General features: G+C 39.1%; 1 protein-coding gene across 1 annotated transcript; it reads left to right on the forward strand.

Moving 5' to 3' along the window:
* The first annotated feature begins 37,465 nt into the window (after positions 1 to 37,465).
* On the forward strand, positions 37,466 to 52,196 carry lgals3b (lectin, galactoside binding soluble 3b). Its single transcript, XM_039741228.1, has 6 exons — positions 37,466 to 37,571; positions 43,795 to 43,818; positions 44,280 to 44,486; positions 45,209 to 45,297; positions 50,730 to 50,898; positions 51,459 to 52,196. Exons 2-6 carry the CDS (start codon positions 43,804 to 43,806, stop codon positions 51,615 to 51,617), a joined length of 639 nt encoding a protein of 212 aa, XP_039597162.1. The 5' UTR covers positions 37,466 to 37,571; positions 43,795 to 43,803; the 3' UTR covers positions 51,618 to 52,196.
* Positions 52,197 to 53,866: the final 1,670 nt, after the last annotated feature.

Consider the following 53,866-nt stretch of genomic DNA (forward strand, 5'->3'; position numbering starts at 1 on the left):
CCAACAGTTATAACCAGCACCATACCGTTTTAAGAAAATTGGTTCATCCAGTTTAAAATCACAGGGGGCCGAGGACAAATGGGGTTGTGTTAGTGTAACCCATTGAGCACACATTGATCATTGGGCATAATGTAGAAAACAGCCATAAATGCAATGCCAGCTCATTTCAAGTCATTCTCCTGCATAAATACTGAGACAATTTGGAATTGTGGAAGGAAAACGCACACAGACCTGGGAAGAAAGAGCAAACTACATACAGAGGTCAACCAGATGTGGGATCTGGACCCAGGACGTGTTGGTTAGTGGCCATGAAGTAAGAATGCACTATACTCTAGACATAAGGCATTACTACTTCTACTATAATGCTGGTAGCAATAACCATTCTGCTGCCTGTACAGTAAAGTGCACATTTTTACTAAGCTTTTAGTGGCACACAAAGCATGTTAGAACAGTAGACTTCACAGGGGTGCTGAAAGTCATTTGCACTCCACCTGCATTCCAGAGTGAATGGCTGAACTGGAGCTCTGCCAACTTTGGTCAGCTCTTTACTTCATCTGGGGCCTCATGTATAAGTGGTGCGTACACACAGAAATGTTGCGTAAGAACGTTTCCATGTTCAAATCGCAATGTATAAAACCTAAATTTGGCATAAAGCCACGCACATTTTCACGGTAGCTCAAACCTTGTCGTATGCAAGTTCTGCACTTGGTTTTGCAGACTGGTGGCACCCAGCGTCAAAGCAGTGCTACTGTTCCTGTGTGGTTTCCGTTTCTTTTTCAGATCCACATCCCTGACACGGCTTTATAAATACAGTGAAATTAACCGCATATTGTTTATTAGTTTAATGCATCTGATTGTAATTATAACAATTATAAACAACTATAACAATATAATGTTCCACAGAATGGTCAAACTATTCTAAATACAATAGCTGCTTTAGCGTTGTTACTCTCACTGCACCACTTGGGAGTATTTATATCACTGTATCTGAGTGTGAATCACAGCTGTACAGCAGCTGATCGGAAAGAGAATTATCGGTATACAGCATCAAGCACACGCTGCCTCAGCCATTCGCTATTTGAACTGCTCTCATACGGCAAACGCTTCAGAACCTTTCCTGTTCGGAACTCGCGATTCACAGTTTTATCCCAAGAAGTATACATGCACTCAGTCAGTCCATCCAGTCCATCCAGTCAGAACTGTTTGTACTTGCAAGTTTACAGTGAGGTAATAGTACTTATGATACAGTTATAATATTGCACAACCTGAGCCACTTTATAAAGTGCGTATTTACATATAGTGGCGATATTTTTAAGATGAAATGCAGCAAAATATATTTATATTATACAGATAAAACTTTAACTTTAGCTACACGGTGCCGCAGCGCTAGCGAGAAGCTTGAGCTTCGTTCACGGTTTGTTCTTGCCTCACGCTGTATTATTGCTGTGGCTGGCACAACACTGGAAGGATAGATGGATAGAATAAACATTACGAAGATATTTCAATGTTCAATGCAAAGGCTCGGTCTCACATTTTATGAAGTTTGGTCACAGGGGGGTGAAGGCGGTAGGTATTTATAAACCTGAGGTTTCTTGTAGTGGATTGTAATATAAGGAGCTCTTTGAGATATTGTGGAGCATTTCCATGGATACACTGGTGAGTAAACAAAGAGTTTGTATTCGATATGGAGATGGATAGGGAGCCAATGAAACGACCAAAGGATTGGTGAGATATGTTCATATTTCTGCACCCTTATCAGGATTCTTGCAGCACTATTTTGAATTTGTTGGAGCTTTTGAAGGGTCTTGTTGGGTATCCCAATGAGGAGTGCATTACAATAGTCCAGTCTGGATGAGACAAAGGCACGAACCAGTTTTTCAGCATCACAGAGGGAGAGGCTATATTTCGGAGATGAAGGAATGCAATTTTACAAAGGTGATGGATATGTATATCAAATGACAGATGGGAGTCTAACTTGACACCCAGATTTGTAACAGAAGGGGAGAGGGCAATGGTATGGTCAGAAAAGGAAATACAATTTACAGAGGAATTAAGTTGATGGGGGGTGCCAATTAAAAGAGCTTCAGTTTTAGTGGTGTTCAGCTTGAGGAAGTTCTTGGACATCATCAAATGAGGATGATGTCATCAAATGAGGAAGGCAGCATCACACCACTCCACAGACAAAGGACTATGTAGCAAAGACAAAAAGTACACTTCAACGCAGAAACAGTCCTCCACTTGAACCCGAAGCAATGACTACTCCATGCAGCATTGGACATCATCTTTAAGAGTATAAATAGACCCCCTCGTTCATCTCCTACAACTCCAAATCAGAAAAAGTTGGGATGGTATGGAAAATGCAAAAAAAAAACATTAAGTTTACTTTGACTGTCATTTCATCGCAGACAGTATGAGTCTGAGATATTTCATGTTTTGTCTAGTCAATCTCATTTAATTTGTTAATATACATCCATTCCTACATTTCAGGCCTGCAACACCTTCCAAAAAGGTTGGGACGGGGGCAAAACCGGGCCAGTAATGAGGTAAAGTAATTAATGATGTGATATCAACAGGTGATTGTAGTCATGATTTGGTACAAAAGGAGTATCCACTAAAGGCCGAGTATTTGAGGAGCAAAGATAGGCAGAGAATCTCCAGATTGTCAACAAATGCACGAGAAAATGATTGAAATGTTTAAAAACAATGTTCCTCAAAGAAACATGGGAAGGGATTTGCGTATTTCCTCCTCTACAGTGCATAATATCTTTAAATTGATACAAGCACATCGGCAAGGGATAACTTTGGCAAACCTTTGTCAAGCAGTACAATATGGAGTTACATTAACAAATGCACTTGCAACTTTACTGTGCAATAAAGAATTATGTTAACCATGTCCAGAAGCGGTGTACTGTATACTTCTCTGGGCCCAGAGACATCTGGTATTCACCATCACACCATATGGTGGAAATGTGTATTGTGGTCAGATGTATCAATATTCCAGGTCTTCTTTTGGAAGAAATGGACACTGTGTGCTCTGGACCAAAGACGAAAAGTACCACCAACACTGTTATCAGCAACCAGACCAAAAACCAACGTCTGTCATGGTATGGGGTTGTGTCAGTGCCCTTGGCAAAGGTGATTTATACTTCTGTGATGGCAGCATTAATGCAGAAAAGTACATTTACATCTTCAAGCAACATAGACTGCTTTCAAGATGTCATCTTTTCCAGGGACGTCCATGCATTTTTCAACAAGACGATCCAAAACCACATTCTGCACACATTACAAAGGCATGGCTGCAGAAGAAGAGGATGATACAGGTGCTGGACTGGCCTGCCTGCAGTCCTGACCTGTCCCAAATTAAGAATATGTGGAGAATTTTGAAACGAAAAATGCAACAATGACGACCGTGTTTACAGGAAGAATGGAACAAAATAACACCTGAAACGTTCCATCTCTTGATGTCCTCACTGCCAAAACATCTTTTAAGTGTTGTGAGATGGAATGGTGACATTACAAAGTGGTGAATGCATTACTATCCCAACTTTTTTTGGAATGTGTTTCAGGCCTGAAACCCACCCACAGGGGATGCACAAACCAGTGTGTTTCTTCATGTCAGTCTTAAGCCCAGATAAATGCAGAGGGTTACATCAGGAAGGGCATCCGGTGTAAAATTTTGGCAAATCAATATGTGGACAACAATGCAAATTTCCATACTGGATTGGTCAAGCCCTGGGTTAACAATGAATACCACCAGTACTGTTAGCCAACAGAGTGCTGGCGGAAATTGGGCTATTGTTGGCTGAAGAGGGGGGAGATGCGTCTGGAGGCAGGAGGAGAGGAGGAAAGTAAAAGATAGTGGAACTGAGGGTAGGAACTTTGAATGTTGGCAGTATGACTGGTAAGGGGAGAGAGTTAGTAGACATGATGGAGAGAAGGAAGGTTGATATATTGTGCGTGGAAGAGACTAAATGGAAGGGGAGAAAGGCCAGGTGGATCAGAGGTGGATTCAAATTGTTCTATCATTGTGTGGATGGGAGAAGAAATGGAGTAGGAGTTATTCTGAAGGAACAGTATGTCAAGAGTGTTTTGGAGGTGAAAAGAGTGTCAGGCAGAGTAATGATTATGAAGCTGGAAACTGGAGGTGTGATGATGAATGTTAGTGCATATGCACCACAAGTTGGGTGTGCAATTGGGTGAGAAAGAAGATTTTTGGAGTGAGTTGGATGAAGTGATGAACAGTGTACCCAAGGGACAGAAAGTGGTGATTGGAGCGGATTTCAATGGACATGTTGGTGAAGGGAACAGTGGAGACGAGGAGGTGATGGGTAGGTATGGTGTCAAGGAGAGGAATGAAGAAGGTCAGAGGATAGTGGATTTTGTCAAAAGGAGGAACATGGCTGTGGTGAATACGTATTTTAAGAAGAGGGAGGAACATAGGGTTATGTACAAGAGTGGAGGAAGATGCACACAGGTAGATTACATCCTATGCAGAAGAGTTGATCTGAAGGAGATTGAAGACTGCAAAGTGGTGGCAGGGGAAAGTGTAGTTAAGCAGCATAGGATGGTGGTCTGTAGGATGACGTTGGAGATCAAGAAGAGGAAGAGAGTGAGGGCAGAGCCAAGGATCAAATGGTGAAAGTTGAAAAAGGAAGACTGCAAGGTTGAGTTTAAGGAGGAGGTGAGACAGGCACTGGGTGGCAGTGAAGAGTTGAAAAGAGAAACTACAGCAGATGTAGTAAGCGTGACAGCAAGAAGGGTGCTTGGCATAACATCTGGAAAAAGGAAGGAGGAAAAGGAAACCTGGTGGTGAAATGAGGAAATACAGGAGAGTATACAGAGGAAGAGGATGGCAAAGAAGAAGTGGGATAGTCAGAGAGATGCAGAAAGTAGACAAGAGTACAAGGAGATAAGGCAAGGTGAAGAGAGAGGTGGCGCAAGGCTAAAGAAAAGGCGTATGATGAGTTGTATGAGAGGTTGGACACTAAGGAGGGAGAAAAGGACCTGTACCGATTGGCTAGACAAAGGGATCAAGCTGGGAAAGATGTGTAGCAGGTTAGGGTAATAAAGGATAAAGATGGAAACGTACTCAAAAGCGAGGAGAGTGTGTTGAGCAGATAGAAAGAGTACTTTGAGAGGCTGATGAATGAAGAGAACGAGAGAGAAGAGGTTGGATGATGTGGAGATAGTGAATCAGGAAGTGCAATGGATTAGCAAGGAGGAAGTAAGGACAGCTATGAAGAGGATGAAAAATGGAAAGGCCGTTGGTCCAGATGACATACCCATGGAAGCATGGAGATGTTTAGGGGAGATGGCAGTGGAGTTTTTAACCAGATTGTTTAATGGAATCTTGGAAAGTGAGAGGATGACTTAGGAGTGGAGAAGAAGTGTACTGGTGCCAATATTTAAGAATAAGGGGGATGTGCAGGACTGTAGTACCTACAAGGAAGTAAAATTGATGAGCCACAGCCACATGAAGTTATGGGAAAGAGTAGTGGAAGCTCGGTTAAGAAGTGAGGTGATGATTAGTGAGCAGCAGTATGGTTTCATGCCAAGAACGAGCACCACAGATGCAATGGTTTGCTCTGAGGATGTTGATGGAGAAGCATAGAGAAGGCCAGAAGGAGTTGCATTGCGTCTTTGTGGACCTGGAGAAAGCATATGACAGGGTGCCTCGAGAGGAGCTGTGGTATTGTATGAGGAAGTCGGGAGTGGCAGAGAGACATACGTACATAAGAGTTGTACAGGATATGTACGAGGGAAGTGTGACTGGTGAGGTCTGTGGTAGGAGTGATGGATGCATTCAAGGTGGAGGTGTGATTACATCAGGGATCGGCTCTTAGCCCTTTCTTATTTGCAATGGTGATGGACAGGTTGACAGACGAGATTAGACAGGAGTCCCGTGGACTATGATGTTTGCTGATGACATTGTGATCTGTAGTGATAGTAGGGAGCAGGTTGAGGAGACCCTGGAGAGGTGGAGATATGCTCTAGAGAGGAGAGGAATGAAGGTCAGTAGGAACAAGACAGAATACATGTGTGTAAATGAGAGGGAGGTCAGTGGAATGGTGAGGATGCAGGGAGTAGAGTTGGCGAAGGTGGATGAGTTTAAATACTTGGGATCAACAGTACAGAGTAATGGGAATTGTGGAAGAGAGGTGAAAAAGAGAGTGCAGGCAGGGTGGAATGGGTGGAGAAGATTGTCAGGAGTAATTTGTGACAGACGGGTATCAGCAAGAGTGAAAGGGAAGGTCTACAGGACATTAGTGACACCAGCTATGTTATATGGGTTGGAGACGGTGGCACTGACCAGAAAGCAGGAGACAGAGCTGGAGGTGGCAGAGTTAAAGATGCTAAGATTTGCACTGGGTGTGACGAGGATGGATAGGATTAGAAATGAGGACATTAGAGGGTCAGCTCAAGTTGGATGGTTGGGAGACAAAGTCAGAGAGGCGAGATTGCGTTGGTTTGGACATGTGGAGAGGAGAGATGCTGGGTATATTGGGAGAAGGATTCTAAGGATAGAGCTGCCAGGGAAAAGAAAAAGAGGAAGGCCTAAGAGAAGGTTTATGGATGTGGTGAGAGAGGACACGCAGGCGATGGGTGTAACAGAGCAGAGCAGAGCAGAGGACAGAAAGATATGGAAGAAGATGATCTGCTGTGGCGACCCCTAACAGGAGCAGCCGAAAGAAGAAGAAGAAGTTGCAGGCCTGAAATACAGGAATGGATGTATATTAACAAATGAAATGAGGTTGACCAGACAAAACATGAAATATCTTGGGTTCATGTTGTCTGCAATGAAATAAAAGTCAAAATAAGTTTAAGAATCACTGCTTTTATTGATTTATTTATTTTGTATTTTTCATACTGTTCTAATGTTTTTCTGATTTGTGGTTGTACATGCCCAAGCTGAAATTAGCATGAAGTAATAATATTCACCTTATAACCTATGTATTTACCCAAAAACAGTGTTCCGTTACAATTAATGCAGAATACTTGAAGATACTTTTAATCCATCCATCCATCCATTATACAACCCGCTATATCCTAACTACAGGGTCACGGGGGTCTGCTGGAGCCAATCCCAGCCAACACAGGGCACAAGGCAGGAAACAAACCCCGAATAGGGCGCCAGCCCACTGCAGGATACTTTTAATATCAAATAAAAACGAATTATTTAGATATTTAGTTATTAGGCTGACGCCTTTATCCAAAGCAACTTACCACATTTATAATACAATTGGTTCCATTTCTTTTGGTTTCCCAATTGAAGCCCAGACAAGTCAAGTGACATACTCAGGGTTTGAAGTCCAAAGCCTCCAACCACTACACCACACTGCAGAGCTAAATATTTTTTTTTTTATTTCAGTAGAGACAGTGTACCACCTAGACTACCTCTGCATGGCTCACTTTGAAATCACTTGTCTGATTTACCAACATCAAGTGCATCGTTGTTTCCACTGCGTCCTGTTTCTTTAATGGAATGGTAAATGGTTTAGACCTCAGTGTTTCAAGGCATGGGACGAGCTGTATGTCAGGAAATTGAATTTGGGGTGAAAAGATTAACTGCTGAACAAGTACCTCTCTTCTTTCTCACTTCTCTCTGTCTCTCCCTTTTATGCTACATGAAGACCTTGCACTTCAGCCAACTTGTAATCACATCCTATAGACAGAGCAGAGGAATCTGATGTATGTGAAATGTGCAGACGATTGATATTTATTAGGGAGAGGGACAGAACCAACAAGTATAATTAATGTGAATAAACTACTTGCTTTCATTAGTTCCCACCATTCTAAGTATACTTACAAAGTCATACCACGCTGAAAAGACCATAAAGCCCCCTTTACTGCCATTGTCTTTCATGTGCTGTGAACATGTCCTGTGTGCCAGCATTCTCCTTGAACTTTGTGTTTGAGTTATAAAGCAATGCAGCAATCGTATCTGGTCATAAACCATTATAAATACAGAAGAGTAAAGACATATCGACAGCAAAATAAATGGGTGTGAATTGGGAACTTCCACTGCAATAAAAGGCAATTGGTTTTAAGATATTTTTTTTATTTGCACTCAAAATTCAAATGGCTTCAATGTCACTGATTTTTCTGGCAAGTTTCAAGGTGAAAGCTTTAGCCATCTTGATAGAGAATGTTTTAAATGCATCATCCTTTTAGGTTGTCTGTACTTCAGCAGATTCCTATCTCTAATGTCTCTAAACGTCTGTTTCTTACTCATCAGTTCTGCATTATCAAGTACTATACTCTTGCACTTGGAACTTGGCAATGCAGCCTGATTTTCAGCAAACTGCAATTCAGTTATCAACATTGTCCCTACCCTCATTGCCTCCTTTACATCATCCAGTGTGTTCTTAACCAGGTCTTCATCACTCTATATAATTGTTGAAGAGCTGTGGTGATAAGGAGAATCCTTGACTTTCAGTTGCTCCCAATTTGTCCTGACTTTGATAGTTATCTTTCTTTGTTACTAGGGGGCTTTCACTTTCACCAAACAACAAATCATTTATTTCTCGAGGATACACCTCTTCATTGGGAAGAAACACTACTTTTCCCCGATGGCAACACAAATTAGACGATCTACAAGTCTCTGAGTTAAACTTTAAAGCTGAACAATATATTTGATCTCTTTCCGCTGTTCCGTTATTTCACTGAGTAATAATTTCTGTTTGTTTGCGGTAATGCGATCTTTACTATCATTTTTTTGAGACTTTCTAATTTTAGTACTTTCATTATCTCTGACCTGCTCTGCATGTGTATCGTGCCAACGTTTTTGAATTCTTTACGACGTTCTACTTTGTCATCTATTCTTTGTCGATAATTTATGGTCCCAGGCGTGGTTAAATCTCGACACAAAGTCTCGTCTCGCGGGACATGAAATTATCTCTCTCAAAAAGTCACGTCTCATCCCAGGATTTTTTTATTATAATAGAGAGATTATGAAACAGCCAAACTCACAAACAGTCTCTCAGTTAGACCTGCGTCTAATCAAAACCTTACAGTTAACCATATCAAAAGTATTTCCATAATCTCTTCATAAAACTTTTGCATAAATTGTACCTTATATCCTATGATAGTGTACTACAGTATGTGTCATCGGACGCTACCTCTTAAAAAATCGCTCTGTCCATGTTTACCTGTTTAAATATCAGGTTTACAGGTGATGTGCAGGTTTTTACTGTTCCAATTACTTTCTTGTAGTTTTCTATGGTACTGATAAATGTAATATTATATTTTTCCAGAAGGACGAAGTATACAACGTTTTAACTAGGAAAAGAAAATCCGAACACATTTCTCCAGTTTTAATGTCACTACACTGGTTACCTGTGTCATTCAGGATTGACTTTAAAATTCTGCTTATGGTTTATAAAGCCTTAAATAATCTCGCCCTATCTTATATATCGGAATGTCTGACACGTTATATTCCAAATCGTAACCTCAGATCCTCAAATGAGTGTCTCCTTAGAATTCCAAGAACAAAACTTAAAAGAAGTGGTGAGGTGGCCTTCTGCTGTTATGCACCTAAAATCTGGAATAGCCTGCCAATAGGAATTCGCCAGGCTGATACGGTGGAGCAACTTTAAAACACTGCTGAAAACACATTACTTTAACATGGCCTTTTTATAACTTCATTTAAATCTTAATTTAACTTAATCCTGATACTCTATATGTTCAATTTCCTCAAAATAACTATTCATGGTGGCTCTAAAATCGGTACTGACCCCTGCTCTCTTTTCTGTTTCTTTTTCCTGTTTTTTTCTGGTGGTGGCCTACGCCACCTCCACCTACTCAAAGCTTCATGATGCTCCAACAATGATGGACGGATTAAAAGGCAGAAGTCTACGTGACCATCTTCATCAAGCCCTTCCGTGAGAACCCTAAATCCAAAGAGGACTGTTTCATTTATGTTAGGTAGAATGCCCAGGGGGGACTGGGCGGTCTCCTGGTCTGGAACCCCTACAGATTTTATTTTTCTCCAGCCGTCTGGAGTTTTTTTGGTTTTTCTGTCCCCTGGCCATTGAACCTTACTCTTATTCAATGTTAATGTTGATTTATTTTGTTTTATAATTGTGTCTTTCATTTTTCTATTCTTTAATATGTAAAGCACTTTGAGCTACTGTTTGTATGAAAATGTGCTATATAAATAAATGTTGTTGTTGTTGTTACAGAAAATGGCTGCCCTCTGTGAACTTTCAAACTATGACCAAACTAATGAAAAAGGGTAATATTTATTAAGGAAGATAAAACATACAGAGATGGATAAACACAGAGGGCAAATAAAGTAAAGCAGAATAGAGAAAATAACCGTCCAACTGCCCCTTGGGCCTCACAACACAGGTGCCAGTCAATAATTAACTCTTGGGTTTGCTTGTTCAGTTGCCCGCTACAGTACAATACCACTCACCCCCTTTCTTCTCTCCTCTGCCTTTCATTCTGTCAGTTTAGTTTCATGCTTCTGTTCCTCTCACCCTTCAAGTGTTTGCTCACCGCTCTTTCCCAACTCTGTGCTGCCTTTAAGTGCTGCCACCAGTGCGGTTTTATAGCCCATCCCAAGATCATTTCTGGCCATGTCCCAGAATCACTTTGCTTGAGCTAGACAGACCGTAGGAGAGCTCCTCCCAATGGCCCCTGCTGTACCTGCATCCCTGTGCCTTCCACAGCCCATAAAGGGCCAGCTCTCCAAAACAGCTGTTTGCATCATTTGAGGGACAGCACTTTCACACACATTCCCTTCTCAGGTAATCTGCTTTCTGTCAGTCAGGTGGCATTGCCAACTCTGGTTTACCCCTCATGGCCTCTGTCTCTCTTTAACTAAAAGATTAGGCAAAGCTGGCAAGTATTAGATCGCCTGCCCCCTAGTGTCCTGGAGAAACAATGGATATGTGCACTTCTTCTGTTTCCTTAATGGCGCCATGTGTGAACCCTTCCTGGGCACCTAGGATACCCAAAAATCGTATTTTATTTATTTTTGTTATTTCTGATGTAGTATTTTTATTGTGTTTTCATTAATTATGTAAATTTTGTTAATATTCTATTTATTATTTAATCTCTGTGCATTTTTTCATTTTTTAATTCAGGTATATAGACATTGTATTTATTTTAATAATTACATTACAATTGCAAATCAGACACACACAGTACTCCACTGTGTTTAAGTTTCATTCAATGCTCTTTTTCCTTTCCCACTGAAAGCTGAGCAAGAACATGTTCACCTAAAGTCTCTTAAAAACCTGAAGTCAGCTGAGATATCTAAAAGGTTATCAGTGGTTCAGAATACTAACTGGTGACCACATCAATAAATGCCTGATAGATCCTAAAGAACATTTCACCTGTTTTGCTGCCAGGATCCTGATGAGGGTGCGAAAGCCTAACCACATCACTCCTATCTTGAAAACCCTTCACTGGCTCCCTGTACCACTTAGAATTGAGTACAAGGTTTCCCTCCTTACCCATCAGTGCATTTATGGATCTGCTCCCCTGTATTTACAGGAACTCCTTATCCCTCATACTTCCTCACGCACCCTTCGCTCTGTGCATACCAACACTCTTCAAGTTCCCAGAACTAAACTTAGCAGTATGGGTGATCGAGCCTTTTCTTCGGTGGCGCCGAGGCTGTGGAATTCCCTCCCCGACTACTTGAGAGCCCCACAGTCGATCGATGCCTTCAAATGAAACCTCAAAACTTATCTTTTTAGAAAGGCTTTTTGTTAAATTATTTCTATAGATTTTTTTGTTTGTTAATTTTATTCTTATTTTGTAGCACTTTGAGATCGTTAAATATAAAGCGCGATATAAATAAAATCTATTATTATTTTATTATTATTATTCCTCATAATTTTAGGAAAAACAGGACATTCTTTTCTCATTGTGTTAAAAGTAAAATAAAATGATGTGCTATACATGTAGTGTAAGTTATCACAGTCGATTCTAAATTAAGCAGTAGTGGCCCATCTAGTGGGATCCCCAAACAGAGCTGTTAGAAGATTAGGAAGTGTTATTAAAAAGCAAAGATTATATTCAAATAAACATTCCCAAATGCAACTTGCTCAAGAAGGTTGATGACAAAATTGCTCACAATTAGGATCTTGAAAAATGCACATTTTAGATATTCTGAGCTGAGAAAGACGTGGACCATGAACAATCTTCAGTCTAAATCATGATCCTTAAACTGAGGATTGATTTCCATTTATTATGTAATAATCTAATTGAAAGATTGTGCTTTTCAGGGGTGACACAGTTCCTTCTAGTGGGACCTGTGTTTACAGCCCGTCACTGTGCAACTTGATTGGCATTCGCCAGAGAATATTGCAATTGGCAGCTGGGCAGTTCTCTTCACAGATGAGAGCAGGTTCATACTGAGCACATGTGACAGACGTGAAAGAGTCTGGAGACACCGTGGTGAACGTTACGCAGGCTGCAACATTATCCAGCATGACCGGTTTGGCGGTGGGTCAGTGATGGTCTGGGGAGGCATTTCCTAGAGGACATCAGGCCCTCATGCCACCCTCACAGAGTCCGTTTCAGAGAGTTTGGTCAGAAACAAGCTGGAGGTCACTTTGTAGGGCTCTGGCAGTGCACTTCCTGTTCCTCCTCGCACAAAGCTGCTGGGTTAATGCCCTTCTACGGCCCTGTCCAGCTCTCCTCATGTAATGGTCCATCTCCTGGTATCTCCCCCTTGCTCTTGAGACTGTGCTGGGAGACACAGCAAAGCTTCCTGCAACTGTATGTATGGATGTGCCACCCTAGAGGAGCTGGACAACCAGTGCAACCTGAGTCGGCTGCAGTTACAGCATCATGCTACTAGTAGTGACAAGGACACCAGCAAAATACAAAACTACAGAAGAATCAGTCAGGAAGGATAAAGAGAGAGCAATTGTATGGGGCCCCCACCAGCAAAACCATTCCCTTTTGGGGGGTTGTCTTGCTGTTGCCTCTCCAGTAAACCTGTTGTCACTTTCATTTGCACCAAAGCAGGTGAAGTTGATTCACCATCTCTTCTGCTTCCTAGCTGGACAGAATGATATTCCTTAAGCTTAATTGACTTGGTGTTAGACTGTGATGGTTAAGTGTTCCCTTAATTTTCTTCTGTGGTTATTGTAAATTATTAGAGTTTTGACATCTCTTTGGATTCTTGTTTTAGGACTTTATTTACATTGAATTGCCTTTTATTGCTTTAGACAACTCTGTTTTGCATCTTTGTGCTCCATGAACCTTCATTGGTATTGAAGGTAGTAAATATCTTGTAAAGATTCAACAAGGCTTTTTGTGTGTCTAACTGGGGTTTGTGATGGGATTCCTTCCTCTTGTAAACATTTAAGAACTGCATTTTAGGACTTGCATGCTTTTGGGACTCCTAGTTCATGATAGGTTCCACCTGCAGAGTCCAAGGAAAATGGGAGGACTACCCAAAATGCATAGAGACTAAATAATAAATAGAATATTAACAAAATTTACATAATTAATTTTAATTTAATTTATGGTACCACTGACTCCAACTTCTTAATTTCTGGTACCACCAACTCCAACTCCTCTAATTGTAATTTAGAAATTAGTTCACGCGTTTGTTTTCAGTCAACTAGATTACTGTAACGCACTCCTCTCAGGACTACCCAAGAAAGACATAAATCACTTGCAACGAGTGCAGAATGAAGCTGCTAGAATCCTAACTGGGAAAAGAAAATCCGAACACATTTCTCCAGTTTTGATGTCACTACACTGGTTACCTGTGTCATTCAGGATTGACTTTAAAATACTGCTTATGGTTTATAAAGCCTTAAATAATCTCGCCCCATCTTATATATCGGAATGCCGGATACATTATATTCCAAATCGTAACCTCAGATCCTCAAATGAGTGTCTCCTTAGAATTCCAAGAACAAAACTTAAAAGAAGTGGTGAGGCGGCCTTCTGCTGTTATGCACCTAAAATCTGGAATAGCCTGCCAATAGGAATTCGCCAGGCTGATACAGTGGAGCACTTTAAAAAACTGCTGAAAACACATTACTTTAACATGGCCTTCTCATAACTTCACCTTCATTTAATCCTAATACTCTGTATGTTCAATTCATCACAATAACTATTCATAGTAGCTCTAAAATCCGTACTGACCCCAACTCTCTCTTCTGTTTCTTTTCTGCTTTGGTGGCCTGCGCCACCTCCACCTACTCAAAGCTTCATGATGCTCCAACAACGATGGATGGATTAAAAGGCAGAAGTCTACGTGACCATCATCATCATCAAGTCCTGCCGTGAGAACCCTAAATCCAAAGAGGACTGTTTCATTTATGTTAGGTAGAATGCCCAGAGGAGACTGGGCGGTCTCATGGTCTGGAATCCCTACAGATTTTATTTTTTTTCCAGCCGTCTGGAGTTTTTTTGTTTTTTCTGCCCCCCCTGGCCATTGAACCTTACTCTTATTCGATGTTAATTAATGTTGATTTATTTTATTTTCTTATTGTGTCTTTTATTTTTCTATTCTTTATTATGTAAAGCGCTTTGAGCTACTGTTTGTATGAAAATGTGCTATATAAATAAATGTTGTTGTAATTAGACTAATATATTTACTATGTAATTGGAAGCACATAACAAGATAAAAGGCACTTCACCATAGCCAGCGTGAATCAGTAGGCTACCTTGTCAGACTCTAACCAGTTAAAGCTTGGCTTTAAAGGCAGTAGCAATGTTGTTGTGGCTTACAAACATTAAGTAACATTAAACATAAGACTAAACAAAATTAAAAAAGCTATATTTTTTTAATCAAAGGTCTAGAAGAAAAGCAATTTAATTAAATCAGTATATATGAAATTGGAAACTTTAGGAAATGATATTACAATTTACATTTAGTCAGATTCAGAGTCAGAGTCAGAGATTTTTACCGACATTGACTCCAGTTGGGTTACGTCAGGTTGGTGAACATGCACTGGTACAGCGCGTTGCCGCAACTCCCCACATTTAAAAACAGCTTGGTCTCCCAGATGCCAACCCCCCAGGCAGACAAGCGGTCCAGTCCCACCCTCCGGAAATGAGCCAGATGTTACGTGGGTATCCCCCCTTGGCCTGGTCCAGCTGCTCAGGTCCTCAAAGAATCGCGCCACATGGCCGTAGTGCCGTAACTGACACTCCCTCACAATGCAGGTAATGTGCCTCATTCAGGACTCTGTGAGCAACCTATCGTTCAACACAAAGTCAAACCAACGGTACCCAAGGACTCCAGTCTTCGTCTCAGGTCACTGGATAACATCTATGCCTCGCAACCATATAGCAAAACAGGAAGCACCAGGACTCTAAAGACTTCGTTCTTTTGCAAAGATATCGGGAACGCCACACACCCCTTTCCAGTGACCTCATGACCCCCCCATGCTGTTCAAATCCATCTACTGACTTCATAGGAAGAGTCACCAGAGACATGAAAGTCAACAGCAACAACAACATATATTTCTATAGCACATTTTCATACAAAAAGTAGCTCAAAGTGCTTTACATAATGAAGAAAAGGAAAAGAAAAGACAAAATAAGAAATTAAAATAAGACAACATTTGTTAACAGAAAAAAACAAACAAAAAAAAAAACTCCAGACGGCTGAAGAAAAAAAAAAAATCTGCAGGGGTTCAAGGCCACGAGAGCTACCTCACATAAATGAAACAGTCCTCTTTGTAGTTATGGTTCTCACGGAGTCACTTGATGTTGATGGTCATACAGACTTCTGGCTTTTAATCCATCCATCATTGTTGGAACATCACGGTGCTTTCAGTAGATAAAAGGACACCGGAAAAGGAAACAGAAGAGAGAATAGGGGTTAGTAGAGTTTTAAGAGCCACCATGAATAGTTATTATAATGAGTTGGATATACAGAGTATCAGGAAGTCGCTGCCAAGGTAAGTAAGTCCAGTACCCCAATAACTGCTTCCAATTCCAACTCCACAGCCCTGCATAAAACTTTCTAATAATTACACCAAATACAAATGTCACATTTACATTAAGCCTCAAAATGCCAACTGGAGAGGGAATCATCAACCCTGGCTAGACAAACAAAAAGGCAAAGAAAAAGTTTATTATCCACAAAAATACTCCACAACAAAATAAGCTCTGAAGAGCACTAGGCAACAAGTCACATAAGGCAACGCATTCAAAATTGGCAATGCCAAAAACAAACACAGAGGTGAAGTCAAAAAACAAAGCACAGGTTCCAAAATCCAGGTAGTCACAAAAGCACAGAGTAAACATTAGAGAAAACTCACCACAGCGAACTGCAAGGGACTGCGGATTATCCCAGCCTTTATAGGACTGAGGGTAGTCCCTTGACAGTAATGGATAGGTGGCTCTACCTCTTGGGGGACCACTTACAAAACATACTGCACATAATTAAAGATGCTTAAACATAAAGAAACTAAATAATCAGCAACATTAACATAAACAACTAAGAAAATAGACATAAAAACTGCATTTGAACCACAGCCAGGGGAGTAACCCTTGCTAAAATATAACACACATGTATTCAAGGTAGTAGGTCCGGCTCACTGCTTACTATTATGTATTGGATACTAATCATTCATTTGCCCCACTGCGGTGAACCATCCACCTTCTCACAGAAGGAATACTGAGTTCAAACGGGACTGGACTGACCTGCAAAAACTCTTCTGAAAAATCCACATACAACATGTCAGCTAACTGACTTAATTAGTAAAGCAGTGTCTAATATTAATGGAATGAAGCCCTAAGGATGTTATCAAGCAAACTAAGAATGAAGACTAGGATTTAAAGACATCCATCCATCCATTTTCCAACCCGCTGAATCCGAATACAGGGTCACGGGGGTCTGCTGGAGCCAATCCCAGCCAACACAGGGCACAAGGCAGGAACCAATCCTGGGCAGGGTGCCAACCAAGGTTATTATAGTTAACGAAAACTAAAATCAAAACTGAAACTATTATTAAAAAAACATTTTCGTAAACTGAAATAAAATAATTAACAAAACCGTAATGAAAAACTAAAACTAAACAAAACTATTAAAGTAGCTGGAAAAACTAACTGAAATAAAATAATAATTTACTAAAATATTTGTAGTTTTCGTTTTTGAATGAATATTCTTGCCGTTAGTCTTTAACCCTTTTAAGTTTTAACTCTAAAACAGAAAGTCATCCACCACGAGCCGCCCGCATATATTCATCCAGTGAACGGCAGCTGGTGAAGGAGGGCAGCAGTTCACACAGCATTTGCGGTGACAGAGCAAACTGAGTGCGGGTGCATAAAGCATGTGAAATAGAAAGCGATTTGCGTGCCGCCTTTCTTTGTGTATCAAGATGTAATTCAAATGGCTGAAATCAGAATGTGCTGGTCAATAAAACGTTTACCATAGAAAAATCACAAGTGAGTAACGTTTCAGTTTATTTCTCAGGTGTCTGCTATTTGTTGACAGCAATTCACCTGCCACTTAGCACAGGAGAAATCGTTTTACTTTCTCATATATGAAGTATACAGAAAGTATAGTAATCATGAAAAAATTCGACCTCGATATTTTGATGAATCTTGACGTTATAGACTAACCAGTGTCCAACAATACTGTTTTTTGGAATTGCGTGTGTGCGCGTCTCTGTGCGTGTGTAAACACGTTAACTCAAAAACGTAGATAGATGGATGAAATTCGGCATGTGGTTGTTACACCACAATTGTAGATCTGTATTAACTTTTGGGCCAAATCCATCACCCAGAAGTGGTACTTTATCTGAACACATACTCAATTTTTTTATTTATACAGCTGCAGAGTCCGATTTATTCAACTTTACTTTTTTAATAATTGTTCAATATATTATTAATTTGATTTGTTGTTGATGGTAATGTACATAATATTGAAATATAATCATTGTCTTGCAGTTTACTCCTCAAATATCCATCCCCATATCTGAGTATACAAGAAAGTCGAGGGGAGAGCACTCCCGGATTTTAAAAATAAAACGGCGATCGAGAGACTGACTAGGTCATCATACAAGATCAGCATATTGTTACTGACCAATCACTTTTGCTTTAAAAACATTGTTTAACAACGAAGCGATACAAACAAAGGTAGAGAGTCTGACAAGTAATGAAAAACTACTAGTGGGTTTTTGTATTTATTCCATATTTATTAATTTATCTTTTTTAGTTCATATTCCCAACTCAAAATCCCTAATATTGTGAAAGTAATCCATTAGCAGAATATTTTAAAATATTTGTCTCCCTTTTTTCAATGTTTTTCTCTCTCTCCCAAAATAGATAGTTGAAATATCATATTCTTTTTGTTTTTAACATCAGCCTTATCATATATATTGCATACCAGGGATTTTTCCTGCCTTGCGGTAGGCTCCAGGTTTTCTGAAATCCCTCGGGATAAATAAGTTTTGATAACGTATATATTGTTCCTAATATCAGACGCTGTCTCTGTTGTTTTGTGCCTGTCTGTACTCTTATTACCTGCTCTTGCCCTGCTCATTATGGGTTTACTGTTCTTATGGTGGGCTATTCAAGACTCACCACACCTAACCTTGACACTACATGCTTGTTGTTCTTTGTTTCCCTCAATACAGCTAGGTGGGGTCTGCACACTGATTCAAGTCTAAAAGCCCTGTTCTTCCTAAGCCCGTGTGATTTTCATGACAAAATATTTTAAAAATGATAAAACTGTCTAAAATTGTTCATATTCAGTGTCTAGTTTTGATTATGCTTGTTTTTATCAGACAAAAATAAAGCCAGATAATAAACCAGGCAGTATAGTAAGCTTCCACTAACATTAAACTCATATCCAAATCTGTTAAGTGTACAGTTTTGTCTGATTGTGACACAAATCTAACTCCGTAGGCGCTCCATGCCATAATTACTAAAACTAAAACTGAAACTAATATATATAAAAATAAAATAGAAATGTCTTTGTGAAATAAAAACTAAACTAAAACTAAAAATACATGATGAAGGAAAACTAAAACTAAACTGAATTTCCAAGTAAGGTCAGAAAAAATATAGAAATAAAAACTAACATAAAAAGGCAAAACTATAATAACCTTGGTGCCAACCCACCGCAGGACACACACAAACACACCCACACACTAAGGTCAATTTAGAATCGCCAATCCACCTAACATGCATGTCTTTGGATTGTGGGAGGAAACCCACGCAGACACGGGGAGAACATGCAAACTCCACGCAGGGAGGACCCGGGAAGCGAACCCGGGTCTCCTAACTGCGAGGCAGCAGTGCTACCACTGCGCCACTGTCCTGCCCGGATTTAAAGACAGTAGATGGAAAATAAAAACAAATATAAAACAGATCAACTGTTTAAAAGTTATTTTTTGCTGTAAAAGTAAATTGTGACAGCAGCATTATGAGAATACCCTATAGAAGCAAGAAATATGACATCGCTTTCTCCGACTTGCCTTATCCAATTCAAGGCTGCCGTCTCATTTTTCATAAACTGGACTTATTCTTTCCATCCATGCTGAAGAAGTGATCCATAAATCATTCATTTAAAAGTGTTTCCTAGACAACGCATACTACACGTCTTCACTTGTGCCTATCTGTACAAATATGAGGATATGTTCTATAAGATGACGGCACATATAGAAAAAGGTGTTTAGGTGTGAGGAGTCTTATGGCTTTTAAACTAATGTCATTAAACAGTTCCTTGTTTTAAGGCCCATTTTCACATCTGTTTGTTTTATAATATGCTGTAAAAGAATGGTTTCCAAACCATTAACTAAAATACTAACTTGATTTTAAACCCGGTCTGATATTTACAGATATTATTCTGAACCTGCATATGTGTGCAGCAATGTATTTTTTCCAGCGTTCTTTTAATGCTGCTTTTTTGCCCTGGCCTAAAAAAGGACATGTTCATTTCTTTTTTTCTTTCCATAACAACTTATGAATGCTGCAGTTTGTCTGATGCTTGTCTTAATCATATTGACTCTTTTACATTCCCATAGCCATAGCTTTCCTGGCAACAGTCTCAGTGTGGCTATGTGTGTCAGTATTCATTCAAGCCACGTGACAGTGTGTAGCTGTGTGGTTATGGGATGGGCTCCAACCTAAGAAGGAAGTTGTGCAACAGTGCTTTTTCTTTAATATAGTTTCCATGGTGATGGTTCTTTAGTATTTCAACATGTCTCAGTTGGCAGGGTACGTTACACCGGGCTATCGCCTTGTGACTGTGTGTCAGATTTGGGATCCTGAAATATTCAGGAGCTGAAAAGGCACAATTTAGTTGTAGCCATTCGTACACCATGTGTTTTAAAAAGCAAACAATGAAACTTAACCCTTCACAGACTACTGACATTTTCCAATCTTTTTAAATATAATATAGCGTGGTCATGTTACCCAAATCAGATTTCCAAACTTTTAAAAGTACAAAAATATCATTCTTACTAAATTTAAGGCTTAATATTAAGTACTGTGTCATAGTAAATAAACCGCTAATATCTTCTACAGTTCAAAGAGTTGGATAAAGAAGAGAAAGTCAATCTATTCATTCCAAAGTCAATCACTGAATAAAAGCTTGTCAAACACTGGACACGAATAAACATAGTCAATTTAAGCTGAAAACTTTTCATCCATTTAGAGATTTGGCTTATTTAATTTTAAAGCCAGGGAGCAAGATCTCAGTAGCACTGGGTGCAAAGCAGAAACCAAACTTGGAAAGTGTGATCAACCATCACAAGTTACACTCATGCCATGTAAGGCCAATTTGGAGTCACCATTTAAAACTGGTTAGATGGGGGACTAACACCTACTCAGACACTGCAAGAAAAAGCACATTGACAGTGACTGGGCCAGAATTTAAAGGCAGTTTCTTAGAACTTTGAAGTAGTCGAGTCAATGGGAGCTGAAAGCTGTCCTGGCAGGGTGCAAGTTAGGAACCAACCCTGGAATGAATGAAAGGCACATTTGCACTGGAATCACCAGTTAACCTGTCTCTTTGGGAAGAAGCAAATGGAGTAAAACACAGTAACAATGACCAATATAGGATACAAACCTATTCTGGAGGTGTGCAGCAGCAGTTCTCACCACTGTACCAACAGCAAAGAAGATTATTTCCTGCCTATTTTTGGAACTCCATTTAATCTAATTTTAGAGCCACTTGGCCTGTGCCAGATTGTTCCTGCTTCATGCACTACAGCTGCTGGGTTAGGCTGCTGCTTCCCAGCAACACTACTCAGGATTTAACAGGCTTAGAAAATAGCATGGTATGTTCAAGAGTAAGGAGCTCCAGTGAACTAATAATATTAGCCATAACATGGCTGGCTTACTGTATACATAAAAGAAGTCAGTTACTTACATTGTACTTCTGAACATACTGTACTTTAACCCACAACACCACAACTGAGGCTCTTTGTCTTCCGAAATGTACCAGGCAAAGCAGTGCAACACAGCTAGTAACCTACTGTATATATAAGGAAATGTTCATAAGTACTATATAAATGTGCTATATGACACATTGAGGAATTATAAAGAAATTAAACCAGTGGCTCTCAACCTGGGGGGCGTGAAGATGTGAAAAAAAGAAAACAAGAATCAAAAATAAAATCAAACAGTTTAGAAGTGAAAAAGAACATGCCACAGTAACAAGGAAACAATACACAGACGACACACAGTTCATGACTCACACTGCACACTGCTTGTCTAGTAGAAGGTTTAACTACTATGCCAGTGGTTCTCAATCTGTGGGGCGGACCCCCTAGGGGGGCACGAAGTAACAAAAGGGGGCGTGAAGATGTGAAAAAAAGAAAACAAGAATCAAAAGTATGAAACATGCATCTATTGAAACTAAAACAAATTAACTTAAACTACATTCTGATACTAGAACAATAAATATAGAGTTAGATAAATGTCGATAAAAGTTAAGTAGGTATAATAAAATATGCATCTACATTTCAAAAAAATGTTAAGGCGATTAAAACTATTATGAAAACTCGGGTCGCAAATACTTAAAGGTTGAGAAACGCTGAATTAAACAAACCCATGTCAGAAAATAGAAAGGTAAGGTGAAAAGTGGACCATAGATACAGTCATCAGACATTTAGTTTGGTGTGCTCCTGACTGTTGAAGTGAGAGTGAGCACCATGGTGAGAACAAAAGAGCTGTCAGAGGACTTCAGAAAAAGATTGTAGCAGCCTATGAGTCTGGGAAGGGATTTAAAAGATCTCAAAGATTTTGAAATCAGCCATTCCACTGTCCGGAAGATAGTCTACAAGTGGAGGGCTTTCAAAACAACTGCCAACATGCCCAGGACTGGTCGCCCCAGCAAGTTCACCCCAAGAGCAGACCGCAAGATGCTAAAAGAGGTCTCCAAAACCCTAAAGTGTCATCTCGAGAACTACAGCAGGCTCTGGCTACTGTTGATGTAGAAGTACATGCCTCTACAATCAGAAAGAGACTGTACAAGTTTAACTTGCATGGGAGGTGTGCAAGGAGGAAACCTTTGCTTTCCAAGAGAAACATCGAGGCCAGACTGACATTTGCCAGAGATAAAGTTGACAAAGACCAGGACTTCTGGAATAATGTTCTTTGGACAGATGAGTCCAAAATTGAATTATTTGGACACAACAGCAGAGGACATGTTTGGCGTAAACCAAACACAGCATTCCAAGAAAAGAACCTCATACCAACTGTGAAGCATGGAGGTGGAAGTGTCATGGTTTGGGGCTGCTTTGCTGCAGCAGGACCTGGTCAGCTCACCATCATAGAATCCACGATGAATTCTACTGTGTATCAGAAGGTGCTTGAAGAACATGTGAGACCATCAGTTAGAAAATTAAAGCTGAAGCGGAACTGGACCATGCAACATGACAATGACCCAAAACATACTAGTAAATCAACCAAAGATTGGCTGAAAAGAAGAAATGGAGAGTCCTGGAATGGCCAAGTCAAAGTCCAGATTTGAATCCCATTGAGATGCTGTGGGGTGACTTGAAAAGGGCTGTGCGTGCAAGAAACCCTCAAACATCTCACAGCTGAAAAAGTTCTGCATTGAGGAGTGGGGTAAAATTTCCTCAGACCGATGTCGAAGACTGTCTATAGGACAGTTCTGGGTGATGATGAGCCTGCTTTTGTTTTGTGGTGTTAATTTAGGAGATTCATTTTTAGTACTAGTGTATGTAAAACTTAATTAGTGACTCTGAGATCTTTGACCATTTGCCCTTATAACAGACTACAGACTCAAAAGTGATGATGAATCTGAGGTATCCCACCACTACTCCCTTTCTTTATTCATTTTTGGTAAGTTTTTAAACACAATATTTAAGCTCAAATTAATTGTGAGTCTTTTTGCGCTGAATTCTATAAGTTGTACATCTGGCGTTCTGTTCACAATTAGTTCCTAGATAGATAGATAGATAGATAGATAGATAGATAGATAGATAGATAGATAGATAGATAGATAGATAGATAGATAGATAGATAGATAGATAGATACTTTATTAATCCCAAGGGAAAATTCACATAATCCAGCAGCAGTAAACTGATACAAAAAAAAACCAATTTTAAATTAAAGAGTAATAAAAATGCATGTAAAAGCAGACAATAACTTTGAGTAAAGTTAGCATTTACTCCCCTGGGTGGAACTGAAGAGTCACATAGTGTGGGGAGGAACGATCTCCTCAGTCTGTCAGTGGAGCAGGATGGTGACAGCAGTCTGTCACTGAAGCTACTCCTCTGCCTGGAGATGACATTGTTCAGTGGATGCCATATATCCAAAATTGCCAGGATAGGCTCAGACCCCCAGCAACCTGAATGAGAGTAAACAGGTCTGAGAACATATGTACTGTATTTGTAAACTGTATGTATAGACATTCTGTTGGCTGTGATGCGTCATTTGCCTTTAATTCGCTGTCCTCTTCACCTTATGTTTTCTAACTATTAGTATTTGATTACTGTACTCAGAACTAAAGGCAGCATATAAAAATGAAGACAGCACTTCTCAACAAAAAACTAATGAGCTATAGAATAACTGTCACAAGGCAATGCAGCCCAGCAAGCTCATCCTCCTTTCCATTTATTTATTCAGATTATTTTTATCCATTCATCTGTTTACTAAAACTGCTTTTCTCACAAACAGCCTATTCTAGTAGCACTGTCTATAAAGCAGGATTACTTCAAGGTGAGACGCCATTATATTGCAGTGAATGCTGCTACACACACACCCACACTCACTCACTGACTTGACATCTTTACAAAATGACAGGGTTGTGAGGACAATGTGCAAACTACAGACGACAATCAAGTCCGAAACTGAACGTGTGCGCCTAAAACTGTGAAACAACAGCATTGATCACTGTGCCACTATTCTGCACTTGCTGTACTTATTTAATCTCTCTTAAAATGTTATTCATATGCCACTAGTGCATTTCTTCTAAAGCCCTGAAGCTTTTAAAGGATTTCTACCTGCGTCCTGAGGACTTTCTCAGCTGGTTTAACAAGAACCTATGGAATGAAGTGATAGGGGCCGATTTTGTTGTTTTCTTTGTGTGTGTGTGTAGGTGTTTGTTTTTTCTTCTCAAATATACTATAGTTATAAAGCTCCCATCTCCAGGGCAACAGACATTACTTTGGAGATGACATCAAACTAATAAGCATGTAAGAATGAAATACATTTAAAACAATGATCTGTCCCATGGCTAAAAAGCAGATCCTGTTAGCTTTCTAAATACTGAACAGCTGCTGCAAGGATCCTTTCCTCCATTTTCATAATGTTTTTTTGCTTCATAGGGAAGCAGAGCCTATCTGACTAGTATCTTATGAAAGGCTAGAACCAACTGTGGCAAGGGTGTCAGTATATTTTAGGACAGAGTCCTGCATACAACAACTGCAATAACATTTATTTCTATAGCACATTTTTATACAAATAATGCAGCTCAAAGTGCTTTACATGATGAAGAAAGAGAAAAAAGACAAAATAAATAAGAATTAAAATAAGGGAACACTAATTATCACAGAATAAAAGTAAGGCCCGATGGCCATGGAGGACTGAATAAACAAAAAAAAACTCCGGACAGCTGGAGAAAAAAATAAAATTTGCAGGGGTTCCAGGCCATGAGACCGCCCAGACCCCTCTGGACATTCTACCTAACATAAATGACCTCATGGTATTCAGGGCTCTCATGGAAGAACTTGATGATGATGGCCATGTGGACTTCTGGCCTTTAATCCATCAATGTAGGGACAGCACGGTGCTTTGATCAGGTGGTGGTGGCACAGGTCGCCACCCCAGAAAACCAGGAAAAAAACAGAAGAAAAAATAGGAGTTAGTGCGGATTTTGAATATGAATACCATGAATAGTAATGATAATTAATTGAATATGCAGAGGATCAGGATTAAACTAAGATGAAGCCATGTTAAAGTAATGTGTTTTCAGCAGTGTTTTAAAGTGCTCCACTGTATTAGTCTGGCAAATTCCTATTGGCAGGCTATTCCAGATTTTAGGTGCATAACAGCAGCCTCACCACTTCTTTTAAGTTTAATTCTTGGAATTCTAAGCAGACACTCATTTGAAGATCTAAGGTTATGATTTGTAGTGTAAGGTGTAAGACATTCCGAAATATAAGATGGAGCGAGATTATTGAAGGCTTTGTAAACTATAAGCGGGATTTTAAAGTCAATTCTAAATGACACAGGTAACCAGTGTAGTGACATCAAAACAGGAGAAATGTGTTCAGATTTTCTTTTCCTAGTTAGGAGTCTAGCAGCTGCATTCTGCACTCGTAGCAAGTGATTTATGTCTTTTTTTGGGTATTCCTGAGAGGAGAGCGTTACAGTAATCTAGTCAACTGAAAACAAAAGTGTGAATTAAATTCTCAGCATCTTGCAATGTTATAAGAGGTTTAACTTTTGTTATATTTCTTAAGTGGAAAAATGCTGTCCTAGTAATCTGATTAATACGTGATTTAAAATTCAGGTCAGTGTCAATAGTTACCCCTAAATTCTTTACCTCTGTCTTGACTTTTAATCCTAATGCATCAAGTTTATTTCTAATAACCTCATTATATGCATTATTGCTAATCACTCAAATTTCTGTTTTCTCTTTATTTAGTTTGAGAAAATTACTACTCATCTATTTCAGAAACACAAGTAAGACTTTGTGTCAGTGAATCAAGAGAGTCGGGATCATCAGGCGCTATTGATAAGTACAGTTGTGTGTCATCAGCATAGCTATGGTAGCTCACGTTATGCCCCAACATAATCTGACCTAACGGAAGCAGGATAGAGCCTTGTGGAACACCATATAGAATATCATAGGTCTTTGAAGTATAATCACCACAACTTATAAAGAATTTTCTACCTGCCAGGTAGGATTCAAACCAATTTAAGACATTGCCAGAGAGGCCCACCCATGACTATCACAGCAGGTCATTTAGGACCCCCATTATATTAGCAAAAAATTCTTTTAAACAGAAGAAGAAAATAGAATACATCTATACAGATCCAGGGAGAATGAGAAAAGTGCACACAGACTGTGACAAGGCCAGACATTGAAGACCAATTTCTGGATGTTGTGGGCAGCAACGCTAACAAATGCCCTGCTGTACTACAAAATGAGAGTCAACATTACGTCAGTTTGTTATTATAGAGTACCTACTTCCTTCACTGGACAGGCACATAGTCCTGCACAGATTTCAAAATATTTTATGGTAATGGTAAAGAATGCCATCAGGCTTTCCATTCATGTTTTCACTGTTGATGGAATAGGCTCCAGTACATTATGACCTGACTGGGTTCAGATTATGAGGAAATCGTTATAAAGGTTCACACAGCTATCAGAACTCTTTTAGCTCATTTGGCCAGTTCGGAATTGAGTAGAAAAAAGACCCAGCTAATGCATATCCATCCATCCATCCATTTTCTAACCCGCTGAATCCGAATACAGGGTCACGGGGGTCTGCTGGAGCCAATCCCAGCCAACACAGGGCACAAGGCAGGAACCAATCCTGGGCAGGGTGCCAACCCACCGCAGGACACACACAAACACACCCACACACCAAGCACACACTAGGGCCAATTTAGAATCGCCAATCCACCTAACCTGCATGTCTTTGGATTGTGGGAGGAAACCGGAGCGCCCGGAGGAAACCCATGCAGACACAGGGAGAACATGCAAACTCCACGCAGGGAGGACCCGGGTCTCCTAACTGCGAGGCAGCAGCGCCACCACTGCGCCACCGTGCCGCCCCAGCTAATGCATATTTTGGAGATAATATACCTGTGAAAACTCTTTAATTATGAGACAAGGTGAAGTGTGACAGATAGAGACCTAGGCATTGTGAACAACTGTAAATTATAATGAATGTGTAAGTTGCTTTGGGTAATTGCATCAGCGAAACATTAAAAAATAATTGCTTCAGTGGCTTTATATTATGGTCTACCATTGGTGTCTGTTGCTAATGATATCATCCCTGCCACCTGTACCAGAAGGAATTACTTGGCATAAGGGCAGGAAGAGAACGGAAACGCATCAGTCATCAAGCCAATACTTAAAAGGTCGGACCTAGACCCACGTATACATTATAATTATAGACCCATTTCAAATTTACCCTTTCTCACTAAAATACTTTAAAAAGTAGTCACCAATCAGCTTCAGTCACATCTTACACATCACAGTTTGAGAAATTTCAGTCTGGCTTTTGCACTGGTCATAATACAGAAGCGGCACAAACACATATTGACAAATGACATTCTCATATGCTCTGATGAAGGAAATTCCACTGTAATTCTGTTGCTAGAGTTAAGCTCGGCATTTGACACCACTGACCATTCTATTTTACTACACAGACTGGAAACTGACATTGGGCTTACAGGCAATGTCCTCTCCTCGTTTAGTTCTTATTTATCAAATCAATTCCAGTACGTACAGAAATGTGCTGACAGCACTCCATCATTATACACAGAAGTGAGATACGGTGTCCCGCAGGGCTCAGTACAGGGACCTTTACAGTTTTCAATTTACATGTCTCTACTGGGATCTATCATGAGAAAACATAATGTTAATTTTCACTTGTAAGCAGATGACATCCAGTTATACCTTTCTTTTACATCAAATTATGTTTCTCTGATGTTGTCCTTAATTAGATGTGTTAGTGAATTAAAGGAGTGGATGGATGAGAATTACTTGTATTTAAACACAGATAAAACAGAGATGTTAATTATTGGAGACAAAGATGCTGATCGCAACAATATTCTGTCAGTTGGAATCACCAGTAGTTTTACTGAATCAGCCTACAATGTAGGCGTTGTTTTTGACTCTAGCATGTCATTTAAAGCGCATATTACAAAAATGTCCAAAACATGTTTTTTCCATCCTACAAATGTTGGGAAATTAAGGTGTTTTCTAAATATACAGGATACTGAGAAATTAATTAATTCATTCATTTTTAGTAGGATTAACTACTGCAGTGTGATGTTCACTGGTTGTTCAAATTGTTCTTTATACAGCTTTCAGTTAATTGAAAATGCTGCTACAAGAGTTATTACAAGAACAAGAAAACACAAACACATAACTCCAGTTCTTAAATCCATACACTGGCTCCCGGTTAAGTTTAGGGCAGATTTCAAAATCCTGCTTTTAACATGTAGTGCCTTAAATGGCCAATGTCCTGCTTACTTTTCTGAATTTATCATTACTTACAAACCAGAGCGCACATTAAGATCTCAAGATGCCGGTCTGCTTTTGATTCTGTTTATTAATAAAATAACAGTGAGAGGTTGAGTTTTTAGTTACAGGGTCCCTAAACTGTGAAATGGTCCTCCTGCTACTATAAGAAGTGCCCCCGCAGTCTCAGCTTTTAAATCCCTGAAGACTCACTATTTCAGTTTAGCATATCCTGACTAGAGCTGCTGGATAACTGTGAATACCGCATCTCTCTTGTTAGTCATTAGCACTAAAATGATATTTATAAACTGTTACTAATGCTCACCTACTCTGTTTCTCTTCTTGGTACTGAAATGTGGTACTTGGTGCCACTGTTCTGCTGCCAAATTGTTTGCCTGCCTATGGAAAAGTCGTCTCTGATAAATGAGCACTGGAATCATCGGGTAGAAGAGCCCTTTCATCTGATTGGCCGGCCCAGCACTGACTCAGCTGTGGAATGGCCGGAAGGTGGCGGCGGCTTGTTGGCTGAGGTTTACAGGACTCTGAAGAAATCTCAGTCTTCATATTTTATATAATCTATTCTTGCATTTTTCTTTGTAGCTTGTATTATTACTATTGTACTAATGTATTATATTTATGAGGTAGCAATGATACATTGGACATCTAGATCTGTGAAGAGGATTACTTGTGTTCTGTTTGTTGTATTTACCCCATTTTTTGACATTTTTTACATGCTCAACGTACATGGAAAGGGGTCTCTCTCTTTAAATTTAATTTCCCAAGATTTCTTCCATTTTTCTTCTACCTGGAATATTTTTGGGAGTTCTTTCAAGTCTTTTTAGGGTGTCAAGGCAGGGGGAGGGGGTGCTTTTAAAAAAACAGGGCCTGTTAAAGGCCGTTGTGGCACTCGCTATGTGATTTTGGGTTCTACAAAAAGTTAACTGTTGCTGTTGGTGTTCTTCTTGTTGGTGTTAGCCACAACTATTGGCCCCATTATTGCCTAGAATGGTGTCCAAAGTGAGCTTGAAGGGGGATATCATAATCAGGCCTGCTGTATTTCAAAGAACACTGGATATTCCTCAGAAAAATGTAGAACACCCACCAATGGTATATAGGGTCTATAACATTGCAAATATTGAGGTTGAGAATAGGAGATTCCTAGAAAGGATTGTACTAACAATGTTAATCTCTGGATGTCCTGCCACAGTGGGGGGTTCTTCTTAAATCCTAGAGTCCCCGTGGCTGTAGGATTTTACCCCAACCAGCTTCACAATCAGCAAGTCATTTTTACCTTTATTAATCAGGAGACGTTTTTCATTTGTCTTAAAAAAGTGCAGTGGTGTGAAATGTACATTTATAAGAAATTACGAATTGTATTTAAATGCTTAACTCTGATTTTTTTTTTTTTTTGCAGAGTTTGGTATCTTAATTGTATCTGAATACTAACAATTAATAATTCGCAGAGAAGATGCAGGTGCAAATGACACTGAATGCTAAAGAGCAGTAGCTACTTCAGTGTTATCCACTTGTGTATTTATTAGCAAACACTGGCTTAAATAACTTGAGCATTAACAAAGAGCAAAATATTAAACAGCAAGTGTATCACACACAAATGCTTGCTTCATTCAGTTGTCATTTAGCATAAACCAGTTTATAAAAAAGTAACACAATAAAATAAAATATCTGGAAAGTAACAGCTTGCTCAAGTAATTGGGGAGTCCAGGAAGAAATTGCCATACTAGAATAAAGAGTCTTTATATGTTATTCTTACTGGCCTCTCTTTGTGAGGGCTTATGAAGAGGCAACTTGTCGCATTGTACAATATAGTGGGAATCTCTAGTCGAAAAATGTACCAGCTGCTAAAGAGTTTCTTCATGACACGATTCTAGATTTATGCAAGTGGAGACAAATGATACGTTTATATAAATAAAATAATTAGATTTTATTATAAAAATGATTAATAATAAGTTTTGCTATATCGCTTGATTATGATTCATTTTAAAATATTTCTACTGCTAGATTTTTTGCAATAGGTTTAGATAAAATGGAGAAAACATTTATTTTCTGTAAAAATGATAATGCATCTCTGTATTATATGAAACAATCTTGGGACAAGACTTTTTGCCAGTGACGAGATGTGATCTTTTGAAGACAGACAGAGAGACACTTTCACATCCCGGGAGACAGGCACGTCACGTCATACTTACAACCTTTGTAAGCAAGTCCCGTGATACACATGCAGAGCAGGATTAGAGATAATGGAAGTAGGAAAATTCGAAAGTCTCAAAAAGAATGAGTGAAAAGATCACATTAGCACAAACAAACAGAAAACATTACGCAGTGAAATAACAGAAAAGCGAAAAGAGATTGCATAGTGGTTGAGGACAAGAAAACAGGTGCTGTCAAGGCTTTTAAACATTTGAAGCACCACCCAAAATGCCGATCACACGGAACCAAAGCAGCAGCAAGCTAGCAGCAAGCCAGTAGCTGATCGAGCAAAGAGGAGGTAAAAAAACAACTGTTACTTGTTTCCCAATGTATCATCGTTTAAGAGGGGTTTCAGAGGAGCGACCACGTTACCTTAGTGTGCATGCAGTCACACTCTTCACAACGGCGCGTGGGGGGGAGGATTGGTATGCGAGCGAAGTGCAGATCACACGGCAAAACAGCAACTGCAAGCCAACAGCTGATCGAGCAAAGAGGAGTTCAAAAAATGAACGTGTATCCCATTGTATCACCGTTTAAGGGTGGTTTTGGAGGAGTGGACGCGTCACCTTGGGGTGCGTTTAGCCGCCCTCTTCACAACGGCGCAAAGAGTGGGGGGGAGGGGTTGGTGAGCGAAGCAAGTAGGGGTCAAAGCCCCCTAGTTTTATATATAAAGTACCTTTTCCGTATTCAAGGTAGCTGGAGCTATATGACACACCACAGCCCATGCGGCTTCAAGCTATAGAGGATTGCGGAAAAATTAGACTACGTTGTTTAAATGGATGAATCCTAATTAATCAACTCTTTTTCTTTATGACAACAGTTTCCTTTGCTGTTGTTCAATTTGTGGTCAGTTACAACTACTCATTCTTGTGATCTTTGGTGAAATTAACAATTTTAATAGCAGTAGACCCCACAGATCCATTGCAACTCCTGACATACTTTATTGTTCAGTATTAGGAAGATGCCAAGAAACTCAGAAAAAAAATGGACCCAAGGAATTTTACACTAGCACAATTCACAATCAACCTTCACCAATGAATATGGAAATTTGAATGGAACAACCTTAGCTACAAATAGAATTAAATTTTGTACCATTAAACACACGGCTCAGAAATTCAACTTATTTCTGATACATCTCTTTCTTACTAAAGTGACAGAACTTGTTTGCCGTTTACACAAGTGACCATGCCTCATTCCACCCTAATCCTCTTTAAAGCTAATAACAGCAGAGTTGCCTGTGCATCGTAACCATTTCTGTTCCATCATCCTGAAATTTCCATTCTGACTAAATGCTATGCAATCTGTTTAATGGATATAATACTCTACTTCTTCTCTCCCATGCATTTCTCTTCCCTAGTCTTCTTTGTCCTCTTTTCAACTGACTACTTCTCTTCACTTGATATTAATTCTGCCACTGACATCCTGTACTCAACTCTGCCTTTGTGCTTTGACACTGTCTGTCCTCCCTCCTCCTCTTCTTGTGCACAGCCTCACTAGGCCCTACAATTCTGTTCCGTGGATTCTTATATCACTTCAAGTTGCACATGTCATTCCCTCCAGAGAACCACATTGGCTTGGAATGTCTCACTGATATCTCAACTTGTGGGAAGGGACACGATTTCCTGCTTAGCCTATCAAAGATGGAGCTACTTGTTATCCCAGCCAGTCTGTCTTTTAAGTATACTTGTTCTGTGGAGCTCGGCTCATTATTACTAACACCTACCAAGTCAGTACATAAGTGATGACCGATGACCGGCTATCCTTCACCGACCACATTGCTACCAGGGAAGAAAAATATAAAAGCTAATAAAAATAAATGTGTCCACTGGTCTGTGCTATAAATGAGTATAATTCCAATAATTTTGATCATTTTTAGTGAATTTGCGCATTTCCTGTTGAAATACAGGGGAGAAACGTGAGGCGCGGTAGCGACAAACCTCACCTCACCTTGGACTGTGATGGGTTGATGCAAGCAATTGGCGCGTGCCTGTTGCTGTCTCTCTGTATGTCACCAATATAATGTTGGCAGACACATTTATTATACACCCTGACTTTCCACAGTCTGGCTAATATCTTTAATGAATGTGTGACATATTTAGTTTTGCTGATCGGACAAAAAACCACAGTGGAAAGGCACAAGGTGAAGTAGACAGTACCATGCCGCACCGAAGGGGGCGCATGTAAGCCCAATACGTGCTTGTTGCATGCTGTTCTTCTACACAGACACTCTTGGCGCCGGTAAGTTAGTAATATCAGAAAGTCAAGTGCACTGCAGCAGTCTGTTTATTTTTATTTTTTGTTCTAGCTGACTGCCAACATGGAAGATTATATATTTAAGCTTAAATGATTCTCAAAACTGGATTTTCAGTCAAAACAGGATCTGATAAATAATGGACAACAAACGCCGGAGCTAAAAGGTTTGCTGCAAACCAAGGGACAACAAAAATTTGACCTTGAATGAAATATTATTTTGTTTTTCTTGTTATCCTTTTGTTAAACATTCTGCATTAAAATTGATTAAAGCATCAGAATTAAAAGCTAAAACTAAAAACTAAATATTTCAATTAAGGTCAAAATTGAAATCCTTTTTTTTTTTTTTGTACATCACACAATACATTTTTATTGTAGGAATACGAATTGTAGAATTGCAACGGCAAATTTAGAACACATGGAGGGTGTGGAGCAAATGTGCTCTCTCGCCACTATACATGTAACGTTATTGCTTAGGCAAATATGTACCTTACCTATGTATGTGTAAAGAATGCTGATGAGATTGGGAATATAACCCGCAGTCAATGTGCATGCTGCCAACTGAGCAGTGAATAAGCTACTCTTTTGGATTCATATATTTTTAAATCTCACTGTGAAGGAGTCAGTGCCTCACCAACCATGAACCTCACCACACGTCACTGATTTCAACTGTCTCTCATTCATGCAGATTCACTCTGTATAGCATCCATCCACATGATCAGGCAATATCTGATGGAGTATGCAGCACAACTACAGGCATTGGTCTTGTCCCATCTTGACTACTGCAACTCTTTACTGGCAGTGGCGCCTGCACTCACTGCACTCACAAGCCACTGTTCACGGTTCAAAATGCAGCAGCACGCCTTATTTTCAATTAGCCAAGACAGGCGCATGTTAATGCACTTTCAAGTCAACCCACTGGCTCCTTGGTTACCTCACTCTGTTTAAGAAGTATTGGAAGACTCTCTTGTTCTGAGAATATCTTTCAAACTGAGAATGGTTTTGACACACTGTTCTTTCCAGCTAAAAAATGGGTAACTTGTATTGTGTTGTTCTATTTGATTTAGAGTTCTTCACTTGTGATGTTCAATTTAGTAATCTTGTTACACTTGTTTTAAAAAGTTCCCAGATTGATGGTTATTTATGTTTACCTCCTTAGTAAATTACTTTGGATAAGAGTGTCTGCTAAATGAGCACATGTAAATATGATAAGATTTGGTGTATAAATAGTTGTACGTTCACCAAAATATTTATATGAAAGGAGCTATATACTTGAGCATTAGTATATGGTGCAAGCTAAGATATCAGGATTTTAGACTGGGACAAGTCTGTTAGAATATCCAAAAGATTCAAGCACCCTACCTATTTAATCAAAGACAGACTACACCTCTGTAATTTCAGGTTTGGTGACTCTGTGGAAACTATGAAGAGAATGTGAGGGTGTGGTCTCCATAGCTTTCACCAGCAATTTCACCTGAAAAGTACAGCAAACTATTTCTGTAATTACTTCCACAGATAAGGTCGTGTTCGGCCACCAGTGGACAGTTTCTCTTATTCGTAGAATCTTTCAAGTGTTAGGAGGGTCAAGTATTATTCTGCATTGTTGTGCTCCAGGGGACACACTGGCTTTTCAACATGTCATTAATTCTACACTTTTGCACACACCCCCAGAATGGAAAAGAATTACAGCAAGACACAGTAGCTCTTAAAATTCCAAATAAAAGTAAGGTACAGGCAGAATATCCGTTAATCTCTGATTTCCTCGACAGTATAACGGAACAACAGGTTGAAAAAAATGAATGGCATTCCACTAAAACAGCTGCATAATTTCTATCTTAACGTGCAAGTCTTTGGCAGTGGGGTTTCATCAGAGATTTTACACGTAGCTCAAAAGAGATTAGAACAGGAGTGCCCACACTTTTTCAGCTAAAATGATCAGGTCGAAATGATCTACCTACATTAAAAATTATATATATATATATATATATATATATATATATATATATATATATATATATATATATATATATATATATATATATATATATATATATATATATAATACAATCTGATTGTAGGGGTGGTTACCTACCAGGTAACGCGTGTCGTTGGTCTGCAAGTCGGCAGACATGCGCCACGGGTGCCCTCTCAGAGAAGCAGATCATAGAAAGTTAACTGTCAAATAATGCAAAGAGTACGCGACACGTGTTTCGCCCTATTTTGGGCTCATCAAGTGTACACGCTCCACTGCACCCCTCATCGGGGATCGAACCTCGGATGTCAGACAAACGCACTTCGATTGTGACATTGTGAGAAAAAAAAACCCTCTTCCAATTCCACCTCCAGCCCATACCCTCCCTAAACATTTTTTTTTAAATCTCTTCTTTAGTCGATATAAATTGGAAGGCTAACTAGATCACATCCGGAGTTTTGCAGTAGCTCGCGCGTTTGATCGTGCGTGCGGGATGACCAGTGTGTGAGAAGAAGAGAGATCTCAGACTGGCCTGTATGTCAATCAAGCGGCAAATGGCATAGGGAGGATATATGATAAACTTAACGTTTAAAAAAAAAAATTAATGCAGCGCGATCTACCTGCACTACCTTGGCGATCTACCGGCCGTTCGCGATCGACGCATTGGGCACCCCTGGATTAGAGAGAAAGCAAGGTCTAAGGAGAAATAGGAGATTGTTCTAACTTCTGTTTATTTGAACCTTGCATTCTTCCTTTGTCTATTCCTCACTTTTGTGCTTTACTTTCAATAAACACAAAATTGTTTATACTCTTAACCTCGTTTATACCATTCAGGCTTTGCCCTTCAATTGTCTGGGCACCAAAGTATCCTATTCTGTCATAAAATAATATTCTCTAATATGCTTAATGCAATTCATTATTGAGAAAGACAGAAGTGCAGTCTCAGGAGTATCAGGCACATGGCAGGAGCCAGTCCTACCGCGCATGGTTACCAGTTTACCCCATACTTGAACATTAGAATCCTGAGGTATTTTGTAATTTATAAGAACTACATTTTAAAGTGTTCAAATGTTAAATCAATACAAGCCTTTCCTATTCCATAATTCTAATGAGAACTGTAACCTCACATAGCAAAAATAGGTTAACAACAGAGGCTTAGTCAAATTTAAAGCAAATGTCTTGCTGAAAAAATGAACCTATTGTGTAGGTACACAAAACAAACTAGACACATCTTTAAGTTCCATTCATCAATGTTCAGAATCCACTTAACAATACCTGTGCGGAAAAATAACTCTTTAAACTTAAAATATTGTAAAAAAAAAAAAAAACACAACCCAAAGCATGGCTATCATAGCTGATATAATCCAAGAATCAGTTCATTTTCGGAGGCCTTTACCAGGGGTTACAGTCCATCGCTGGGGGCAACAAATGAGACTGGGATAATTTTGCCTCCAAAGCTTTACCCAGACTTATTTGGGCAGAAAAGCCAAATAGTCACATGAAAGGGGAATAAAACCCATTATTCTGCAAAAAGACATGCTAACCACTGTGCCACCATGCTGTCCATTCTTTATATTATGTAAAAGAAAGTGCATTTATTAAAACATTTTAGGATTTTCCTGCAAGTAATCTCCTTGAACGCAGGTGTGCAGGAGAGCTGAAAACAAGTCCTTTAAGTTATATCATTACACCACATTTACAAAGTCTTAAAATGTTTCATATTAGGTAAAAACACGTTTAAGTTACAAATTGTCTTAATACAAATATCCCTGTATGTTACACTTCACTACAAAGGTTTAAGTGGGATCACCACTCTGGTCATTCTTAAATTCAGTAGCCGAGACAAACGTTTAATTAAGATAACGCGGTGGTCTTTACAGAGCTCACGCTTTCCTGCGCCACCTGTTAACGAGTGGGGACTAAGGACCTTAAATCAGGGTGCAGTCAGTCCAGATGCACTTCCGACTTCTTGTGTGACCTTGAACAAATCACTTTGTTTCCCTCAAAAGTTATATCTAAACAAGAACATAATTTTACTTTGTAAATCGATGGGTAAAGTAAAGGCGTCTACAAACTTCAGTAACAAATAACCACCATTTGAAGGGAGATCTGACCTTGGGTGCAGTTGCTGACTCCTGAAAAAATGTTACTCGAATATTATTGTTAATGTGTCTTAATAACTGTAGCAACCGCATACAACTTTCTGCTTATCAGCACCTGATGCAATGCCCTAAACTGTACGCATCTAACGATTCCGTTTTTTCCTTTAAAAGAGGACGAGAATTTATAATGAAATCGTTCACGGAAAAAACGGAAAGACAGTAGGCAGCTTGTCCCTGAAATATTTTCAACACTTTCCGACAGGTTCCACTACAGTCAGGGCGTGGCCCTTCCAAAAAATCTGGTTGCGCTGGTTTCGGAGGGCGCGGCAGAGCGTCTGCTTCTTATTTAGCAACCGCGCTTAGGCTCGGCGCAGTGCAGGGTTCGACTTGCAGAACTGTGATCAACTCCACTGATCCGAGCAGGTAAGGATGAATTTGATTTCAAGTTTGAATTTCGGAATTTTTTGGACTGGTTCGATCTAGTGTTTGATCTCTTACTGTAGCTGGAGTCTGTTTGGATTAAGATCAGGTCAGGGGCGTCCAGAGCAGAGGAGTTAACAAAACAAACGGTTGCAATGCTTACAACTTTGTGATATTAATGAAGCAGAACAAGAAGAAGTAGAAATAAAGCAATCCAGTTGTCTCCCAGAATGGAAGACAGAAAAACAAAGTAAAAAAATAGGAGGGGAGATAATTACAAATTCCGAATCTCCACCGCCTCGCGCCGTCACTGTAAACAACCGTGTAATCTACTGATATACAAAACAAATAGCCCTTAAAGGACAATAGTGCGAAATATAAACCATTGTGATGAACAGGACAGCCGCGACACCCGCTTTCTGGGTCGAGTCCAGAATTCCCTTTTTTATATTCGCACGCAAAACATGAAAACGGAAGCAACTAAGAAAAAAACAAAACAGACTGCTTTAAAAGTCATTATTCAGCCCCCGGCCAGACAAAGAGAGCAAGGCGAATAGAGAGCCATATTTAAAATACTGATACTGTATATAAAATGTTAAAGAAAAGTTTTGAAAAGACGCCCTTAAGGAGCTTTATTCCAATTTGAAATGATATGGAACATGCATTTGTCTTTAAATGTAGTAACATTTTTTTTTAATGTTACCTAGTTCGTATAGTTTTGGGCAGCACTTAAGTACTTGACACTTGGCTTTAATACTACTCCATTAGAAATTCGTGGAAACTGGAGTTTAAGACAGGAACGGAACATATTCTGTCATCTACAGTCATTAATGTAACAGGCACTTCTTGGGAAGAAAAGGTAAAGCTGGATAGGAACTGTTTACAAATGCGTTCTCAAATTAATCTCTAAATCTTAGTTCATTTTTTAATAATATGTTTGCTGTAAAACCCTCTAAACTAAGCAACAATCAGGGACCAAATATGGTAGTTATGCACAGCTATTGCAAGTTAGACTTTAAATAGTTGATGAGCACTGTATTTTGAGTAATCTACCAATGCAACAGCCTCCTGATTACTAAGAGTCTAGACTAAAATACATTTTTTTGCCTATTTAGAAGTCCCTTTTAGGGTTACTAAATTCAATTTGTAGGTTTAAAATAAATTAACAAAACAAAAAAAAAAAAACTCTTGAAAGCCACGTACATTTCATTGAATAAGATTCATTGCTGAAGGCAGCCAGCGTCTGGTACAAGGAAGGAGTCAGTCCATTGTTGTGCATCCTAAGAAGTACTTTTTCTTACTATTATTTTTAATAAACATGCATGCAGTTCATACCTGTGCATACCTTTCTTTATGAATGCTTGTATTTCAATATATTGGACAGATCTAAGACAAAGACTGATGACTATGCAGAGCTTGAAAGGTGTTTAATACAAACAATGAGATGCTCCTCTCATGCACGTCATGTAGTCAGTAGAAGATACAGAAGAATCAGCATTTTTATGGTGGCTTTTTTGGACAGGCCCATCATAATGAACAAGCTGTTCCTAGGGATATAGCACAGAGGCATCTGAATCAAACTGAGGAAGTAATTCAGTCAGCCTTCTCTTGCGCTGTTTGACCATGACTCATTTGAATCAATCATTGCTTTTATTTATTTTTTTTGCATTTGTCACAAAACAGAGCATCACAAGGCACTGTGCAGAGCACACAAAACATAACTTGAAGCATTATGATAGACAGCAGTACATGAATCCCTCTATATACAGTAGGCAACATGCATGTTTTAACCTCCTTATGAATTTCAGGGGGGCGTATGTCAGTCTTTGATGGGACACCAGTCCATTACTAGACATACACTATCAATCATGGAGATTTAGTTTAGAGTTTATTTAAATTAAGCTAATCTGCATCTCCTGGGAGTAAAGGTTGAAAAACTCAGACAAGGGGAGAACACTCTCTGCTCTGCTCTACACATACAATGTTGGGACTAAGATTTGAACCCAGGACTCTGAAGCTGTGAGTCAAAAGATTGTGCTAAAATCAGGGGGGAACAAACTAAGACAAATGGAAAACATACAAGGGTCAAGAAATAAATGAAAATTAAAGGGTGCTAAATGTAGATAGACCATGACCATGAAGATGGACTGAATGGATTTAGCAAGAGGAGGGATGTGGAGAGAAGGCTCACAATAAGAGTCCATCAGAAGAGGCTGCAATATTAACATTAACAGTACTGAGATAAATAAAAGAATATACATTGACATTTACGGCATCAAAGAAATAGAAAATATTTTCTGTACTTTCAAATGAACTTGATATTGTTAAATTGTTAACAGAAAAATATACAATTTAGGTTAATGTAAACACAAAGTGACATGCTTCCTTTAAAGTGGAACTCCGAAATACTTCTGGTACATTAGCAGAATACATTGGAAGCACATATGAGGCTAGCGATCTGCACTGGCAATCGGAAGGTTGCCAGTTCGAATCCTGTAAATTGCCAATAGGGACTCTGCTCTGTTGGGCCCTTCAGCAAGGCCCTTAACCTGTAATTGCTGAGCGCTTTGAGTAGTGAGAAAAGCGCTATATAATTGCAAAGATTATTATTATTATTATTATTATTATCTGGGTCAGATAGATGAGGGCAGGGAAACACCGAACTGGAGCAGCCTCAGCAGAGTAAGGACACCCAGCTCACTGGGCTAACGTACTTCTCCAACAGGCAGTCCTTCACTGCCCATTCACTGTAGTGTCTTCCCAGCAGGGAAAAGTTCCACTAACCACCCTTGTCGATTCATCAATCCATCCATGAGTTCCTTCACAGGCTGTATGCAAAAAACATGCACAACACATACATTTTTTGCTAAAATATTGTTAAATAGTTACTTGTAGAATACTTGGTGCAAATAAACAGGAAACTGAAGCCTCATGGGGGACACTTTTTGAATTCGTGACAGGATGAATGAGGGGCACAGGCAGGACTTCAATTCCAAAAACTGACTTCCATGAGGCTTTAGTTTGCTGTTTATGATGTGCAGAAATAATTATTTAGCAATATTTTAGCAAAAAAAAACAAAAATGTGTTTTAAACGTTTTATGCATACAACTAGATAACTGCGTGGATTACATGACATGAGTAACGTGACATTGTTTTTTCTTTTCTCCATGGACATTTTTCACATTGTTTGCTGTTGTACAGCACTGGTTACTATTGGTTTCTATTATATCATACATTTTTTTCTGTCCATTCTGCATAAAAACACAAGATTAATATTTTTTTTCAGATATCACTAAACACTACATGGGTAACATATTAAAAATATAACTTTTGGGTGGAGTATTCCTTTCAAGAATTCAAAAGAAACAGAAACTGAACTGAACTTTAATAGTTGGATAGCATTGCATTCTTAGGAAAGCATTTTTCTATACTATTCAGTTACTGTGACTGAGTATTCTACATCACTACTTTTTCTTAAAAAAGTCAGCTAGACAAAATATTACAACATTATTTGCTTATACCCATTCCTTATTTACATGAAGTAAGCAGAAAGGGTATTTACTTTGTACAAAAGTACAGTACCATCTATTTTCAAACATGCTTAATCCAGTTCAGGGCTGAGAATGTGTAGTACAATATTATTTTAATTAGCATTCTTCTTAGGCACACATAGTCCGGGCACTGAAGGAATATTTTTAAAATGAACATATTCAAAAAAGTATTTAATAGGGCTATTTAAATGACTCAGTAAGTGAAGCAATGCATCACATCAAGTGGCTTTGCTGAAATAAGAAAAAAAAAAAATCTGTCTCGAGTTAACAGACAGTGCTGTTTTTTTTATTTTTTGCATGTTTGTTATGACATCGTTCCAGAATACCACAAAGAGGGAACTAGTCCAGCATTTCTGTTGGAAAAATCATCTAGACCACTGCACAGTCTGGGACATTTGCCTGTTGGTGCTCGCTGTGCATTGTAGTCTGTCTAAGGAGCGGCTGGGTGGTTATACTGCTTAAGCAAAACAGATCTTTTATGAAAAACTGTGGCCTCAAGGAGGTACACTTTTTAGAAGTTTTTAATGTTTTTTTTGTTTTTCTCTGCTTCATTGCCGTCTGACTTTCAGCATGTTGAATGACCATCTATCAACTTATTGAACTTGCATATTTTATTACAAGGTAGTAAAGTGATGTAGACAATCCTGGCTATGTTGCTTAGAAGGAAGGAACAAACTCTGTACAGGCCAGGGTAATTTAAAATTACCAGTTGGTACAGTACATCATGCAAGTCTTCGTAATATGTGAGGAAACTAGAGAACAGATGTATATGAATATGGGGCGAATATGCAAACTCTTCTAGACGGGGACTAAAAGAAAATTCAAACCAAGATCCCTGAACATGCTGCATATTATTTTGTGCTTTATTTATATGCTGCTTTGCATTTGATAATTAATGTACCACTCTGAACCAAAATCACTTTAAAAAAACTAAAATGAATATTGTAATGATATATTGTCGAGGATGCCAGGGGCCACGACCCAGCCGGGACGCCTTGAAGAATTAGATGGACACCCGGAGAGCTGCCTGGAGAACAGCCGGCACTTCCGCCACGCTGGGGCGTGGCCAAGAGGGGAATGCCGGGAACCACCTGGAGCTCGTCCAGGAGTGTATAAAAGGGGCCGTCTCCCTTCATTCAAGGCTAGAGTCGGGTGGAAGAGGACAAGGCAAGAGAGGAGAGTGGAGACAACCCGAAGAAAGGCATTAGAGTGGCCAGGACTGAGTGTTGGGGTTGTTTTGTGCACGGAACTGGGTCTGAGTGACCATTAATTTATTTGTAAATATTGTAAATAAAACGTGTGGTGGTGAGTAACAACATGTCCGCCTGTCTGTGTCCGGGTCGGCTCCACAACATATATATAATTTTGCAAAATCTCATTTCATTTTTCACCTCTTATCTGAAAATGGATTGCAGGGGCAACAGTCTTAGCAGTAAGGCCCATCTGTCCCTTTCCCCAGGCACACTTGCCAACTCATACGGTGGGATCCCAAGGTGTTCTCAGACCATCTGGGGGATTTAATCTTCCCAGTAAGATCTTGTTCTTCCCCAGGGTCTCCTCCTAGTCGATCGTGCCTGTAAAAACTCCATAGGAAGGCGTTCAGGAGGCATTTGTATCAGATGCCGTAACCACCTCCATTGGCTCCTCTCAATGCCGTGGGTCAGCCGCTCCTGGATGGCTACGGTTCACACCCTATCTCGCTCACAAGCCACTTACATATTGTATTGAAATACCAGCATGGGCTGCATACCGTTGTCTGTACAACCTGAAACTTGATACGCCCTTCCCTTAAGCTCTGTTCACAGATCACAATAGATTGCATGAAGGCTCCATGTCATTTGCACCCAGGTCCTGCCCTATAAGTTGTGTTAGAACCTTAGGGTGGAGACTGGTGTCTCAGCAAAAGAACTAGTGCTATGTTAATACAGAGAATTTCATTGACAGGCTAATTGTGTCTGTGCTCTTTCCCAGGTGATAGACCTGTATGTGAATATCTTGAGATATGTTTCAGGATCACAGTACTTAACGTAATAGCACTGTGGCCAAGAATCTAAAAGACTGGACTGTACACCACAATACTGCTATACCATCACTGAGTTTCCATGGGATAGGTCACAACACTACTTTGTGCTCCAAATACAGAACTATGGAAACCATTGTACTGTTATGATTTGTGAATCACTTTCACCAAAAGTACACCCAGTTGGAGAAAATGCTCTCCTCTTTCATTTTGGGGAACTGTCATTTCCTTACTTTGTTCATTTGTTCTGAGATTTAGTAAGGTAAGGAACTCACTGAAGTTTCTAAGGTAGTTGTACTCAATAATCATGGTACTGGAGAGTGATGACATGTTGCATGCTGATTAGCACATGAAAATAAGAATTTCCCCGTACTCTGTACATGTGACAGTAGTGACCTATAAACACATCATCAGCACTACGGGTCAGACTATTGTATCAGCCCTTTTATCTTTTATATAAAGGAAACCTCCAATAAACTATAAAGGTTGTGAGAAACCTGTTCTCGTTAAGTGGGTGGAACTTGGTAGCATATTTCTTTAAACAATAAATCAATCCTAAATATGTGCAATAACTTCACACCCTTATCTGTCATCCTTTTACCATGTATTATGTTATAAGAATAATATTAATTGATTTAATACTTTCCATTTCAGGGTGAAAATATGGACGGGTTTTCAGTAAGATGTTTTACTTTTCTTAATTTCTAAATTATTTGCATGGACTTTTGGTACCTATGACCTATTTGCTTGTTTATAATCCTATAGGTTATTCTTTTTTCTATCTTTGGACTAATTTGTTTCTTATAATTCTGTAATTCCTGACTTACTCTTTTTTCTAAATGTTTCTAATTTGTAATCTGATTTCATATTACAGATTATATGGACTCATATCTTGTGTTCATTTTATATTTGAAAACATTCAAAATTTAACTTCTCCTGTCTGCTATACCTGTTTCTAACAGTGCATGTGTGCTGCCTTCTCATAAAAATCACTCATCCCCAAAAACATGGCAGTTCAATGTATTTACTTATCTGAGGTAGCCACATCAGGAAAAAAAAAGTTTAAATTGCTATCTTAGATCAATCTGTCAATATAAAATGATGAGTATCTCAAAGTAACTAATTTATCTCTTCTACAGCTTTCAGACGCAATGTATCCAGCCGGATCAAACAGTGCCCCTCAAGGACAGCCCGCTTGGCCATTGTTGCCAGGGCAGCCAGGACAACCCAATGCAAGTGGAGGGCAGTTCCCTGGCTCTCCAGGGGGTCAGGCATGGCCATTACAGCCTGGTGGGTCTTTCCCTGGACAAACACCACCTAGTGCTCCAGTTCAGTCAGGACCACTGGTTAGTATTGTTTTTAGTTGAAGCTGAATATAGGAAGCAAAGCATAAAATGATTATAAATAAACGTTTGCTCAATTTTACCCCAGTGAGTTTTATAAGTTGTAGTGAGCTGCACACACTGTCTAGTCTCAGTAGCCACAATTGGACTTTCCCTGTTTTATGAATGCTGGGAGATTAAATTACACCTGGAGTAACTGAGAATAGAGAATAAACTGTAATGAACTGACATTCTATCTAGAGTTGGCCTATTCCCAGTACTGCCAGGATGGGCGTTGTTATTTTGTTACCCTTTACTACAAAAAGCAAGAACAGACTAGAAAATTGAAAGCTACTTGAATCAGAGTATAATTTTGTCTTACCAATCCCCTGGTTACAGCATGAAATAAGTTATCAAGTAGTGTATAAGATATTAATAGTTATTTGCATCTTCAAAAGCTGAGTTGATGTCGTTTTTGAGAAATAACTGTTGGTGGATAGGTTTCATGAGCTTTGCTGAATAGCATGCTGTCATCAAGATTGTTCTAATGTTTATCATGATTATAATTACAGTACAACATGCAAAATTACAATAAGCATAATTTATGCTGATAGCATTGAAAAGAACAATATTATTTGTATTCATAGGGTCAGCTATGGTTGTTGCAGTGCCCAGGGTTCAAATATTTGTGAATAGATTATTATTCTGGATATTTTTTTTTTACTCTAGTCCTGTCTTTTCTACAGCCTCTTCCTTACAATATGCCATTCCCCAATGTCCTTGTCAAAAAAACAGTGTTCACCATTGTGGGAGAAGTTAAACTCGATGCTCAAAGGTCAGTATTACTACACATTTATATTGACTTATTCTCTTCTACTAAATCTATTAATCATAACTGGCATAACTGGTCAGCAGATGCTGTCTGTTTGGTATTTAACCAGTGACTCTGAATAACAAATATACTGTATATGCAGAGCTGTTATGACTACAATCCAAATTCTAGTCTAACCCTTGAGATTCATCAAGATTATTTAGTATTCGGTACATGGTATACTATGTTAATCCCCAAGTTGTTTTTTCACATGACCTTTGGAGGCCAGAGTGCAGGGTCAGCCGTCATACGGTACCCCTGGAGCAATTTTTTAAGGTTAACGGCCTTGCTCAAGGGCCCAACAGGGTACAATCCCTTCTGGCACTAATGGGATTTGAACCGGCAGCCTTACAGATACCAGCACAGATCCTTACCCTCAGATTAAGTGACATTTATTAAGGATGCAATCTAAACATGTTAATAAAAAAAAAGTTGAATAATTTAAACAACATCTGAAATGAACAATACTGTATGTTTAACTCTGTCTCATGGTAGAAGATGGTGCCACCTATAGGATACACTGTTCTTAAGCCTATGACTCTTTACACAACCATTGCAGTAGGTTTCAGTCATAGCCTTCTTTACAGAATCTTAGACGAAGGCCATTGATGGTGTGCTCCTGTGAAGTTAATTGCCTGATGTGACGACATACCTAATGATTCACTACAACTAGTCTGTGACTCACTACAATTAAACCAAACAGGATTCATTTTGTCTTGATCTTAAGGGCAGGCAGTATGTGAAGGAGACCTGAAAAGCAATGAATGCTCATCCAGAAATACAATGCTTAGAAGGCAGCAATGAGAAATAAGGAACAAGCATGTTTTGAACCTCACAGGCAGAACAGATGCTTGTCTTTCTAATGTTTCTAATGTCTCATGTTTTACATACCATAACAGAAGGGAAAAAAGAAGTAAAGGGCTGAGACTGCTGATGAACTAGCAGCAGCTATTATCCCTTTGAACAGCACCAGCTTTGTCACACAGTGCACAATTGGCTGTCAGAAAATGTGGTGAGCATGACTGTGCTGGACAGTCAGTACATGATCAGTAAATGTGACATGTCCAGAGATTTTTAATTATTTAAATTGACATGGCCCAGCGACAAGATCAGCGATTGCAGTCAGCTATCCTTACATACCCTACAACTAGAGGTAACATAATGTGACATCGGCCTTTCCGGTTTAGTATTCTGTTCACCAGTTCCCCTGTTCATGTGCGTTAGCAATTTTCAGAATTGTCTTTTGAGATATCACACCGTCCTATTTTTTTTCTTTTCATGTTCTGTATAGGTGGAGCTTTAGGAGTAATGTAAGGGCCAATATTGTTTTCTAAACAAAGATTTGCTCTTTTTTCTGTAAAAATAAAAAGCAAATAAAAATATTTAGTGGATTTCACATTGCTTCAAATATAAAGCAACCACAAACTTCTATTTTGAGTTGAAATTAATATTATTGTGTTACAACTTTGCAAAACCTTTTTACAAAGTTATCTCCAAATTCTTCAACTCACAGCCACCACTCAGAAGGAAGTTTACAGGAAACGTCTTACTGGGACGCTCCTATTTCCAATATTACCCATAACATGAAAATGTAACATACTGTATGCCATATTTCTGAAATGAAATTTCATCATTTACAGGGAAGCTATCTATCTTTTTTCTGGATTTGGCAGGTTCCTAAATTTGAAATGAAAAAAGTCAACCAAGATATTCTTTATGCAAAATCAGTCAAAATAACGTAACTTATGTATTTCGGACATTCATAGTCCATGGAGACAACCAACCAACCAACCATTTTCCAACCCGCTGAATCCGAACACAGGGTCACGGGGGTCTGCTGGAGCCAATCCCAGCCAACACAGGGCACAAGGCAAGAACCAATCCCGGGCAGGGTGCCAACCCACCGCAGCCATGGAGACATTTTTTTATATATCCATAATTCTATTTCTACTACAAATGTTGAAATTTAACTTCCAAGTTGGTATAGTAGGCTGACAGCAGGAGTTTTTTTCAGTGATGGTGCCACACCAAAATTTTTCTATATGCATGCAGAATTCTCTACCATAAACATTAATTTACCTAACTAATATTATCTGTCTCTCTTCTGCTAATGACTAGTGAAACATGCAAGTTAATGTTCATGTTAGAAAAAAAAAATCAATCAAAAATTGTAATGGGTGTCGCAGTGGTAGCGCTGCTGCCTCGCAGTAAGGAGACCTGGGTTTGCTTCCAGGGTCCTCCCTGCGTGGAGTCTCCCTGTCTCCCTGTTTCCTCCAACCCTCCAAAGACATGCAGGTTAGGTGCATTGGCGATCCTAAATTGTCCCTCGTGTGTGCTTGGTGTGTGGGTGTGTATGTGCGTGTGCCCTCCCCGGGGAATTGTTTCTGCCTTGAGCCCTGACTTGGCTGGGATTGGCTCCAGCAGACCCCCGTGACCCTGTGTTTGGACATAGCTGGTTGGATAATGACTGACTGACTGAGATTGTGATGCTGGTGCTTAGTCTGTCTCAACTGACGATACATCATTGTGATAACTCTGACATTGTTGTCATCTGACAAAACAGAGCCATTTAGTCTTAAATGCTATAAAAAAAAGAGAGAGAGAGAGAGAGCCTCACAATCACCAGCTGCTTCGGAAAATATGTTAGCTATGAACAGCCTAAACTGAAACTGAGACACCTCAACTGCAGAATCAAACAGTTTAGAAGTGAAAAAGAACATGCCACAGTAACAAGGAAACAATACACAGACGACACAAAGTTCATGACTCACACTGCACACTGCTTGTCTAGTAGAAGGTTTAACTACTATGCCAGTGGTTCTCAATCTGTGGGGCAGACCCCCTAGGGGGGCACGAAGTAACAAAAGGGGGCGCGAAGATGTGAAAAAAAGAAAACAAGAATCAAAAGTATGAAACATGCATCTATTAAAACTAAAACAAATTAACTTAAACTACATTCTGATACTAGAAAAATAAATATAGAGTTAGATAACTGTCGATAAAAGTTAAGTAGGTATAATAAAATATGCATCTACATTTCAAAAAAATGTTAAGGGGGGCGCGATTAAAACTATTATGAAAACTCGGGCCGCAAATACTTAAAGGTTGAGAAACGCTGAATTAAACAAACCCATGTCAGAAAATAGAAAGGTAAGGTGAAAAGTGAAACATAAAAAGTGAAAAATAAACTTAAACTACATTCTGATACTAGAAAAATAAATATAGAGTTAGATAAATGTCGATAAAAGTTAAGTAGGTATAATAAAATATGCATCTATGATATATCATTCATTAAAAAAGAACAAATTGGTATTAGTGGACTCCTTTCAAAAAACGTTAGGGGGGCTCGATTAAAACTGTTATGAAAACTCGAGTCACAAATACTTAAAGGTTGACAAACGCAGTACTATGTGACCAGCTATTTGCTTGTCAAAGCAAGGCCAGCTATGAACTGAAACACAATATTTTACAGACATACTTGTTATTTCTGCTCCAGTATTCTGTGCTTCTTTGAAACAGCACTCTGATCCTGCTGGCTTGTTTTTCACAATGTTGAAACTGTGGTGGCTTTTTTGAATTTGGTGCGGCCATCTTCAGTGATGGGTGAAAATCAAGATGACGTGTAAAAAATGCATTCCTGATATTGATCTCTTTTTCTTTCTTTATTGCTGGGGCTAATTTTGGAAGAGGAAATTGAACTGGACTTTTCGCATGAGTTTGCTGGTCTTTTTATATAATACGCTACTGTCGCTGTCTGTTTGGATTTTAAATCACCTGTAGCTCGCAAACCGTTTGAACTATTGACCTTAAATTTGGTACATACTGTACTATGTGACGTCTACTATCCGCTTTCAGGGTGATAGATAGATAGATAGATAGATAGATAGATAGATAGATAGATAGATAGATACTTTATTAATCCCAAGGGATGATTGACCTCCAAGGTTAGTCCTCTTTTTATTTTTATTTTATTTGGTTGTAGAATCAACTCTCAGCAGCGGCCAGCAGGGCAGCCGTACAGCGCATGTGTACGGGTGCCATTCTCATCCCTACCACCTTCACCGTCACTTCCCCTACCACCTTCATACCTTAAGTCTTCAATTGACCTCAAGTGCCAGCATAAGATGAAATATTAAGGAAAACGTACTAAGTAATTGCAACACAAACACTGACTTAATCAGTTTAAACACGAAAAGATGCCAACGAAAGAAGAGAAGAAGTGGGTTGCTAGGGTGGAGAAAAGAAGAGCTGCTCAAGAAGCAGCAAGCGCATCAATCTCTGAGCAAACAAATGCTAAACGTACAGAGAAAGAGGATGAAAACTAGGAATGATCAAGTCAAGTGTATTCACTGCATGTTATTGTGCAGTGCGCCATTATTGTTGTATAATAATCAAGGGGGAAAACTTTGAAGCAGAATTGCAAACACATGATTAACAAAAAAAAAAAAAACAACAACAGATGTTCCTCTTTTTAATATGAGTGATGACCTTCAGGCCTCCTATGTAAACTAGAAAGTTCTGGTTGCACATGTGCATACACGCCTAAGGGTATACAGAACGCTGCAGGGCCAGTTAGTCTGGACCCTCAACCAGCAACAGGTTTGCTACACAGAACATGAAGTCAATTTGATAAGTAATTACATTGAGCATATAACTGAAAACTGAAACAAATGCTTAAGAAGACAGAGCTGAGGATTGTTATAAACATTTGAATAATAGGTTAAATTACTGAGGGATACTTATTACTTATTTTGCACAGTATTTTGCGAGGCTGTGCTTCACTGGCACCTAATGCAGGAATGCCACTAGTGGTGAGTAAAGAAATATACAGATAACAAAGACATAAACTGTGATTTGGTAGAAGCACCATACTAGTTGCCTTAGATGTAAATCAACAGAGCAGAGGAACCATCTCCCAAGTATATGTGGGAAAAGTCTCCCTTCTTAATTACAGAGTGGAAAATGAAGAGAAAATATCTGAGAATTGCACCTCATTTAGAAACTGTCTTCTAGATATACCTTAGCTATATTGCTTTGTAACTAGTAGGAAAAGATGACTATACCCTCCATTTAGTGAGTGTTCTCGGCAAAGAGCCTTGTGGTGTTACTCTTTTTTGAAAAGAGTGCAACATAAGTGAGGATTGCTTGGTTGAAATGTCAGTCTGAGTGATCAGACTATCTTAGATGAGTTTCACATTAGTTAGACAAAAATGTGATTTTCAGGTAGTAGCTCTTTTCAACCTAGTTCTTCATGGCATAATTGTTTGGTACAGACTGTCACTTAATTTATTCTAGAAGGATGTTTTGATCAGGGTGGAGGAGCCCTGCATGCTTTTTCTGGATAAGAAGCAATTAAGAGCCTCCTCCATGCTGATAAAGTTGTACATTTCTTGCAGGTTTGCCATTGACATCAAGAGAGGCAATGATATCATATTTCACTTTAATCCTCGCTTTAAGGAGGCAGGTCAAAGGGCTCTGGTGCGGAATAGCATGATTGATGAAAAATGGGGCAAGGAGGAGAGGGATATACCCAACTTCCCTTTTGCAGAAGGCCAACGCTTTGAGGTATAGTATGTGGTCTACATAAGTCTGAAACTTGACTCCCAGTTGCTCTCTTTTCGACTCCTGGCTGTATGGCAGGCACCGCTTCCTTGTCTAAGAGGAAGGAGGATAGTTTCAATAACAAGAATGCACTTGATCCAGAGTATATTTTCTTTCCTAACACAGCAATGAATTTAGCAAAACAATGTATTCTGTGAGTCTGACAGTTTTTCAATAACCTTCTTTTAAATTAATATTCTCAATTTTTATTATGTATATTAATATGTTAAGGGAGATATTTAAGGGGATAAATACATGCCAAAAGACAGGACAGATGCAGAAAGGGCAGTGTTGATAATGTCACAGGTATTAAACTAAATGTATAGATTACCACAAATGTCTAACTAAGCCTTGCCCAAGAGGAAAGTGCCTGGCTGGACTTTACTTAATATGTGTGGGGGATGCAGATGAGGTACCAGAATTTTAGGGTGAAAATCAAAGCTGCTGAGATGGGGGTATTTGTGTAAAAACTGCTCTCTGTCATTTACAGAAGTTATAATGATTTCTATATATTCAATTTACAGATAAAAATCATGTGCGCTCAAGACAGTTTCCGTGTTGCTGTAAACAGAAGCCATCTTTTTGAATACAAGTACCGTATTCAACAGATCAATGAAATCAACAACCTTGTAGTCTATGGAGACATCACTCTACTTTCTGTCAATGTTGAGATGCTTCCATGATAAACTAATCTCTTGTGTTGGAGATGGGGGAAGATGGTGAGGTGCTTGGGACATGACTTTGCCTGTTTTACCTACCTGACCTCTGTAGGTTGTGGTCATTTATTATCTCTGAATAACGCAGTTAGGTGAACCTGGTTTGGTGAAAAAAAATTTCTCCAAGTGAGAGAGCTTTTGTTTCTGCCATGTCAAACCACTGCACACGTCTTGACTGAATCTGTTAAGCTTTTCTCTAGGAAACTTGCAATACTGTAGAAAGTAACCTGTAGTGTATGTACCTTGTAGAAAATATTTTCATGTTTTTTTGTTTATGTATACATACACATACATGTTGTATGAATATGTCATCTTATCTTCTGTTCCACTTTGCCCATCTGAGCTTACAAATCATCGTGAAGAGCAACTGCTAATGGTAAGAGTCATGGTGACGTATATAGATGAGTACATCATCTCTGAATTTAAGTAACATGACCTCATATACAGTGTGTGTATGCTCATGTTCTCATTAAAATATAAAAAAAGTACAAAAACACCTTTTTTCTTCAAACAAACCCCTACAATAAATACTATTGCTTTACAAGACCTTTCCAGTCTTTTCATTATATACTCTTATAAGTCCCAATTTGGGGCAGTGACATCTGGAGCACTAAACATTTGGTTCAGGTTTCAGCTCTGGTGAGTTGCTCAGTGTGTGACTCACAAGCAAGTTATCTGAGTTGCCTGCCTTACACAGTTAGTAATAATGCAGTTAATAAGTAACTTTGCTATGCAATACTGTACTTATATAGGGGTTTGTGAGGTTGTCTGCTGAGGAAAAGGCATCAGATAAAAATAAAAAAAGTTTTTTTTTGTTTTTTTTTACCTTTGGTTCTGCCATTAAGTGGTGTAACTTATCTCCCACTAGCTAAGATTCTTTTCACATTAAGGCAGCTGTACCAGCACACTTGCTGCTTGAAATTTACCATCAAAATCTTGTCTTATTCTGCTAGTGTCCTTGGTGCTTTAAACAAAGAGCTGCGTCACTTTTATAATCAGCTGATTTTCACAAAGTTTTAAGAAAACGTTTTTGTTGCTCTGATATAATGCTGATAGTGTAAACAGAGATGAATGTATTTAGGTTTAGCTCTCACTTACCCTCAGATTCCTCTCCATCCCCATCTAGTTTTACATGTTTTAGAGATTTGTATGCTGTAAGCACACAAACAATCGCCCCTCTACACTTCTTGATTATTTTACTCTGTTTTTTGAAAGTGTATTAATCAGTATTTCTTTTAAACTTGGCTGACCCGCCTTTTAAGGCGACCGACTTTTAAGTTGACCACTTCTTAAGGCAATTCAATATGTAGATCAATTTGATATTTTATACAAACTCATTAATTTGGTTATATTGCATTTGAGCGGTATTACTTTAATACTCGTAATTTCTGTTATTTTTGTGATGAAATTGAAACTTTTTTTCTATATTGAGGTCGCCCTTTTGAACACCCCTGATATTTACTACGCGGTGAGGCATTTGTACTCCATCAACATTAATTATTTCCAGAGACATAATTTTGTCTATTTTTCCAGCGCGCACAAAAGCAAGGGAACGATGGGAGCACCAGAACTCTGCTCACTTAATGTCGCTTCGTACCGCAAGCTGCAAGTAGTAAGTCTGTGATAAGCGGAATACCGCTACGCTTTCCACTCACGGGACGGAAGGACAGTCCCGACCGCTTTTATATAGTAAGAAAGAAGAAGAAGATATCGCACCGTCTGGAGTAGAAAATCATCTGTTACCTGGAAAAACGAAACTACAAATCCCATCATGCATTGCAAAATGGACGGGGCGTGTGTGAAACTCCATGCCTGCGTAGCACTCACGGGACAGAAGGACAATCCCGACCGCTTTTATATAGAATAGCACCATTAAAACTATTTATACAACCCATGAAATTCAGAGAAACCTTTACCATCACAGTCATTATGATATACCACGTGTCTTCATTTTCATTTCAACTCTCTTCTTAATCCCAAAATAATTTCCTTTGTTTAATCTAAATTGGGACAGCACAGTGGTTAGTTAGAACAGCAGCGTGTGCATGAACTGTGACTGTCATCAGAAAATTCAAGTCATACGAGTATATTGGGACTTTGCATTATTGCTGGATTCCGATCAAATGCTACCCAACCAGAAAAGTTGGATTCACCCTTTATCTTGATCCTCGCTTAGTCTGTGCATACCCAGGGGTCGTTTTCTCTCTGTGCTTTTG

The sequence above is a fragment of the Polypterus senegalus genome, chromosome 18, assembly GCF_016835505.1.
Source record: "Polypterus senegalus isolate Bchr_013 chromosome 18, ASM1683550v1, whole genome shotgun sequence".
In the NCBI taxonomy this organism is placed as follows: Eukaryota; Metazoa; Chordata; class Cladistia; order Polypteriformes; family Polypteridae; genus Polypterus; species Polypterus senegalus.

What these genes read in the sequence shown, in the direction of transcription:
- lgals3b (XM_039741228.1), top strand. An exon ending in CAGTTCAGTCAGGACCACTG is followed by an intron (nt 44,487 to 45,208) that starts GTTAGTATTGTT and finishes TCTTTTCTACAG; the next exon opens with CCTCTTCCTTACAATATGCC. An exon ending in GTTAAACTCGATGCTCAAAG is followed by an intron (nt 45,298 to 50,729) that starts GTCAGTATTACT and finishes CATTTCTTGCAG; the next exon opens with GTTTGCCATTGACATCAAGA.